Here is a 72,089-nt window from a genome sequence, read left to right on the forward strand (position 1 = left end):
ATTGCAAAATTAAGGGGTTCGGTGGAAAATACATTTGTACAATTTGATTTACGAGTGTGACAGACTTCGTTATCAATGACCAAGACTCCCTTTAGTGGACACATCGAGAGAGCGACTGACTTGTTAGGACTTATACATAGTGATGTATGTGGACCTTTCAATTTCGCTGCTAGGGGTGGTTATAGGTACTTCATTATATTTACTGATGATTTCAGTAGATATGGTTATGTATATATGATGACACATAAGTCATAATCCTTTGAAAAGTTTAAGGAATTCAAGAATAAAGTACAAAACTAGCTTTGCAAGAGTATTAAGATACTTCGATTAGATCGAGGTGGAGAATACCTTAGCTATGAGTTTCGTGACTATCTAGCTGAGTGTGGGATCCTATCCCAACTCACTCCTCCTAGAACACCACAGTGGAATGGTGTATCTGAAAGGAGGAATCGTACCTTATTAGATATGGTACGGTCTATGATGAGTCACACAGATCTTCCTATGTATCTTTGGGGCTATGCTCTAGACACAGCAGCCTTCATTCTCAACCGAGTTCCATCTAAGGCTGTAATAAAGACACCATATAGTATATGGACTAGGAGAGATGCCCAGGTGTCTTTTATGAGGATTTGGGATTGTGAGGCTTATGTTCGACGTCAAGTCTCGAACAAATTGGGACCCAAATCCGATAAGTGTTATTTTATTGGATATCCCAAGGAAACAAAGGGATATTACTTCTACATTCCCAGTCAACACAAGATAGTTGTGGCTAAGACTGGGGTATTTCTAGAAAGGGATTTTGTTTCTAGAAAGACTAGTGGGAGTACGCTCGATCTTGAAGAAGTTCAAGATGTGAACCATAGCACTGAAGCCTCGATGAAAGTTGAACTGGAACCACAAAGTGTTGCGGATGATGTTGTTCCACAAGGAGTTGAGGAACAACAACCAGTTCAAGTAGACCTACCTCTTCGCAGGTCTGATAGGGTACGCCATCAGCCTGAGGTCTGATAGGGTACGCCATCAGCCTGAGAGATATTCATTTCTCTTGTCTGACCATGATGACGTTGTGCTCATTGAGGATGAGCCTACCTCCTATCAGGAAGCTGTGATGAGACCAAATTCTGAGAAATGGCTAGAGGCCATGAGATCCGAGATGGAATCCATGTACACTAACCAAGTATGGACTTTGATTGATCCACCTGAAGGGGTCAAACTCATTGGGTGTAAGTGGGTCTTTAAGAGAAAGACTGACATGGATGGACTTATTTATAAGGGTCGCTTTATAGCTAAAGGTTTCAAGCAAATTCATGGTATTGACTATGATGAAACCTTTTCTCCAGTAGCGATGTTTAAATCCATTCGGATCATGCTTGCTATTGCGGCGTACCACGATTATGAGATCTGGCAGATAGATGTCAAAATCGCGTGTCTGAATGGAAACCTGCTCGAGGATGTGTACATGACACAACCTGAGGGTTTTGTAGATCCACAGCATACTGGCACAGTATGCAAGCTACATGGGTCCATTTATGGATTAAAACAAGCTTCTCAGAGCTGGAATTTTCGATTTGATGATGCAATCAAACAGTTTGGTTTCATCAAGAATGAAGATGAACCTTGTGTCTACAAGAAGGTTGTTGGGAGCACAGTTGTCTTCCTTATATTGTATGTGGATGACATACTACTCATTGGGAAAGACATCCCTTTGCTGCAGTCTGTCAAGACTTGGTTAGGGACTTGTTTCTCAATGAAGGACTTAGGTGAAGCATCCCGCATTCTAGGCATATAGATATATAGAGATAGATCTAAGAGATTGCTTGGCCTAAGTCAAAGTACATACATTGACAAGGTACTACTACGGTTTGCCATGCAGAACTCCAAGAAAGGATTTCTGCTGATGTCACATGGTGTGAGTCTTTCGAAGATTCAAGGTCCCTCTTTTAGAGAGGAGAGAGACCGCATGGATCAGATCCCTTATGCTTTAGCCATAGGATCTATCATGTACGCCATGCTATGTACTCGTCCTGATGTCTCGTATACTTTGAGCATGACGAGCAGATACCAGTCAGATCCAGGTGAAAGTCACTAGATAGCGGTCAAGAATATTCTTAAGTACTTGAGAAGGACTAAAGAATATTTCTTGATATATGGAAGCGATGACGAGCTAGCTGTAAAGGGTTATAGTGATGATAGCTTCTAAACTGATCAGGATGATTATCGATCGCAGTCGGGGTTCGTGTTTTGAATAAATGGTGGTACTGTGAGCTGGAAGAGTTCGAAGCAGGACACAGTCACTGATTCTACAACAGAGGCCGAGTACAAAGGAGGCAGTTTGGATCCGCAAGTTCATTACTGAGCTTGGGGTGGTTCCTAGCATAGCTGATCCTATAGAGCTCTATTGTGCCAACAATGGAGCAATAGCACAGGCTAAGGAACCTCGCTCACACCAGCGGACCAAACACATACTACGACGCTTCTATCTCATTCGAGAGATCATCGAAAGAGGATATGTGAAGATTTGCAGAGTACCCACTGAGGCTAACATCGCAGATTCCTTGACCAAGACTTTGGCACAGAGAAAGCATGATGGTCACACTAGGTCTTTGGGCCTTAGAGCCTATACTGATTGGTACAAGTGCTAGTGAGAGATTGTTAGTTAGAGCTCTAGAGCCTATCATTTGATGATTGTTGTATGGACTCGTTGTATCATATTCTTATATATATAAAGGCATTTGTTTATGATTATTATGCTTACTTGTATTGGTGCCAAATAACTAAGTATAATAGCGTCCTTAAGTAGAAGGTTCTTACATATATCAATCGGTTAGTTGAATCGATAGTGAGATGATATAGGGAACATTACTCTTAATCATTCCTAGTCAAGTATTAACATTCAGGGACAATGTTAATACGACGAGACTAGCATGTAGGTCAACTCGATGACTTGATCTCACAAGTCATGGATATAGAGATATCAAGTTGACACATGGGTATGCATTGGAGAATGTATACTGAATGACCCGCCATGAGAAAGTATCATGGATCGTTATATGAGTGTCATATACTTTCTCATGTGGCTATTAGTATAACTATTAGTCCTTGGACCTGAATTCACCATGGTTCCCTATATAAGGAGTTACATACTTTGGCTTCGTCAAACGTCACCCATAGCTGGGTGGACCATAAAGATGATTACTGGGTATGTAACAAATTATGCGGAGGGATGTGAGTGATGTAGATGGGATCTATCCCTCCTATATGACGGGAGTGACATCATTATTCTTGATAGAGTGAGACCACTAAGTGCATGACCATGCCCAAATGACTCAATATGAGATGTTGAGCTCATTTGATTAAGTGAGTCTACTTGGGATTCAAGATTTAGATTGACTAGAGGATAACACGGTTTATGCCTCACATTGATCAATCTAGATGTCAAGGATAGAAGGACACTTGTCATATATTGTTAAGAGTCACAATTATTAGTCACAAGGTGATGTTGGATCTCAACATTCTTATAACTTGGGTAGTAATGATGTGTTGCTAGATACCGCTCATTAATTATGCTTCTAAATGGGTTTAAGAGCATTGCCAATATTATAAGAACCTATAGGGTCACACACAGAGGACAATTAGATGGAGATTAGGTTCATTTGATGAACCTAAAGGATTAGGTCCATGTGATGAACCAAATTGGATTAAGAGTAATCCAAAATAGGCTAATTGAGTTGGACTCAATTTGGTTCATGTGTTAGATGAGTCTAATTTAGACTTAGACTCATTGAGTCAATTTAATTCAATGAATAGAGATTCATTAAATTAAAATTGACTTGAACCAATGGTTAGATTTGATCAACCATGGGAGAGAAGTGGTCAAGTTTGACTTGACTTGAGAGGAAAATGAAGAGTCAAGTTTGACTTGACCATTTGCCATCTTATTGGTGAGTTGGCAAAGAGTGGACCAATAATGATGCTCCACATCATCATGGTTGCTTAAGTGGGATGCCACCTCATGGGAGTTACCAAGAGTTGTGACTCTTGGTATTCCATGGAGGTTATTAACCTCTTAATGTGGCCGACCACAATTTATTTATAGAGGAGTTTTTCATTTTGTGTATAACTCTCATCTTCTTCCTCAAGCTCTCTTCTCTCCCTCTCTTCCTCCATTGCCAAGAGCCACAAAGGGTGCTAGCACACTCTAGTATCTTTTCTCCATCTCCTTGTTCGTGTGGATACACATAGAGGAGTGTCTACTTTGACATTCTCGAGATCCGGCATCATTTGGACGAGTGGGATTAAGCGAAGGGCATCGCTTCAAAGGTATATCTTCTGATCTTGTAGATCTAATGTAGATCTAGGAGTACAGAAACTCGTACACGAATTTTTAACTTCACACGGATCCGGTGGCATGGGATTCGGGGTTTCCGCAACGTAAAAAGACAGTTTTTGCGGCCCGAAAAACCCAACACTCTTATTATGCGGTATATTGGAACCTTAGGTGGCGTTTGGTTCTCATAGCATTATAGAATGGGAATGAATTTGAGTATCATTCTTAAAAATAATGTTTGTTTAGTTGAATATTTTCAATCAGAATGAACCTAAATTTTTTTTTTTACCCTTAGAGTAAAATAAGAGAAAAAATTAGATGGGATGAAAAGTTGAATGTGAGAGAAACATATGATGAGAGAATAATGAGAGAGAAAGTATGATGGAAAAAATGAAAAAAATGGAAAGTATGATGAGAGAACATGAGAAGAGAATATATGATAGGAGAGATTGAGAAGAGAAAAAGTATGATGAGAGAGAAGATATGATGAGAGAGAAAGAGTGACGAGAAAAAAAATGAAGAGAAAAAAGTATGATGAGAGAAAATGAAAGATTGAGGAGAGAGAAAGTGTGATAAGAGAAAATGAGAGATTGAGGAGAGAGAAAGTGTGATTAGAGAAAATGAGAGATTGAGGAGAGAGAAAGTGTGATTAGAGAAAATGAGGAGAGAGAGTGTAATCGAAGAGAATGAAGAGAGAAAGTGTGATGAAAGAAAAATAAGGAGAGAATGGTAAGAGAGATTGAGGAGATAGAAAGTATGATAAAAAAATGAGGAGAGGGTGTGTAATGGGAGAGAAATTGTGATGAAAGAGAATGAAGAGAGAGAAAATGAGGAGAGAGAGTGTGTGATGAGAGATAATCTTACTATTTTATTAAAAATCTCCCCCTTTACTAACTAACTTTGGTGAAGCCTAAAATGCATTTACGTTAATATCCTTTTTTCTATTCATACTAACAATTATTCCAAGGTTTATTAGTAATTCCACAAGCGAAACAATCAGTGATCTAGAGTTCGAAACTCAGCTACAGTGTATTATTATGAATTTTTCTCATCATTAATTTTCACTGGTTTTTTTATAAAAAAAAATATAGTTCTCTTTAGTCCCATATCTTAGAATTGACAATACTATAATCAAAGAAACTTCTATAAATATTTTAGCCTGACGATGTTAAAAAATATACTTTTCTTAGTTTTTTTTACGAAGACAAGTATGATATTAAATTAAAATAATTTTTTGCATAGGGAAGCCTGTTACAGTAGTTTATAAGGGTGACACTAGAAAATCCAAACAGTTCGAATTTTCAAAGACCCAAATAATTTATATATTATTATATTACACACGCAACGCGTGTGTATGATCACACTAGTATAGAGAGAAAATGGTAGAGAATGTTTGAGGAGAAAGAAAGTATGTTGAGAGATAAAATGTGATAATAAAATAAGGAGAGAAAATATGATAAGAGAGAACAGGGAGAAAATGTGAAATGAAAGAAAAATTAAACAAATATACTAAGAATATTTTTGTCTAAAACTTAATTCACATTCCTATTCCATCAAAATCCAAGGGAGAGTATAAGTTTCATCCATATCCAAATTTTTAAGTTTCATTCCAAAATCTTGATTTCATTTCCATCAACTAAATATAAAATTTAGGAATGAATCCATTTCTTTATTCCCAAACTCTTAAATCAAAAGTCATCTTAATGTTGTGAATGCAATATAATAAATATGATATCCAATTATCATTATCTAAACACGATAATAATTTAAAATCAACTGCTTATTACCGATGTAACTATAAAATTCCGTTATAATTTATTATTATTCAAATAATAACATTTCTTTCGTTAAAATTGCAACAATTTAAAGTTATGGATCGTTTAATTATTAAAATTGCAGTTATCAAATTTATTAGCGAATTTAATTTATCAGTTGATTTAATCAAATTATGAGAGAGTATGATTTAAATTTATTTATTGAATATTTTATATAATCAAATAAATACAAATGAATGCTTCTTAAATTGAGTATATATTCGCTAATAAATATTTATTTTTTTATTTACAATCCTAAATAAAATTTTTTTTTGATAGCTGTCATATTTTCTTATTTATAAGAAAAAACATCATAATTTTAAAATGATCAAAAATAGAATAAAAAGAGTGTTATTCCTTTCCTATCCTTTCCGTCAAATCTCATATTATTTTTCAATGCATGAATATGATATGGAAAAATATTAGACCTATGCTGACCTGATATTAGATCATATCAAGCCCAGTGTGAGTTTAATATTTTCTATATGAGTCTCAACATACATGATATAGAAAAATATTAAATTTAGTGTGAGCTTGATATAAAAAATATCATGCCCAGACTGGGCCTGATATTTTGTCCCATCCTGAGCTTGATATGGAAAATATCAAGTTCAGAATAAGCCTGATATGGAAAAATATCAAGCCACCGTGAATTTGATATGATAATATATCATACTATTTTAATCTTGGAGAGAGGAGATGTATTAGAAGAAAGAAATGATATTTAGATGGTTAGTGAGAGGGATAGGAATGGAATAATATTATTTTTGATTTTTTTTTATAGTTTTAAAATTAAAATGTTTTTTAAGATAAATAAAGGAACTTGATCTCCTTTTGGTAAAAAATTAAAAAATTTAAAAAATAGGTTAGGAATGAATTAGATTAATTAGTTACTTGCACATGCACGTGGGCCCCTCCATTTACACGACGTCATATTCCACTCACCCTCTCAACCAATAATTTATTTTGCAGAATAAAATAAAAAAAATAATTCGCTTAGTCGGAGACAGCCAAACGTACACACCCCGCGTGACCGCATGAAAATTACCATCATGTATACCCTCTCATCATTTATGAGACGGTGGGCCCTCACCTGACCGAGTCGGCCGCGACGCAGGCTCCATTACCGATGAGAAACTCCACCAACTTTTCAGGGAGATATATAATAGCTCCAAGGCTAGTATTTTGTTTTTCGCCTGGAATCGGAGCGCGGTTTGATTTGAGATCATGGCGAGAATTCTTCATCGGGGCGATTTATCCAAGGTTGGTAGTGCTTAATCCTCAGTTACATTCGATCAAGTGTATGCTGCAGTTGCTTTGTTTTTTTTTACTTGTGTTTTCCTCTTTGTGTTAAATCTAGTATCAGGGGTTTTCCTTCTCCGAATGTTTGTGAAGGAAAAGGAACGAAAAATGTCTTCTTGCCCGAGTTACACTTGGGTACTTGCGCATAGATCATCTTCTTTGGATGTTATGTTTTTGGTTCAGTGTAGTTCGGATTTTGATGATATTTTCGCTTAAAATAAATGCGCCGCGTAATACTCTTATGGCACTCTGATGTATCGTTGTGAGAATCCTACAATTCATATGCGGCAGAAATCTACCCTGCACCATGGAGCAATGACGTCGAAGCTTTCTTCGTCAATGGTGGAGCCAGCTCGGGCGATCTACACCCGGGCTGATCCTGGGTGATCTACACCTGGGCTGATCCCAGGTTGTGGGCCATGAGCGCCTACGCTGTCACCCTGGGCTCCCTTCCTCTTTCTCTCATGTTTTTTTCATTTCTCTCGACATACATCCGAGCTTGTCTCCTTTTCAATGCTGTCGGGCCCCGGACTAAAGCTCGATTAGGTGAGTAGGCATTAATGTGGCTCCGTCCTTGCTTCTCATGATGTGGTCAACTCTGTAAAGAATAACACACATCAAAAGACTCATCGGGAATTGTTGGATTTAGCAGTGGTGCAATCTGAGCCCAGACAGAATGACGGTATAACGACGTTTTGGTGAAGTTGAGGCTAGAGTTGGACTCTATCTCTTTAAGATGAAATTGCCCCGCACGCGTTTTGGTGAAGTTTAGGTTAAAAATTTTCAACCTTTTCTATATATATATATATATATATTATTTTTTGACGGGTTCGTGGGTTGGCTCGCCTAACCCACAACCCACCTTGAGTTGGGTTGGTTTCGGGATTTCCCAACCTGCTAAGATGGCGGGCCGACCCTGCCCTGCCATATGATGGATTTTGGCAGGTTGGCCCACCCCGTCATGGATTGGCCCGCTCGCCAGAGGTTGACTTGTTTGACAACACATATTATATATCTTCTAGCAAGATGACCCAATACTTAAAGGCAATAGTGAAGTCACATAGTTCCATTGCGATAAGGATTGTGTTTGTGTTTCAAATCAATGTGATAATCTTGCTATTTGCAGCTTTCCATTTTATGAGGTCTTCTATATTTCATTTTCCAGTGTTTTTGATTTCCTTTATTGGTCTGGTGTTCTCCCTTGCAATACATTTCCAAAAACTTGGCCTTTTAAGTAGGTCATCATTTGATTAGACCAAAGAGGTAATTAGTTCTATCAAGGATGGTGCTAAAAAAGTGTAGGGATATCTTCTACCTTTTCTTTGATTTATCTATCCTTTTTTAAATCTCTCTAAACATGGCAAATAAAGGATTAGGATTAGGTTTCAATTAGAGACCCAATCCTGATCTTCTCACTGCGAACATAGACAAGGCCAATGTGCGGGTAGGAGATTTCAGCCACAGTGAGGCCGGTGAGTAGCAGACTTGCCTGTGAATGATGTGTTGCAATTTTAGAGATGGCCTTGGTCAGGTTGTTGATAAGCTACGATCGGGAGGTTTTGGTGTCTGTCCTATACATGAGGAGACCTTTAAGTTGGCAGAGCATCATTGGTGAAGGAGATGTCAGCCCTAGTTGGCCGTTGGGAGGCAGCTATGGTTTTGGGCAATAGGTTGTTCTGATGTTGTAGTTACTATTTGCTGTGGCACTCATAATTGGAACAAGGGATATGATGGATTCCAGGTAGTGCTTAACATAACAACTTGTTTTGATGGAAAACAATGATGGAGGGGATGATGTCTTGATTATAAATTCGTTGGTTATGGGAGGATTGGATCAACAAACTCTAATATCGTAATCAGATAGAAGTTTGGATATGTATTTTGTATTTCTTTCATTATTTGTCACTGAGGACAGACATTGTGTTTATAGAAACAAATTTTAGGACTCTTTGTAAACAAGAAAAGGCACAATCAAGTTTATGTGACTAAGTTTATTTTATAATGTTTATGTTGCTTTGTCATTAGATTTTTTTCCTTTAGTTTTCAATCAAATCTTGTTCACATCAACCACATTTGATAAAAATAATTAATCACATAGACACAACTTTTAATGCCATTTATTTCTTATCAATTCTCTGCTTTGGATCATGGCTCTTGGTTGGTTCATTTCTTGTGTCATAAGTGGACCATAGACTGTCATTCGTAGTTTTTGCTCCATCATATGTTCATGTATCTTAAAGGATATTTTGGTCACTTAAGAGTGATTTTAAGATCAACTTTAGGTGATTATTTATTTCAATGAATTCCTATATGGATACCATTTGCCAATATTTTGCTTTGAATCACCTTGTTTTTTCTTTATATATATATAGGCTGGCATACTCATCAGGCATGTCGCAACTGATGCAAGATTTCAAAAGTGTGTACCTTTTGCAACTTCAATAGCTGCAAGGATGATGAGTTCAGAAGCATCTCTTCTGTCTGGGACAACCGAAGAAAAAGAGTACAAGAATAACGTTTCTCACATCTTGCAGAAATTTAGTTCTTCATAGTGCTAATCCATTGTTATTAGTGGTTTATAATTCTCAACTTTAATTCTGTTAGGTTCAAGGGGCATGATATGTTAGCTCCATTCACTGCTGGATGGCAAAGCACTGACTTGCATCCCCTAGTGATTGAGAAGTCAGAGGTAGTTAGCTCAATACTGTATGGCTTTTTGCTTGCCACATGGGTCTTTGTGACTGAATATCAAGTTAAATAATACAGAGACTACATACAATCCATTTTAAGAGAAAATGTGTTCTTACTAGCTTAATTTTGAAGGAAGTGGCTTTGGTGAATAACCACCAAGTATAATTTCACTCAAATATGCAACATTAATCCTAAAGCAAAAGCAAACCTTATGCAAAATTTTATTGGATGACAACAAAATCTATCCCGATCTAAAACTATATTAATTTACCATGACTCTAAAGTGGGATGTATATGGATTAGAGGAGGGAAGTGGGTGTATGGATTAGAAAATTTACCTTCTTGTGGGTTAGGGTAGGGACTGACGAGATGACCAAGTGGCCTGTTTTAATATGCTTTGATTGCCATGTTCATCTTGACCCACACTAATTATATAAAATTTTCAATTTATGTGCTTCCCTTTTAAATTTTTTGTCATATTTATTGATTAATTGATCTCACATATTATATACACATCTATGTTATTATTATTTCTTTTTAGAGGGCCAGAGAACTCAGTGTTGAGTGGGTAATGAGCAAGGCTTGAATTAAGTGGGGTGGGTATGCAATATTTTAAAATATGCCCCACTCCATTGTCTTCTTGATCTTTTCACCAATGGGTAGGTAAGAATATTCAAGCAAGCACAATCAAATTTTGAATTTGATTTTTCATAACTAATAGGAGTTTGAACAATGGTTAAGACAGCGTAAGAAGAATCCAGCATGGTTGTATAGTCATACATTGAGGATTATATCATATGCCAATAATTATTTGCATTCATGTGGGCCATTACCCAAGTACTTGATGGTAGGAAACAGTTGATGAACAAAACTCTTGTGGTGCTATCTATACACATATGAAATGTGGAATCCCTCTTATCTCATTCGAAAAGTTCTAATCTCATCAATGGAATGGATTTGTATTCCTATCTTATTGGCCTAATATTAGGAAATCATGAAATAGTGAGATTTTAGCTGCAAAGCTTCTTGAACAATCATGCACAGGGTAGAAAATGCTGGCATCTGTTCATAATGAACAGTCAATAAACTGCCATTTTTCATCTGCAACACAAGGTACCCATCTATTTTAAGGATGTTTTTAATGCCTTATTATATACTGGAAAGATTATTCCCTTGCTATTTGATCATAGGAAATATAAGGTTTGTACTATTACAAATATAGAAATTTATATAAATTGACACTATATCAATAAATAAATACCTAAACCTTGAGATGGCAATGCAGTATGTTCCTAACAAAATGGCACCTGACCTTATGACTTGGCTAACCAGGATTTGTACTACAAACAAACTTTATGTAATCTTTTGACTTCTGAGTATGGATATACTTTGTGTATTTCTGTTCTTCTGCTAATACAGAATAATAAATAGTGTTTAGTTGATCATTAGTATTCATAAATATCTAGTTTATGCTTTTGTACGATACAATGAATTTGTATGAAGACAAAAGGGTCATACCCAAGGCAATCCTTAATTTTATTATAAAATTCTACATTTTTTTGTACTCTTCTTGAAAAAAGTAAGCTAAGATTGAAATCAAGTTCTATTGCTGGTTTCAATCATTTTGTAGCTGGATGATAATGATATTAAAATCCTCCCTTATATTATAATTAATACATTACTTGGTACTTATCTTGATGGTTGATATTAAATGCTTCAGTTTGCATAATAGTTGCATACCATTACTAGATGATTTTCAAATATTGTAGGGATCTTTTGTTTATGATATCAATGGGAAGAAATATCTTGATGCTCTTGCTGGATTATGGAGTACATCTTTAGGTACTTTTAAGCTTTTACATTTTTTGTTCAAAAGCTTTGCTAGCATTGCTTAAAGTTCTTACTTTTTTTTGTTCTTTGTATGTATATTTGCATTTAATCAGATATAAAATCATACTAGTTTGATAGAAATATATTAAAGTGCCTCTTGTGCTTGAAATATCTACTAAAATCTTTGTAGGTGGAAATGAACCTCGTCTTATAGCTGCTGCAACCACACAATTGAATGAGTTGCCATTCTATCATTCCTTTTGGAATCGTACCACAAAACCATCCTTGGTATGAATTAATTTCATTCAAGTAAAATTTTCAAGATTCTCTCAAATATACTCTGTGGATTAATTGCCAATTGATTTATACCCTTAATACATTGTATTGTTATAAACTTATTAACTTTGCCAAAATAAGTAACTTCATTTGCATACTTTTATGTTGTCTCTTATGGATGCAAAGCATAATGGCTATGTTTAACTGAGCTTTTTGTCCCACTGTTACAGCAAGTTTTTCTCAAGTTTTTAAATTTACAAAATTTGGTTTTGTGAACTTCAATATTATGTTACTTTTGATTAGGATCTTGCGAAGGAGATTCTTGACATCTTCACATCAAGAAAAATGGGGAAGGTCTTCTTCACCAATAGTGGTTCTGAAGCCAATGATTCCCAGGTTCAGTGTACACATTAGTATTTAATAGCGCTAACTTAAGATTTTGCTTGAATAACACAGCAACAATTGCAATTTCCTTCTATATTATATTGCAATCCTTCTATATTCTGTCTGAAAATTTATATTGAGTTCCTGTATTGCTTTTGTCAGACCCTAATACAACTATTAACATAACTTGTCCTACCATTATGTTTTCTCTGAGAACTAGAACTCTGTTTAACAAGCATAACAATCCTTATTATTTTGATGGTTCTCATCCTTTTAGAGATTATCCAACAAAAAGAATTCTATTCTTTGCTTTTTGTTTTGATATTTCTTGATGACTACCATGAATAACAAAAATGAAAACAATTCTTTCCTTTTTTTGTATGAACAGAATGCAATTGCATACAGGATAAATTAATTATTGCGATATTTATAAATTTTATTAACTTGTTAACATAACTTGTCCTACCATTATGTTTTCTCTGAGAACTAGAACTCTGTTTAACAAGCATAACAATCCTTATTATTTTGATGGTTCTCATCCTTTTAGAGATTATCCAACAAAAAGAATTCTATTCTTTGCTTTTTGTTTTGATATTTCTTGATGACTACCATGAATAACAAAAATGAAAACAATTCTTTCCTTTTTTTGTATGAACAGAATGCAATTGCATACAGGATAAATTAATTATTGCGATATTTATAAATTTTATTAACTTGTAGAAGATATGCACATTATATACACTAAACAGTAATCGCCATTACATCTAGGCTGGAGCCTGTGAGACCCTTTGTTGTCAACCAGAGCCACTTTATTTTAATCTCATTTGTAATCAACCATGTTGGGTCTGGATTGGCATGGAGATGCCGAAATAGTGTCTAAAGCACAAGAGAGTCAAAAACCTTAAGCAATGTGATGTAGCACAAGAAGAGATTTGAGTGTTGGGAGGTTTGGGAGAGTAGAAATCTGGAATGAAGTGGTAAGGGATTGTAGAAACTTAGGAATCACACCTAAGGGTTCCTAGGCATTATACCATAGAGAGATTGCATCACGCAACCTAAGAGAACTCTCAAAACTTGATATCTATTTCATATCACTACATTACAACAGCATACATATTTATACTAGTAGATGAATTCATAGAAAACACAAAGGACTTAGAAAAACTCATGGGGAACATAAAGGACTCATAAAGACTCATAGGGAACATAAAGGACTTATAAAGACTTGCATAGGAAGCATAAAGGACTTATAAAGACACTATAATTTTCCACACATTGGAACTTAGAAACATATTGGAATTGTTGGATATTTATAGCTGACTTTTGACCGTTGAAATTTGACTTCATCCCTTTGAAATTGATGAACTTTATATCGTTTCCCAAGTAGGCTTATCATCTTCCATGGTATGTTAAATTAATAGTTGTGCTTTAGAATCTTTATTTTTGCATTTATAAACTTATAATGGAGGTTGCCACTTGTCTCCATCAACTCTCCTTGGGCGAGAAAAATTCGTCCTTGATGAATTAAAAGTATGGAATCTTTTAAAGATCTCGATTCAGCTGTTGAAATTCATCATCAGTGATCCATATGCATTCAAAAAGGGGTCGTGCCTTCCATTTAACAAGATACTTTTGATAACTGCTTTCATTTTCTGACACAATAAGGTGATCAATTGCATTTTCAAATTCTTCTTTCAATGTTTGAACTAATGGCAGATGAGCATTATGTTCATTACTTGTCATAATATCTTCATGTTTAGAATATAAGGTGAGATCCTTAATGTTGAAGATGTTGTTTATTCCCATGGACATATGCATCAGAGCTTATTTATAAACTTCTCTTGGATATCATTTTGGCCTAATACGAACCATAATCATATCACCTTCCTTAAATTCAACAAACTTTCTTTTCAAATCAGCATGTGATTTATATCTTTCATTGCTCAGAGCAATTTTTCATTTGACATTATCATGTATATCTTGTATGTGCTTGCTAAAAACGTCAGCTTCAACACTTGGTCTTGCCTCCAATGGTAAAGGAACCAAATCAATTGGCTTTCTAGGAAGCATACCTCTAACAATTTCAAATGAGCTGTGTCAATTGGATCTATTCACTGAACTATTATATGCAAACTCAGCTGTAGGAAGAATTTGATCTCATGTGGTAATATGATCTCCAACCAGGAAGCAAAGTAAATCACCTAAACTTCTATTGACTAGCTCTGTATGTCCATATGTTTGGGTGTGGAAAGAAGAAGAAAACTTCAATTTCCATAAGGTTCGCCAGATGTAGCTTGTTAACTTCATATCTCGGTTAGAAACAATTGTTAATGGTAACCCATGACGACAAACAACTTCCTTGAAGAAAAGTTTAGCAAAGTGTACAACATATAAGTCTTTGAGCATTGGATAAAGTTCACCATTTTTGAAAATCGATCTGCCACCACAGATATAGAGTCATGTCCTATAATGGTTCTAGGCAAACAAGCACAAAATCCATGCTTAGATCTTGCCATGGCTTGTATGACACAGGTAGTGGCATATATATAAATCAATATTTTTCTTTCTTCCTTTGGATAATTGGCATATGCAACAACGAGAGACAATTTTGGCCACATCCTTCTTAAGGTCAATATAAACGATCTTCAACTATTGTCATAGTTTTATTCCTTCCAAAATGACCTGCTGCCCCTCCAATATGTAACTCCCATATCACTTGTTCATGAATAGAAGTATTAGGCAAACAAAGTTGGTTCCCTTAAAGAGATAATCATTATGCACTGAAAAATATGAGAACTTTCCATGATGTCCAGCAATTAAAGCAACAAATATATTTCTGAAATCTTTGCAAAAAGAGTAGTCTTTCTTGAGTAGCTCAAATTCCACTACTAGTACAACCATAGAAGAAAGAATACACACCATTATGTTAAGTGCGTCGGTTGCTTTAGGTTGCTTTAGTTTCAACACTGGATTTGTGTTTGATCATGAAGGTATATTCTTGCAAGAAAGAGACTCATTTCCCATGTCGATTGCTTAGTTTTCGATGAGAGTTGATGTATTCAAGAGCTTGGTGATCAGAATATAAAACAAACTCTTGTGGAAGGAGGTAGTGTCACCAATAACACAAAGCTTGAACTATTGCATAAAATTCTTTATCATAAGTGGAATACTATTGTTTCACCTCATTCAATTTCTTACTAAAATATGCAATAGGATGCCCTTCTTGACTAAATACGCCTTCGATTCCAATATTAGATGCATCACATGCCCACTTCAAAGACCTTTAAAAAATCTGGTAGTCGAAGAATAGGTGCTTCAACCAATCTTTTTCTTACTTGATGAAAAGCTGGTGTAGTTGTGTTATTCCAAACAAATGGGTCTTTTTGATGAGACGCCAATAAAATGTTGACAAGCCATGAAAACTTGAACTTCTTGTTGTTTACTAGGCAACAACCACTCTTGGATGACTTTTACCTATCAGGAACTGCTTCTAATCCTCTTGATGACACCATAAAACCCAAGAATACCACAGAGGGAGTTATAAAGAAGCATTTCTTTAAATTTATATAGAACTTCTGTCAAAAATATTCATGATTTGTTGCAAATGGGTAAGATGATATTCTTTACTCTTGCTGTAAATTAAGAGATGATTGAAATAAAAAAACAAAAAACTTTTTGATAAATTATTGTAATACATGATTCATAAAGCGCATAAATGTGTTATAAGCGTTGGAAAGACCAAAAGGCATGGCAAGGCATTCATAAAGGTCATATTTAGTTTTGAAAGTTGTCTTCCATTCATATCCGGACCTTATGCGTATTCGATGATATGCACTTTTCAAATCAATTTTTGAAAAGATGCAAGAACCAACCAGCATATCATCAAGGTGGGGAATTGGGAATCGATATTTAACAATGATCTTATTGATTGCACAACTTTCAATATACATGCTCCAGCTACATCTTTCTTTGGTGTTAACAATGCAAGGACAACACATGGGCTTAGACTTTTCCAAATGAAACCCATGGACAACAATTCATCCACTTGCCTTTTTAATTCTACATGACCACTTGGATTCATTTAATAGCCTAGTAGATTGGGTGGTTGTGAACTTGGACAAAATCAATAACATGCTGTATCTTATGCATTGGTGGAAGCTTATTAGGTAATTATTTTGGAACCACATCAGAAAAGTCATTCAATAATATAGTGATTTCTAGTGGAACCAAGAAGCTTTGGTAGCATATACACTTCTTTGACTTCTTTGATTATAAGAACATATATAGTAGAACTTTCTTTGCTCTCCTAATAATTTTTTTTGTCAAAATGTGAAGAGAATTTCCACTATTAGGAGCATTCTTTGCCATCTCTTGCTACTATTTCTTCATTTCAAGACTTTGCATTGGTTTCAAATACTTTCTTGTTCTTGAACATGAAAGTGTATGTGTTTTCCTTGCCACAATGATGCACATTTCGATCATATAACAAGGTCCCTCAAGGAGTATATGAGTTACTTTAATAGTGATAATGTCGCATCAAATAGAGTCACAATTTAATAGTGTAATTGCCTTTCTTGGCCGCGAGGCCGTTGCAACTTGTGGAGAGCCCGTGATGTGATCCATTTTTTTTATCTCTTCCTCTTTTCTTTTTTATATTTTATTTTATTTTCTATTAATTACTTTCCTTTCCCACTATTTATTCCCCTTTTTGCCTTTTTTTCTTTTTTCTTATTTCCCTTGTTTCTTTTCTTCCTTTTCCCTTTTTTGCTTTATTTTTTTCTTTTTTCTCTCCTACTGATATGGGTTATAATAAGTTGGCTCCTCAAAATGGAGGTCAAGGATGAGAAGAAGAAGGGTATGCTTATATGTGCTAGGCTGGGCAAAACCCGACCGAGCTTAAAGGCACTTACCCTTATATAACTTTTAGTGTATTATCGGTTGAGTGAAGGCTGAGCGAGCACAAGTGTGCTTATATGCGCTCGGCCGGACAAAGCCCGACCAAGCTTAAAGGCACTAAGTCTTATATAACTTTTAGTGTATTACCGGCCGAGCGACCTCAAAATGGAGGTCAAGGATGAGAAGAAGGGTATGCTTATATGCGCTCGACCGGACAAAGCCCGACCGAGCTTAAAGACACTTAGCCTTGTATAGCTTTTAGTGTATTATCGACCGAGTGAAGGCCGAGCGAGCACAAGTGTGCCTATATGCGCTCGACTGGACAAAACCCGATCGAGTTTAAAGGCACTAAGCCTTATATAGCTTTTAGTGTATTACCAGTCGAGCAACCTTGAAATGGAGGTCAAGGATGAGAAGAAGAAGCGGGTGCTCATATGTGCTGGCCGGGCAAAGCCTGACCGAGCTTAAAGGCACTCAGCCTTATATAACTTTCAGTATATTACCGCCAAGTGGAGGTCGAGCGAGACAAGTGTGCTTATATGGCTGAGCATAAGTGTGCTTATATGCGCTCGGCCGGGTAAAGCCCGACCAAGCTTAAAAGCACTCAACCTTATATAGCCTTCAGTATATTATCGTCCAAGTGAAGGCTAAACGAGCACAAGTATGCTTATATGCGCTCAGCCGGATAAAACCCAACTAAGCTTAAAGGTACTTAGCCTTATATAGCTTTTAGTGTATTACCGGCCGAGTGAAAGCTAAGCGAGCACAAGTGTGCTTATATGTGCTTGGCTGGATAAAACCTGACCGAGCTTAAAGGTACTCCGCCTCATAAAGCTTATAGTATATTATCGGTCGAAACATGCTTAACAAAAGGTATTTTCAATATATATACGACCTGCTTGAATGACCGGCCGAGACATATTTAACAGAGGATGGTGTACAAGTAGTAAACAACTTTATGACAACTTGGCAAATTTGGCGGGAAATATTCTCTAGAAGTTTCTTCAATTACAGGGGCATATTCCTATTCATATTTCATCAGGAATATGAGTCATAAACGATAAAAGAGGTACATCTGGGGTAAAAAAAAGATTCCTTGAAGGATTATTGCATGAAGCCAAAAGTGGTACTTCATCTTCTAACAAACTCTAACAAATCGGGACCACATCATGATTATGGAGGTTATATGAGGTAGTATAAAAAGGAGAATCCTCCCCGTTGGCAAGGTATGCAACTCTAGCATCCAAAACTCTACTTCTTCATACTTTCATTACTGTATTTGTTCTTCTTCTTCCACCTTCAAGAGAGAGAACTGACTTAGAGCGTTGGAGGGCTTAGCTAGAGATTCCCATCCCGGTCTTAAGTCACTAACACTTTGTTGGCTCGTCTCGCTATGCGCAGGATCGTTGAGAAGCGCTTCTGGATCTCCGGGAGTTCATCTTTCTCGGAACCACTGGTTTCGATCACCTTCTCGTAGATTTCAGATAGGATCAATTACTTTCTCCTTTCATATTTATTTTCTTTTCTACCAATTCTTTTCCTTTTTATTATTTTTTTTTTCTTTTTCTCTTTCACTATTCTTTCTCTTTTTTTTTTTCTATATTTTATTTTTTTCTTCATTTCCTCTTTCATTTATTAATTTTTTATTTGTTTAAGTTCCTTAGTATTTCTCCTAATTTACAAGAATCTTTCTTTTTTCCTTTTTAGACTAAAATATTTTCCATAAAAATTAAAAATAAATAAATATAATATAATTAATTTTATAAAATATATTCTTATATTTTTTTATTTTGAACCAGATTATTTTTAATCTCATGGTATAATTTTATAATATAATATAATATAATATAATTCTTAATCTTATACTATGTTTTATATTTAAAATGTACCGAAACTGTACCTGCACGACACAATATGGTATCAAAATTGTATTGTTCTAGTCATAAATCGAAACTCTGATATAGTTCGAAATTTTAAACGGTATCACAGCTAAGGGTTCCTAGGCATCACACCATATGGGGATTACATCACACAATCTAAAAGAACTCTCAAAATTTAATATCTATTTCACATCCCAATATTACAACATCATGCATATTTATTCTACTAGATGAACTTGTAGAAAACACAAAGGATTCATAAAGACTCATGGGGAACATAAAGGATTTAAAGACTCATAGGGAAATAAAGGACTCATAAAGACTTGCATAGGAAGCATAAAGGACTCATAAAGACACTACAATTTTTCACGCACTGGAACTTAAAAACATATTGGAATTGTTGGGCATTTATGACATACTTTTGACTTTTGAAACTATGACTTCACTCTTTTGAAATTGATGAACTTTTTATCATTTCCCAAGTAGTTTTATCATCTTCTAGAAGATATGATAAATTAATAGTTGTTCTTTAGAATCTTTATTTCTATGTTTATAAACTTTTAATGGAGATTGCCACTTGTCTCCATCACAATGCCTCTCTTTTCATTCTAAACCTTATGCTTTTCTTTTCTCTTCTTTTCATTTTTTAAAGTTTGACTATCTGCAAGCTAACTGCTTCTAATAAGTATGCTCCGAAATTTACTAAAATATCTTGATTATTTGATCCTTGCAAATGCAATCTCTATTTTACCATGTGTGGGTCAAACTTCAAACTAGTTACATGCAAGATAATGAGGTAGAAGTTTCTATTGCTTGACTGGGAATTCCTTCCTCAGGTAAAGCTGGTTTGGTACTATAACAATGCATTGGGCAGGCCAAACAAGAAGAAAATTATAGCACGCTATAAATCGTATGATGTGATTTTTGTAGTACTTCTGACATGCAGATTGTACTAGTAAAGTCCAACCTATCTGGAAGAGATTTGAAACTTTAATCATTGTGTTTATGCAGGTATCACGGATCAACATTGGTAGCTGCTAGTCTTTCTGGGTACTTACTAACCAGTTCAAGTTTTCTTGTAGGAGATATCTTCTAGCACAGAGTTACAGATTATTAACTTTACTATGATCTATGTTATTAGAATTTATATAAATGATGCATTATAATTTCTAGTTTCTCTTTTTACTCATTGGTCAGTTATATGTTAAAGTTATTGGCAGCATATGTTATTGGTATTGCTTATTGGTGTAGTGGGTTTCTTCCAATAATTATCTCCAAAAATAATGAGCAATACATTTTTTTCCCTATCCTCAAATCCTAAGTTGGTATCTAAGCCCCTTATCAGGTTAGGCTCATTGATATGACACCTTGTGAAGGATATCCGACAAGAACTTAGTTTCTTACCATTAACTAAAGATAGTGAAATCTAACTCTTTAGCTGATGATAACAAAAAATGTCAATTCCTTATAATATGATTATGGTTTGAAATCTTATTCTTTGTCGCTTGGCACGGTTAAAATTATAGTTTTGATAAATTACAAAAATTTGATATTAAGCACAAATAATGTTTTCTATGTCTCTATGTCAATCTTGTTGATGAATATTGTATCGTATTAACACTTGACTAATGAAGAACAATGAGGATAAAACAATCTTGTTGATGTATATTGTATTGTAGGTAAAGATGACTTGAGACAACGCTATTATTTTTCCTAGAGTTTGCGTCTATACAAGATAATGTCAAAATTGAATTATTTAAGATGAAACACAAAGTCTGAATTAAGTATATAGTTGTTTATCTATTTTTTTTTCTTTTTTTCCTTTGTCCTTCTACCTTGAATTTTCCATTGACACCACAAGTTGGTGTAAGGAAATAGGTTGCTAAACACACAAACGCGCAGCGGAAAAAGCTATTTCCTCCAGAAGATCCATGCGAAGGGAAAAGAAAAATTCCTACATATACTAAGTTTTCTAACATAGCATGAGATATTATACCTTTGGTGCGTGCTCACGGACTCCCGACAGCTCGGATCACAGCACGATCTCGCGTTCGCGCCTCTATGGTATCCACACGAACAAATGTTCGTTTGTCTCACAAACTCACAAAAGGAGAAATGTTGTGCTAGCAACCTTGAAGGTGGATTTCGGCCAAGAGGAGAGGAGCAAAGAAAATGAAGAGAATTCCACCAAAATGAAGAGAAAAAAGTTTAAGTATTTTCATCCAATGAAAATACTTAATTAGCATTAATAGCCTTAATGAGCATTTACACTCCATTAAGAACCAAACTTGTAACTCCTCATTTCAAATGAGTGTAACTCTTCATTTCAAATTCAATTTCGAAAATTGAATGAAATGAATAATTGAATTTCGAAAATTCAATAATTATCTTCATTAAATCTCATTTGAGTCTAACTCAAGTCTCCTCACTTGAGTCTAACTCAAGTTTAATTCACTTGAGTCTAACTCAAGTCTAATTTAATCGAGTCTTACTCAATTAATCCTCATGCAATTCAAATTTAATGAATTACTATTTCATTAATTCAAATTGACTCCTTGAGTCTAATTTAAATTGGACTTAATCCAACAATTAGATCCAATTGAGTCCAACTCAATAAGTCCAATTCGGATTAGACCTAATCCAATGATTCATCATATGAACCCATCTCCAAATCTACTTGTTCTTTGTGTGTGACCCAATAAGTTCTCATAACGTTGGCAATGTACCCAAATCAACATTTAGATACATAAGCAATGAGTGACATCTAGCAAGACATCATTGCTACCCAAGTGACGAGAAGGTCAAGATCCGACCTAACCTGTCCGTGACTATTATCTTGTATGACTTTGTCCCTCTATCCTTGATATCTAGGTTGATCAATGAGGCATAGACCGTGTCATCCTCTTATCAACCTTTGTGTTTCTTGATCTCTAAGTAGACACACTCAATCAAATAAGCTCAATATTTCATATTGGCTCATTTACGCATGACCATGCTTTCTTGTGTCCTACTAATCAAGGGACCCACAGATATCCCTTTCGTCATATGGAAGGGATAGATCCCATCTATATCACTCACATCCCTCCGCATAATTCATTGCATACCCAGTGATCGACTTTATTGTCTACCTTGTTACAGGTGACGTTTGCCGATACCAAAGTACACAACTCCTTATGTAGGGAACCGTAGTGACTTCAGGTCTAAGGACTATTCATACCAATAGTCACATGAGAATGTTTATGACACTCATATAATGATCCATCAAACATTCTCATGGCGGGTCATTCAGTATATATTCTCTAATATATACCCATGTGTCAACCTGATATCTCATATCCATGACTTGTGAGATCAAGTCATCCGTTGACCTACATGCTAGTCTCAACGCATTAATATTATCCTTGTATATTAATGCTCGACTAGGAATAGTTAAGAGTAGTGTTCTCTACAATATCTCACTATCAATTCAACCAATTGATATACTGTAGATAAGAACCTACTATCCAAGGACATTATTATACTTATTCAATTGACATTGAACTGAAATAAATATAATAACCAACTTTGCCTTTTATTAATAATGATATATGATACAATAATGTGCCATTTACAATCATCTCATAATTGGTATTAGGGCTAATACTAACAGTCGGAACATCGACATGATACTGAAATAATATCATTCATTTGAAAATTGAAACCTAGCAGGACTCGAGATTTTGAACCTTATGTTGGTCTTGCTTGAGAGATTTCCTTGTTTACTGATTGTTCCTTCTTCACTGTGATATTCTAGATTTTTATTTATTTCCCTATGTTCTAGATTCCAAATGAAATAAGTTGGTTACTTTGTTTATTTTTTTTTTCTAACGATGGATTTATATTTATATATTTTTTCTGGTAGCTCTACTTCAAATATTAGCTTCAGATTCTTCTCTCTGTATTTCTCCATGTTTGTTTTGTTCATGAAGGAGCCTATGGTATTTGTCTCCTTTTTTCTTCTTTCCATAAATATTGGTTAGCCTTTATTTTGTTCTTCCTTCTTCACGTTTCATCATTTCCTTTTCTATCCTATTTGTGTGTTGCATATGTGCAACAAAGAAAACCTCTAGTTCTTGTCTAGCAAAGTGTTAGGCTGTACTATCCATCTTCATTGAAAACCTGACAGAAAATGTCTTTTTTTTTTCATGTTGCTAAATCCAGCAAATGGTCAAGCTGAGCTCATCTCCCATGAAGTATTGAATAGAGAAAATGTCTTCTCTCTTATTATTAAGACTACAAAAGGGTGGAGCTGTGCTTTCCTTCCTCCAAGACCCCCTGATTGCTTTTCTTGCCTCGTCTATGACTCATGAGTGTTTTCTTTCTCCCATGGTCTATTATATTCTGATGAAATAATCACTTTAGTGAGAAGTCCACTTGAGGATTAGTTCTTGAGATCTTTTCATTCTTGTTCTAGTTCTTCCTTTCTGTTTATGTCCTCTTTCTTTGTTGGTTTGCTGATTTGATGTCAAAGACATCGTTGGTCACATACTAGTCTATGGTCAAATGGATATTTAGTTGCAGCTCCATCAAAATTTCCATAGCTTTGCTTAATTGCGACTTTAATTTTCATAGTTATGATCTTCATTGGTGATATCCTCTTATGTTTATGATAGCTTTTTTAGTTACGTAGCAACAACAACCAAACTTTTATCCTACTAAGTGGGGTCAGCTATATGGATTCTTTTACGTCATTGGGCTTAATCTTCTCCTTTATCCTCATCTATATTTAAATGAATTTTATGTTGTTTTATCGTTATTAACAAGTTGTCTTTCTAATTATGTAGCAAGTTGGATAAATACTAGTTATTCTCTAATTTTAGGGTGTTTCATATGATTGAGATTATTAGGTATTGATAGTCACACATTAGTAGTTCTAAATTAAAGAATTTTATAATTAACATATATATACATGTAGTACATTTGCACTTATTGAAAAGAATTCAATATTTTTTCTATTCCCATATTCTACAATATAAATTCTCTCTTTTGTAGCAATAGATGCACAAGTTTGATATTTGTTTTTTTATTGCTTCATTTACAGACTTCCAGCTTTGCACCAGAAGTTTGATCTCCCAGCACCGTTTGTTTTGCACACTGATTGCCCTCACTACTGGCGCTTCCATCTTCCTGGTATCTATCATATGTGAAGAATGTTTATGGTGAAATTCTAGTTGTTTATTTATTTATTTTTGCAAATCCAATATTAGGTGAAACAGAGGAGGAATTTTCAATTCGATTAGCTAATAACTTGGAGAATCTTATTCTAAAAGAAGGACCAGACACAGTAAAGAACTCTCTCTCACTGGCTAGGTGCAAGCTTTAATTGTTATTGAAGACCAATGTGCTAATTATCACATTTTATTCTCAGATAGCTGCATTTATAGCTGAACCAGTTATGGGGGCTGGAGGTGTTATACTTCCTCCAAAGACATACTTCGAAAAGGTCAGTATTGTTGGATCACAATTTAGTTTGCTCAGCATTTGAACTGCAACTTGCTGGAGTAATCTGCTTATCTTTTACTTATTTATCATTGTATATCAAAATATTATTAGTATAAATCCTAAGAGTCAATCATTAGTTGATTGACTTAGGACATATTGTATTATATTTATCAATAAAAGGTAAAGTTTTGGTATTTTATTTACTTCATGTTTGTGCTAGCTGAATAAATATAATAATGCCTTAGAATAATAGGTTCTAGTCTACAAGATATCAATTTTGAATTGATTGAGGGAGGCTGTCAACATATATAGAGAACACTATTCTTAATTATTCCTAATCAAATATTAATATACAAGAACAATATTAATACGTTGAGACTATTATGTATGACAATTGATTACTTATTCTCACAAGTCATGATATAAGATATCAAGTTGACACATGAGTATATATTAGAGAATTTGTAATAAATTCACCTGCCATGAGAAGTTTCATGGATCGTTATATGAGTGCCATAAATATTCTCATAAGTAACTATTAGTATAATAGTCCTTAGATCTGAAGTTACTACGGTTCCCTACTTATATATTTTGATATCGACAAATATCACTAGTAACAAGGTGGACTATAAAGTCATCCACTGGGTATGCTCTCTAGATATCAAGGATAAAAGGACTGAGCTATACAAGATAATGGTCACGGACACGTTAGGTTGGATTTCGATATTCTCGTCACTGGCTATGTCACTCATTGCTTATGTATCTAAAATTATTTTAGAAACACTGCTAACGTTACGAGAACCTAATGGGTCACACATAAAGAGCATGTTGATTTGGAGATTGATTTATTTTATGGTTTTAAACCTTAAGCTTATTGGATTAATAAGTTAATCTAATTGGATTTTGGACTTGTTGGATTAATTGGTTAATCCATTTAAGGCTCAACCCAACTATAGAGCCCACTAAGAGTTCTTCGTCAAGATGAATAGTTCTTTTTGAAGATGAAGAGTTCTTTTTGAAGATGAAGGGTTAGCAAGAAGGCGAAGGGTTAGTAAGAAGGCTTCTTCCCTACCACCTTAAATACCCATCACTAGCTAGAAAAAGGATTTTTTTCCTTCACCTAGCCACCTTGAATAACTATCTTTAGCAAGAAGGTGTGGTGTGTGAGACTCTCCGATTCTAGAATTCGTGAGACGAATGAAGGGACATGCTCGTGTGGATATCGTAGAGGTATGGATATTCTAATCAAGTTGAGATCGGCCGGACTAGAAGTCTTTTTGAGGGTTTTTCACGCATTAAAGGTAACAATCCTATTCGCTAGTGTAGTTACAAGTGTAGTTCTGTAATCGTATGGATCTATGGAGGGATTAATTTCCGTTGCGTTTTAATTTGTTTATCGTCAAAGATCCCTACAATGGTATCAGAGCCACTTGCGAATGCGTTCTACATCTTCTTTTATATTTGATATAAACAAATGGACATGTGTTTATTATGATTTACTCGGAATAATTTATAGGTGGTTTTGACGGGTGTTGATTTTGACTTGTTTGGAATGAAACAGTTTATGTTGATCAAATTATAGTGATTGTGGCATTTTCATGTTAAATATGAATGCGTGCTATAATCCGATTTCATTCGATGAATCATAAATCCTAGGACCTCGTATGGTTTCGCCATATAAATCATTAATCAGAATCATAATAAAATGATGTCATAGATATGTTACATGTGATGTTTGCGTGGTGCATGGTTATGACCCATTATCTAATTTGGTTGGATTATGTGTATGTGTGTTGTAAATTTATAATACGGTCTGCGTATCATGCCTTTTAACTTCATACTTCAAGTTTTAAAAGGATTTTTCTCATCGCCATACTCACCTCGAATGTAACTCGAGATTTCTTTTCTTTGTAATGTACAAATTATAATAGTGCTAGTATAATACTGGACGACGATTGAAAAGGAGGCCAACAACACATCACAACTAAGGAAGTACTTGGAAAAGATGCAATCCCCTAGGTTGACTTATCGATCTTCTCATTGGCTTGAGAAGGTCGTAGTAGATGAGCCATAACTATGTTATGTTTATTTGCTTATTTTGCATATATATTGATGTATGTCATGCTTGAATGTGATGCATGTATAATTAGTAGTTTTATCATAATTAGGTCAATTTAATATGCCTATCAAAGTTTGGTACTCACTGTTGGCGCAACGGGCTGACAAGAGGGGTTGAGGTGAATTGCCTGAAAAATAAGAAATACCCTCCTCGTTCTTTCAACTATAAAAATGCAACAGTAAAATAATAAAATGACAGAAAATAGAGAAAAGACTCAAGAGATTGACTTGGTTACAACCTAGGTGGTTGTTAATCCAAGGCGCTTGAAAAGCTCAGAAACAATCTTCTTCTCTGAAGGTGGAGAAACCTTTTACACACTAAGAAAGCTCAAACGTTGCTAGGAATTGAATACAAGAGTTGATGTTTAATTCCTAGGTCTAGGGGTCCTTTTATAGGCACCGGAAATCTCATCTTTAAGGTTGAAGGCGCCTCCAAAGGGATGGAGGGCACCTCCAAGGCGAATAAGCGGATAAAGCTTTATCCGCTTGCCAACGGTCACAAAGACTGGGTTGAGGGCGCCCTCAATAGCTTATGGAGGGCGCCCTCAATACCATGGAGGGCACCCTCCACCTGCATGGTATAAATAGCTCCAACTTCTCTTTTTCTTCTTCCGAAGTTCTGATTGCTTGGGTGATTGCGGCCAATCGAAATAGGGCTCACCCGAACCCAATTTCTGGCCTTTTCCTCAAGCAGGTTTCCGCCCCTGCTTCTCGTCCCTCGAACGTCGCGCACGTTCTTCTTGTCCACCGGTGTACTCTTCCGCAGCTCTTTTGCCCTTCGGACGCATCAAGCCCGTCGACTCCCTTCCCGTGCCGTCCTCGCTAGCTGCGTCTTCCGCTCGATTTCCTGCGCTTCTAAGCTCCTGCACACTTAGACACAGGGATCAAATAACAAATTAACCCAACTTGGTTGATCACATCAAAACAACCACGAGGTATAACAATCTCCCCCTTTTTGATGTGCATCAACCCAAGTTCATGTTAGGGTAAAAACAGACAAGTAGTAATTTAAAGAAATTACTAAACTAACATTTTAAGTATAAAGATTGCAATAATAGAATTTGCAACACTAAGTAAAATAAAAAAAATTTTAAAAATTTTTAACTCCCCCTAGATTTGTACCTATCTCTCCCCCTTTGATCATATCAAAAAAGTAGGTACAAATGGTCAAGTTTTAAAAATATTTTTCAAGTTAATTGAACATTTTCAAAACAATTTTTTTAAAAAATGAAATTTTCTGATAATTGACAAGAATTTAAAAGCATTAAATTAATTTTTATCCTTACCAATTTGTCAATTAAATATTCAATTCGATAATCGACTTCCAAGCTGTGGCGAGGCATTAGACCTTCTTGGTTATTGGATCATCAACCATTTCTAGACAAAGCTTTTTAAGGAATATAAACATTTAATTTCTCTGAAAGCCTAAACATAAGAGAATTTTTAATCTAAATAAGACTTGGGAATCCAATATAGGTTCCTTCCTAATGGATTAACTTAAAATTTAGGGGGTACATAATTTTTGGAAATTTTTCTAAGTTGTCCCTGATGTTGTCTAATATACCAACTTAACTTTCCATAAACTCTAAGTTTTGATTTTTGAAAGTTGTTAGGTTTTAAGCATGTATCAGTTTTCAAATTTTGAATTTGCATTTTCAAATTATCATTTTCTGTTTGTAAATTATCTAACAGTGTTTTTAAATCAGCAATTTCTTTTTCTGATTTTACTAAGTCTTTTGTAAGAACTTGATAAAATGAAAAGACTGTTTCAGGTTTAGAGTACGTGCCTCATTTACCTCTATTTCTGATGCTCCCCCTTCATTGCAGCTTTCTTCTAATGATTCTCCCCCTTCATCTATGCTCATCTCTGAGTTGGTTTCTTCTTCAATTTGATGGTTGACTATCAGTGCTAATCCTGAGAAGGCTTCAACTTCAGATTCGGAGGACGACGAATCTGACCACGTGGCCTTCAGGGTATTATACTTGGAGGATGTTGGCTTGTACTTTCCTTTCTCCTTTTTGTTGTTCTTTTTCTTTATTTTTGGACAGTCATCCTTGATGTGCCCTTCTTCATTGCAATTGTAGCAACGAACCATCTTTCTATTGCGTTAATGCTTTCTCGACTGCAATATAAATTTGTTAGTCTTAATAAACTTTTTGAACTTCCTTACCAATAACGACGCTTCAGTTTCATCGATCGACGCTTCGGAGTCGGGATCGTCCATCTCGGCTTGTAGGGCAACATTGAGATTTGACTTCTCTATTTGTTTAGGTTCTGCAATTCGAGACTTGTGAAGTTCAAAAGTAGAAAATAAGTTTTCTATCGTACTTACCTCAAAGTCCTTAGAGATGTAGTATGCATCTACTAAGGACGCCCATTCTGACGTTCTCGGGTTGAGCGCATACTGTATCGAATCTCGGTTTGTTACCAATTCTCCGAGGTTGTTCAGTTGAGTTATTAGTTCTTTGATTCTCGCTTGGAGTTGCGCTACCTTCTCTCCATTGTTTATCCGAAGATTTGTAAGCTGAGTCTAGAGGATGTCTCGCCTTGCTAACTTCGCTTTTGATGTGCCTTCGTGGAGCTCTAAGAATTTTTCCCAGAGGTCTTTAGCGGAGTCGTAGCTTCTGATCCGACTTACCTCTTGGGGCGGCAGAACGCTGAACAGATGGAACTTTACCAACCCGTTGGCCACGAAATCGGCTTGCTCTTTCTTAGTCCAGTGGTATTCTTCCTTATCTTTTGGGACTGCAAAACTGTATTTCATTGTTAATAAAATATCGAAATCCGTTTTAAAAAATACGTCCATTCGGCGTTTCCATGTAACGAAGTCTCCGTCAAATTTCGGGGGGTGAATACTTGCACCGGCCATCGTCTTGATCTTTGTTGCTTCAGACGGCGGTTAGTCCTTCGGGCCAGCAAAAGGGCAGGGGTGAATTGCCTGAAAAATAAGAAATACCCTCCTTGTTTTTTCAACTCTAAAAATGCAACAGTAAAATAATAAAATGATAGAAAATAGAGAAAAGACTCAAGAGATTGACTTGGTTACAACTTAGGTGGTTGTTAATCCAAGACGGTTGAAAAGCTCACAAACAATCTCCTTCTCTGAAGGCGGAGAAGCCTTTTACACACTAAGAAAGCTCAAACGTTGCTAGGAATTGAATACAAGAGTTGATGTTTAATTCCTAGATCTAGGGGTCCTTTTATAGCACCCAAAAATCTCATCTTTAAGGTTGAAGGCGCCTCCCAACGGATGGAGGGCGCCTCTAAGGCGGATAAGCGGATAAAGCTTTATCCGCTTGCCAACGGTCACAAAGACTGGGTTGAGAGCATCCTCAATAGCTCATGGAGGGCGCCTTCAGTACCATGGAGGGTGCCCGCAATACCATGGAGGGCGCCCTCCACCTGTATGGTATAAATAGTTCCAGCTTATCTTTTTCTTCTTCCGAAGCTCCGATTGCTTGGGTGATTGCGGCCAACCGAAATAGGGCTCACCCGAACCCAATTTTCGGCTTTCTCCTCGAGCAGGTTTCCGCCCGGCTTCTCGTCCCTCGAACGTCGCACACGTTCTTCTCATCCACCGGTGTACTCTTCCACAGCTCTTTCATCTTTCGGACGCACCTAGCCCGTCGGCTCCCTTCCCGTGCTGTCCTTCTCGCTAGCTGTATCTTCCGCTCGACTTCCTGCGCTCCTAAGATCCTGCACACTTAGACACAGGGATCAAATAACAAATAAGACCTAACCTAACTTGGTTGATCATATCAAAATAATCACGGGGTATAACACTCACTACTACCTTGATCAATTTATAGACATGTTTGCCAAAGCAAAGCGACTCAATTTATTTTGGTAGAGTGTGATAGGACAATTGTGATGTCAGGCTATTAAACTTTGGGTGTGACATAATTAAGTTACCTTAATTAGATTGAGAACTTAGAGGTATATGATCATTCGATGAGTAAAAGAACAAATAATTTTATTCACCTAACTATCCAAGAGTTGCATATGATGCAATTGGTAAATGTTACCTACCTAATATATCCAAGTCTTGGACGATTAGCCAAAGTTAACTCAAAATGCGGCATAATATGGATCTTGTCTCATTTGAATGTTATTGCTATTAGAGTTTGGAGCTAGTAGTGTGGGTAGACTACAATTACCCACATCCATAACTTGCTCCTACCAAGCTTTATATTTTAGTGGGAGAATCATTTAATTAAAGATCGAATTAAGTTATTTAAATATAATACTTATTTTTGCATTTCTTTTTGTAGATTACCATGTCAACATACACATGTAATACCCTCTCACTGTTATTTATCATTGATAAGGATAAGCTCAATAGAGCTAATTTCCTGAACTGATAGAAATTTGAAAATTGTTCTCAAGCAAGAACTGTACGTCCTAGAGCAGCGTATTCTTGAACTACTCGCCTCTAATGCTACTCATGCTAATAAGGATGCTCATAAGAAGCATCAGGATGGTGCTTTGGATGTGTTATGTCTTATGCTTGTCACCATGAATTCTGAGCTCCAGAAGCAACATGAGAACATGGATGCTTACGATATGATTGAACATCTTGGACACTAAATCAGGGACAGGCAAAACACGAGAGATTTGAGATATCCAAGACTTTATTTCAATGCAAGATGCATGAAGGAAGTCCTGTAGGAACTCATGTACTAAAAATAATTAGATATGTTGGGAACCTTGAGAGATTGGGATTTCCATTGAGCTAAGAATTTGCCACACCTTGTTTTGCAATCGTTGCAAGAAAACTATAGTTAATTTGACATGAATTATAACATGACTGAAATTGACAAACTGTTACATGAGACGTTAAGTATGTTGAGAACTGATGAACTAAATCTTAAGAAGACAAAGTCTAGTACCATTTTGATGGTGCGAAAGGGTAAAGACAAACGGAAGCTCAAAGGTAAGGGTAAGCCCCAAGCCAAAGACAAGGCCAAGTCTCATGCATTGAAACCTAAAGGTGGGGTGACTAAGGAATGAACTTGCTTCCACTGTAGTGAGATTGGGGAAGAGGAACTGCAAGTTATACTTGGAGGAAGTAAAAAAGAAAAGAAGTGAGACATGTATATACGTTATATAAGTCAATCTATCTACTTTTTTTTCATGGGTATTAGATACCGACTGTGCATCTCATATTTGTACAAGAGACCCACGAGTACGCAATAGTGCAAGAGTTACTACTATAGCTGTAGGAATATATTTCTTATCTTTGCCCACTGAACTTATTTTAGAACTTGGGGAGTGCTATTATGTGCCTGATTTGACTAGGAACATAATTTTTATTTTTTGTTCGGGCAGGAAAAGATTTTCATTTATAATAAATGACCAACGTTGTTCTATTTATTTAAATGGTATATGAATTCTATGTTCTAAACTTTGAAAACTCAATCTATAACATAAATACAAAACAGTTAAAATCTAATGATTTAAGCCAAACATATCTCTGACATTGTTGCTTGGGTCACATAAATAAGAAACATATATCAAAACTCTATAAGGATGGACTTTTGAATTCATTTAATTTTGAATCATATGAGGTATGTGAATCTTATCTACTAGGCAAGATCACAAAAATTCCTTTTAGTGGACATAGCGAAGGAGCTAACGATTTATTAGGACTAATACATAATAATGTATGTGGTTCTTTCAATATAGCAGTTAGAGGCTATCAATAGTTCATTACTTTTACTGATGATTTAAGTAGATATAACTATGTGTATCTAATGAAACACAAGTTAGAATCTTTTGAAAAGTTCAAAGAATTCAAGAATAAAGTACAAAACCAACTTGGCAAAAGTATTAAGATACTTTCATTAGATTGAGGTGGTGAATACCTAAGCTAAGAGTTTCGTGATTATCTAGTTGAGTTAGCAATCCTCTCCCATTTCACTCCACCTAACACACCACAGTGGAATGACGTATCAGAACGGAGAATTTGTACTTTATTAGATATGGTATGATCAATGATGAGTCAGACGAATCTTCCTTCTTCTTTTTGGGGACATGCTTTAGAGATGGCTACATTCACACTTTAACCGCACACCATATACGATATGGACCGGGCAAAGTCCCAAAATGTCTTTCATGAAAATTTGGGATTGTGAGACTTATGTTCTACTATAAGTCTCATAAAAACTAGGACCCGAATATGATAAATGTTATTTTGTAGGATATCCCAAGGAAATAAAGGGATATTACTTTTATAATCCCACACATGACATAGTGTTTGTCGCTTGAAATGATGTTTTTTCTAGAAAGGAAATTTGTTTCTAAAAGAACTAGTGGGAGAAAAGTAGATCATGAAGAAATTCGAATTAGTATTGAGGCCTTGATGAAAATTGAATAGGCACCACAAAGTATTGTGGATCATGACTGTTATACCATAAGAAGTTATGGAGCAATAACCTATTCGAGTAGAATAAGCTCTACGCAGATCTGATAGGGTAAGCGTCAACCTAAGAGATATTCATTTTTCCTGTCTGACCAAAATGTTATAATGCTTATTGATTTGAACGAGCCTATATGCTATCAGGAAGCTGTGATGAGCCCAGGTTTTGGAAAATAGCTAGAGGCCATAAGGTCCGAAATGCAATCCATTTATTCCAACTAAGTGTGGACGCTAGTTGATTCATCTGAAGAGATCATACCTATTGGGTGTAAATGGATTTTCAAGAAGAAAATTGACTTGGATGGTCATGTGCCTACATATAAAGGGCGATTGGTAGCTAAAGAATTTATGCAAATTCATGGTATAGACTATGATGAAATCTTTTCATCCGTTGCAATGCCTAAGTCTATTCAGATCTTGCTTGCTATTATAGCTTACTATGATTATAAGATCTGGTAGATTGATGCCAAAACTATATTCCTTAATGGAAATCTACTTAAGGATGTATACATGATACAACCTAAGAGTTTTGTGGATGCAAAGGATGCTGGAAAAGTATGTAAATTGCAAAGATCCATTTATATATTAAAACAAACTTCTAGAAGCTGGAATTTTCGATTCGATGATGTAATAAAAAAGTTTGGTTTTATTAAGAATGAAGATAAACCTTGTGTCTACGAAAGGGTTAGTAAGAGCACCATTATCTTTCTGATCTTGTATGTAGATGACATATTTCTCATTGGAAATGATATCCTGTCCTACAGTCTGTGAAGACTTGGCTTGGAAATTATTTCTCAATGAAAGACTTAAGATGAAACAACCTATATTTTAGGTATCAAAATCTATAGAGATATATCTAAAAGATTGCTTGGCCTAAGTCAGAGTACATATATTGACAAAGTGCTTAATCGTTTTGCCATGTAAAATTTTAAGAAGGAATTTTTGCTAATGTCATTTGGTGTGAGCCTTTCCAAGGCTCAATGTCCCTCTACTAAGGAGAAGAGGGATAACATGGATAAGATTCCTTATGCATTTGCTATTGGATCTTCATGTATGCCATGTTATGTACTCATCCTGATATCTTGTATGTATTAAGCGTGACGAGCATATATTAGTCAGATCCGGGTGAAAATCACTGGACTTGGTCAAGAATATTCTTATGTACTTGAGAAGAACTAAAGATTATTTCTTGATATTTGAAAGAGATGTGAGACTTAGCATGATACCAACAAATGCTAACGTTGCAGACCCACTGACCAAGGATTTAGTATAGAGGAAGCATGGTGATCACACTAGGTCACTTGGTATTAAATACTTCAATGATTGAGTCTAGTGCTAGTGGGAGATTATTAGTATAAGCCCTAAGAGCCAATTATGAATTGATTGACTTAAGACATATTGTAGGCCCAAAACCCGACCCACTTGATTGAATTAAATCAGGGTGTAGGGTGATTTTAAGGTTAGTATAAATATAATGATACTAAGGGATTTACTAGCAACCTAACCCTTATTTACCCCTTTAAATATAGTTCATGGAGTTGAAAATTTAGGATTTTCCTTTTTTTCTCCACCCTTGTTGTTGCCGGCCCACTTCTACCCCTGAAAAGGCAAGATTTTTTTTTTGATTTTTGATATTTACTACACCATATGTATCGTAGTATGTAGATTTGATGGTTTATTCCTGTTTTGAGAGTTGATGAATCTTATTATTTTATGGTTGCGATGCTTTAGTAATGTTCTATCGATTCCTTGTTTTGAAAGTCTTGATACTGGAAATTCTGGTGGATTGTGGAAAGATGTGATACCAATCGAGGTTGGAGATGGTAGGTGGTGTTGAGAGGGGTTGATTATATTATTAGCGTACTAATCAAATTGGAAGGGATAGTTACAACTTGTCAATACAAAGATAACCCGTAAGCGCTCTACAAGTTAAGTTACGAAGCATCTTAATCATATATAAGGTTGCTGCTATTTAGAACTTTGCATATTTTAACTCTACTTATAAATGAAATACAAGCTTTGAATAAGACATCACATATATAGCAGTATTCATTATCGCATATAAGATGCATCATTTAAACAATTTTTATACACTTAAATTTACATCCAGCATACTACTTTCATATCACCTGCAACATAGCATACTCCGTAGGTTGGATAAGAACAAATATGATAGGAAAACTAATAATCTAAAATTTGAAACATGAAACATAGGAACTCTTACTAGTAAATCAATAGAGGTAATAGATACGATGATTAGGAGAATAGCTAATATTTTGTGTGTACAAGAGACAAAATGGGTAGGTGAGAAGGTAAAAATGATAGAGAACTCGGGTTTTAAGTTATGGTACATTGAAAAGAGTAAAGAAAGAAATGGAGTGGATATTATTGTAGATAATTTGTTAAATGAAGAAGTTGTAGGAGTACTTAGAAAAGGGGATAAAATTATAACCCTTAAAATAACAGTGACGAAAGAAACTATGAACATAATTAGCATATATGCACCGCAAGTAGGATTAGATGAAGCTTCCAAATCAAGATTTTGGGATGACTTAGATGAAATATTACAAAATATTCTACCAAATAAAATGATTTTAATAGGAGGTGATCTAAATGGGTATGTCGGAGTGAAAAATGAGGAATATGAGAGGGTACATAGGGGTTATGGGTTTAGGACGAGAAATGAGGAAGGGAAAACTATATTAGATTTTGCGTCGCAAGTAGGATTAGATGAAGCTTCCAAATCAAGATTTTGGGATGACTTAGATGAAATATTACAAAATATTTCATTAAATAAAATGATTTTAATAGGAGGTGATTTAAATGAATATGCCAGAGTGAAAAATGAGGAATATGAGAGGGTACATGGGGGTTATGGGTTTAGAACGAGAAATGGGGAAGGAAAAATTATATTAGATTTTGCGATAGCATATGACCTTATATTAGCTAATATGTTTTTTAAGAAAAAAGAAGAATACTTAGTCACATTCAAAAGTGAGAATAATAAATCACAAATTGACTTTCTTATGGTTAGGAAAAAGAATAGAAACCCTGGAGAAAGCTTAACTACCCAATATAGGTTAGTAGTGTTGGATATACGTCTTAAACATAATATCAATAGAAAGAAAATATATACAATTCCTAAAATTAAGTGGTGGAGGTTAAAGGATTTGAAGCAAAATATATTTATGGAGAAGGTAGAAGTACAATCATTAGGTGAAATATACGATGACTCTAATACAACATGGGATAAAATGGTATTAAAGTTGAAAATAGTAGCTAAGAGTGTACTCGTGAGTCAAAGGAACATGCACCACTAAATAAGGAATCTTGGTGGTGAAATGAGAAAGTACAAGAGAAAATGAAGGAAAAAACAAATAGCTTATTAGGAATTATATATTTGTAAGAACGAGAAAAACTTAAAAAAATATACAATACCTAATAAAGAAGCTAAGAAAGTAGTGAGTGAAGCAAAGAATGAAACTTTTAAATGATTATATCAAAATTGGATATAAAATAAGGGGAAAGAGACATTTATAGAATAGCTAAAGTGAGAGAAAGGAAAACAAGAGATCTTATTCAAATAACATGTATTAAAGATGAATGTAATAGGGTATTAGTAAACGATGGAGAAATAAAAGAGCGGTGGAAGAGGTATTTTTATCAACTTTTTAATGAAGGTTTAGGTGACCAACTTAACTTAAGTAATTTAAGTAGGTCAAATGAGCATAGAAATTTTAATTTTTATTGTAGAATTCAAACTTCAAAAGTAGAACAAACTTTAAATGAGATGCATAATAGAAAAGTCGTTGGACCAGATGATATTCCGATAAAAGTATAGAAGTGTCTAGGGAAATAAGGTATTGAATGACTTACAAAATTATTTAACTTGATATTGAAAACGAAAAAAATGTCTGATCAATAGAGGATAAGTACTCTAGTTCCCTTATATAAGAACAAGGGAGACGTACAAAATTGTGCAAACTATAGGGGTATTAAACTAATGAGTCATACTATGAAACTTTGGGAAAAAGTAATAGAAAAAAGATTAAAGAAGGAGACCACAGTGACCGAAAATCAATTTGGGTCCATGCCCGGAAGATCGACAATAAAAGCTATACATCTTCTTAGACAATTAATTGAAAAATATCGGGAGCAAAAGTAAGATCTACACATGGTATTCATTGACGTAGAAAAAACTTATGATAGGGTCCCAAGAGAAATTATATGGAGAATTATAGAAAAGAGAGGTGTTAGCATAACATATATTGAACTAATTAAGGATATGTATGAGTAAAGACTTCAGGCGGAGTAACTAAAATATTCCAATAAAGATAGGGTTACATCAAGGATCAGCTCTAAGTCCATATCTTTTTACACTAATTATGGGCGAACTCACTGCGCGCATTCAAGGCACAGTACTGTGGTGCATGTTGTTTGCAGAGAATATTATTTTGGTAGATGAAACATGTAAATGAGTAAATGCTAAATTAGATTCTTGGCGGGAAACACTATAAGGAAAATGTTTTAAGCTTAGTAGATTAAAGTCAGAATATATGGAATTTAAGTTCAGTAATAATAGAAGAAATGAGACAATTGTTAAGATAGGAGATAACAAGTTGCCCGGAATCGAGAGATTTAAATATTTAGGATCAATTTTTACAAAACGATGAAGGGGTTGAGAGAGATGTTTTACAAGCAGGATGGTTAAAATGGAGGGAGCGTCGAGTGCTTTTTGTGACCGTAAAGTATCTCTTAAACTTAAAGGTAAGTTCTATAAAATCGTAGTTAGACTTGCTATGTTATATGGAGCTGAATGTTGGACTATGACTCGAGCACATAAGCAGAAGATGAGAATTGCAGAGATGAGGATGTTAAGGTGGATGTGTGGACATACGAGGATAGACAAAATAAGAAATGAGAGCATTAAAGAAAAATTCGAAGTTGCATCTATTGAGGAAAAACTCCGACAGACACATTTAAGATGGTACGGACATATACTTAGATGACCAATAAATGTTCCAGTTAGGCGATGTGAAACTATGATAACATGCATATCAAACGAGGAAGAGGAAGACCAAAAGACTTGGTTAGCAACAATAAAACAAGATAAAATTTTTTTAAATATAGATGATGTAGTAGGAGATAGAGCTCAATGACGTAAAAGGATTCATGCAGCCGACTCCACCTAGTGGGATAAGGCTTAGTTGTTGTACTTCTGCAACAAAAATCATATCTACTAAAAGTACAATTTCCTCGTCTCTACAATATTTATTTGCTTACTATAATGAATTATCAGACTACTAATATCATAAATTTCTACTTGTAGAGCTAATTTATCGAGGAAACTTTTTTTTTTATTTGCTCATGATTCATTACTACTAAATGACATTACAGATCCTTCTTTATGCAATATCCTTATCAAGCATTTTTTTCCTCATACTTTACATCATCTAATTATTAATAACTACAACATCATCAATATTTATAATAACAATTTATTCTTATACTATCACCTCCAGATGTGCATACAAAACATTCTTATTGGTATCAGTGAACCTTACCAAAACCAAAGATGTTTCGGAATTCGGCTTAAGAAGAGTCCGGTGAATTTTACCAAAATAGAGGGATTTCGGAATCTAGGTTAAGAAAGGTCCAGTAAACCTTACCAAAATAGAGGGGTTTGGGAATCTGGATTAAGAAAGGTCCAGTAAACCTTACCAAAATTGAGGGGTTTGGGAATTTGGCTTAAGAAGGGTCGGGTGAACCTTACCAACCTAGTATGTATGGTAGAAGTTTGGCCAAACGAACAGAGGTGGAGATGCAATGAATGTTCAGAACCCATTTAAATTGTTTTGATGTTTAATGTTAACATTTGGTGTCGTTTTAATCAAAGGTTGAAGGTTCCTACTATTTTGGGCAGCATGATGTTAACTTGTTTTTAAATGTTCCAAGTATGTTCGGATAGTTATATTTTACAAAGCATGTGAGGGTATGTTTACTTATTTCTTTATAAAATGTTAAATTTGCTGGGAATTAAAGCTACCTCTGGTGGAGTTTACGTATAACAATAGTTATTAGTCGTCTATAGGAATGACTCCTTACGAAGTACTTTATGGAAGGAAATGCAGATCACCCCTTCATTGGGATGAAGTTGGAGAAAGAATGGAGGTTGGACTAGAAATTGTTCAGCATACGACAGATTTAGTAGTGAAAATTCAGGATAGGATGAAGAAGGCATAGAGCTGACAGAAGAGTTATATCAACAAGAGAAGGAGAGATCTCAAGTTTGCAGTTGGAGACCATATGTTTGTGAAAATAGTATCCATGAAAGGCGTTATTAAATTTGGTAAAAAGGACAAGCTCAGTCCCAGATTCATCGGGCCATTTGAAAGTCTTGATGCTAGAAATTCTGGTGGATTGTGGAAAGATGTGATACTAATCAAGGTTGGAGATGGTAGGTGGTGTTGAGATGGGTTGATTATATTATTAGCGTACTAATCAAGGAAGGGATAGTTACAGCTTGTCAACACAAAGATAACCTAAGCGCTCTACAACTTAAGTTATGAAGCATTTTTTTTTATGAATAAGTTACGAAGCATCTTAATCATATATAAGGTTGCTGGTATTTAGAACTTTGCATATTCTAACTCTGCTTATAAATGAAATACAAGCTTTGAATAAGACATCATATACATAGCAGTATTCATTATCGCATATAAGATGCATCATCTAAACAATTTTTATACACTTAAATTTACATCCAGCATACTGCATTCATATCACCTGCAACATAGCTTATCCATTACCGTAAGTTGTTTAAATTATAAGGATACTTCTACAACAAAAAAAGTATCGACTAAAAGTACATTTTCCTCGTCTCTAGAAAATTTACTTGCTCACTATTATGAATTATCAGGCTACTAATATCATAAATTTCTACTCCTAGAGCTAATTTAATGAGGAACCTTTCTTTTGTATATTTGCTCACGATTCATTACTAGTAAATGACATTACAAATCATTCTTTACGCAATATCCTTATCAAGCATTTTTTTTCTCATAGTTTACATCATTTAATTAATAATAATTACAACATCTTCAATATTTATAATAACGATTTATTCTTATACTATCACCTTCAGATGTGCGTACAGAACATTCTTATTGGTATCGATCCGGCTTGAGGAGGGTCTGGTAAATCTTATCAAAATCAAATATGTTTGGGAATCTGGTTTAAGAAGGGTCCGATGAACCTTACTAAAATAGAGGGGTTTAAGAATCCAGCTTAAGAAGGGTGTGAATCTTACCAAAATAGAGGGGTTTGGAAATCCGGCTTAAGAAGTCCGGTAAACCTTTCCAAAATAGAGGGGTTTGAGAATCCGGCTTAAGAAGGATTCGATGAACCTTACCAACCTAGTACGTAGGGTTGAAGTTTGGCCAAACGAACAGATGTGGAGATGCAATGAATGTTCAGAACCTATTTAAATTGTTTTGATGTTTAATGTTAATGTTTGGTGCCGTTTTAATCAAAGGTTGAAGATTCCTGTAATTTTGGACAACATGATGTTAACTTATTTTTAAATGTTCCAAGTATATTCGGATAGTTATATTTTTGCAAAGTATGTGAGGGTATGTTTACTTGTTTCTTCTTTTCACTAGTCGGGTGCATATTCTTGTTAGGACCCTTGGTGACCGGCTAGAGGGGGGTGAATAGTCCCTGCACAAATCAAAACAAAAGACCTTTCTCGACTTATAACTTAATTAAAATAACATTTGCATAAGAATAATAAAAGAGACTAAAAGGAAAGAGGTACAACAGATTTACTTGGTTACAACTGTAGAGGTTGTTAATCCAAGGCAGAAGTCGCACTAATTTCTCCTTCAGGCGGAGAAGCCTTTTTACAACAATGAATGCATAGAAACAGAAAGCTAAACAGAAAACTAAACGAGTACAAGTGTTGTTTTTCTTTTTCTTGTTGTTATTAGCTTCTGGAAGTAAGGTTGCTTATATAGCCCTACTCGGGGTGCTTGGAAGGGTTCTATGCGCCTGGAATGGGATAATATTTTATTCCCGACGTAACGTACGTGCCACGCTGAATTTGGCTAAGTTTTGATTTTCAGGCGCCCGGAAGGGTTCGAGCGCCTAAAGGTGAAAGTCAACCTTTTGTTGACTTTCTCTCCAGGCCTCCAGTTTCGGCTCCGCTTGCTTCAGTCCGGGTCTTCCGCTCCGGCTCCTCTTACTTGGATTATTTCGGCCTTTCGGAATAGGGTTCACCCGAACCCAACTTCTGGCCTTCTCGAGCAAGCTTCTGCTCCAGCTTCTCGTCCCTCGGAAACGTCGTGCGCCTCCTTCTCGTCCGCTCATGTACTTTTTCGTAGCACCTCGTCCCTCAGACGCACCGAGCCCGTCGGCTCTCTCTCGTGTCGTCCTTCTCGCTAGCTGCATCTTTTGTTTGACGCCCTGTGCTCCTAAGTTCCTGTACACTTAGACACAAGGTTAAACACAACAGGATCTAACCTAACTTGTTTGATCATATCAAAATTACCTTGGGGTACCAATAATTTATGACTTTGGAGTTTAAATAAAAATCAAAGTTTGATTTGGGAATAATGTGTAATACATGTCCAAAAAAAAAGAGTGCTTTAAATGATATAAAGTTCTAGGATGCTTCACATATTGTATCATATTTATCAATCAAAGGTAATGTTTTGGTTATTATATTTACTTCATGTTTGTGCTAGTTAAATAAATATAATAATGCTTTTGAATAGTAGGTTCTAGTCTACAACATATCAATTTTGAATTGATTGTGGGAGGCTGCCAACATATATACAGAACACTTTTTAATTATTCCTAGTCAAGTAATAATATACAAGGACAATATTAATACGCTGAAACTGGTATTCTGGTCAATTAATCACTTATTCTTACAAATTATGGATATAAGATATCAAGTTGACACATGAGTATATAATAGAGAATTTGTACTGAATTGTACTATGAGAAGTTTTATGGATCGCTATATGAGTGTTATAAATATTCTCATAAGTGACTATTAGTATAAATAGTTCTTGGACCTGAAGTCATCATGGTTCTCTACATAATGAGTTATGTACTTTGGCATCGACAAATGCCACCTGTAATAAGGTGAACTATAAAGTCGTTCACTAGGTATGCTATAAGCTATACAGAGGGATGTGAGTGATGTAGATGACATTGTCCCTTTCATATAACGGAAGAGATATCTTTGGACCCTTTGATTGAGTAGGACTACTGAAATGTATGGTCATGTTCAAATAGGTCAATATGAGATATTAAACTTATTTAGTTAAGTGAGTCTATTTAGAGATCAAGAAACACATACATTGATGAGAGGATGACATAGTTTATGCCTCGTGGATCAATCTAAATATCAATGACAAAAAGACTGAGCTATACAAGATAATGATCATAGACAGGTTAGCTTGGATCTTAACATTCTCATCACATGGATAGCAATGATGCATTACTAGATGCGCTTGTGTATCTAAAATAGTTTTAGAAATATTGCCAACGTTATGAGAACCTCATGGGTTACACACAAAAAGCATGTTGATTTGGTGATTGATTTATTTTATGGTTTCAAACCTTAAGCTTATTGGATTAATAAATTAATTTAATTGGGTTTTAGATTTATTGGATTAATTGGTTAATCCATTTAATGCCCAACCCAACTATTGAACCCGCTAAGAGTTCTTCTTGAAGATGAATGGTTAGCAAGAAGGTGAAGGGTTAGTAAGAAGGTGAAGAGTTAGTTTCTTCTTCCTTATCACCTTAAAAACCCATCACTAGCAAGAAAAGAGATTTTTTTTTTTCTTCTTCACCTAGCCATCTTGAATAGACATCTCTAGCAAGAAGGTGTGGTGGTGTAAGACTCTCTGATTCCGGAATTCATGAGATGAATGAAGGGACATGCTCGTGTGGATACCGTAGAGGTATGGACATTCTAATCGTGCTGAGATTGGCCGGACTAGAAGTCTTATGAGGTTGTTCACGAATCAAAGGTAACAATCCTATTCACTAGCGTAGTTGCAAGAGTAGTTTTGCGATCACATGGATCTATGGAGGGATCAATTTCCATTGCGTTTTAATTTATTTATCGTCAAAGATCCCTACAAATATAACATGTAGATTTCCTGCAAAGAAGCAAGCAAGATAATGAAATCCTTCACATTTTGAAGGATTTTTTCATGTGGATTTTCCTGTTCCTACAATTAGGGATATTTCTTATCATGTCTTCATCATATCATTTCCTACATCTTCCAATTGCCTATCACAGTTGTTTAATGAATTTTTTATTTGTTGATTCTGTTTCTTTTAGACTATCTAGAATAGGAACTAGATTCCTAGATTGTTACAAATTCTTCTTCTACTTTTGTCTATAACTTAAAATTTCCCCTTTGTGAAAATTAAATAACTTGAATTGGATTTCAACCTTATGCTGTCATTGTTTTATCTGAGAATTAGTTTCCCATGATCTCCAGGCTCTACTAAATTCTACCATTTTTTTTTCATCCGACAATGTGTCCATGTGTAGGAGGTTAGGTTTCTAATTGTAGCCATTTTTGCTAACTGTTTATTTTGCAACGTTTTTGTAGTTTTTCTTCAATTGATTTTTTTTGTAGTTTTTCTTCAATTGATTTTTTTTTGTAGTTTTTCTTCAATTGATTTGTTTGCTTGCATTATTCTCAGTGAGTATAAAAGCCTTTTCAGAAAAGAAGCATAGGGTTCCATCTTCTTCGTTTCCTTAGTTCTTAAGTGTATAGTGATTCTTCTGCATACACTTGTGGAAATAATGGATAAAGATATTTACTTTCAATGGGTTTAGCCACTAGCTACTAGTTTTATGGGTTAATCCATATTTGCTTCGTAGTATATATAATTATTGTCTGAGATTCATGATTTTTTCTTCTGATTTTTTCTTTTACAATGTAGACACAAGTATGCTGTATATTTCTCTTGCAGTCTTTTTTATTTGATGCACATCTTTCCATTTTTGATCTTTCCATAGGTTCAAGCTGTTCTGAAGAAGTATGATATATTATTTATTGCCGATGAGGTTCTAACTCCTAACTTCATTGAGAAAATTTATGAACTCGTTCCTATCTAATGAAAACAATAGAAGATTTTTCATTGAGAAAATACACTAAACACTCCAAAACAATTTAATATCAAATTGTTTTATATATGTTCAGGTCATTACTGCTTTTGGAAGGCTAGGGACAATGTTTGGATGTGACAAATACAATATCAAGCCTGATCTCGTCTCCATTGCTAAAGTGAGTTTAAACTATAATCTTCATTTTAATTCTAAAGTATAATCAATTCAATGTCCAGTTACAAGGGTAAATTTTCTTTATATTGCAGGCTCTTTCATCAGCATACTTACCAATAGGTGCAATACTTGTTAGCCCAGAAATTGTAGACGTTATATATTCTCAAAGTAACAAACTCGGTATGATTATAACCAATCAGACTCGAATAGATTGTGTCATTATTTCTTACTGATTACTAGCTAAAATCCAATGCTTTTCACATATTAAACCTTATTGGTCTTTTTTAGGTTCATTTTCTCATGGATTCACATATTCGGGCCATCCAGTCTCCTGCGCTGTTGCTTTAGAAACTCTTAAGATTTATAAGTATGCATTCTCTTTTTCCATGTTGAATTGGTGGCTAATAATACATCATTAACTAGTCAAAGTATCCTAATAATTCGAAATGGATTTAGTGAATGTTTTCTTCCATTTAGCTTCCCAGTCTATATCAAAATCTAAAGCTAGATCTTCTAATCCTACTGTGTATTTTCTAATAACCTTTCTATGATATCTCTCATCTCATCCCATAATGCTGATACTAACTGAAAAATGCTGTATAATGTTGGCAACTAGTAGTGAACAAAAGATCATAAATAGTATGATGAAGGGAAATCTTTAGATACTGGAAAAATAATACAACTGGACATGATTCTACTGATCATATTTTGATTCTTTCAGAAATTTGATATAGTCTCATTTTGCAGGGAAAGAAACATTACTGAGATAGTGCAAGCCATTGCTCCAAAGTTTCAAGAGGGCATCAAAGCTTTTTCAGATAGTCCCATCATTGGGGAGGTACCCATTTTATTAGGAATCTTGTGGCTATATTGTCCTCAAATTACCAATCCTGTCTACAGTGGTGTCTATTCTTTCTTGTTTTTAAGTTTCCATTTTAGATTTTGTGGAAACAACTATTTTTGTGTAGATACGCGGGACTGGTTTGATTCATGGAACTGAATTCACTAACAACAAGTTACCTAATGAACCATTTCCTGCTGAGTGGGGTATGTTCAATCCTTACTTTACAATTTATTTTTCTTCTGTTTTAGATGCCTTGTGATCTATTTTGCAATAAGTTTTCTGCTGATTTCAGGTGTAGGTGCAATCTTCGGATCAAAATGTGAAAAGCGTGGAATGCTAATTAGAGTTGCTGGGGACAGCATAATGATGTGCCCTCCCTATATTATTACTCCAGATGAGATAGATAAAGTAAGTTATTCCTTTCATGCTAAATGTCCACTCAATCCACCGTTTGGTCTTCGTTAATTTAAGCAATTTCGATCTTGTTGAATTTAACTATTCCATTGTTTTAGTTGATCTACATCTATGGAGAAGCTCTGAAGAGCACAGAGGAGAAGGTAGCCAAATTGAAATCCAAGGTAACTTGTTAGGCAATCATCTCTAGTGTGTAGTGGGATGGAGTAGCATAGATCTCTCCGTGAGTTGTTGATTATGAAAATATTCTACGTACAGAAGATTCCTAAATATTACTATATATATATATATATATATATATATATAGTAATATTGCATATGCATCAAGCATCTCTAGATAAGAACAAAGATTTAGTCTTCATAACAGATGGGAGGTAAAATTTATCTCCTTAATTGATTGACATTTGAAGTTTATATATGGATATTGCCATATATACACATTGGATTTTGCAAACAATGATTTCATGCATCTTTGTTTTTCATTCAATTATGAACTGATTAATGGGATTGCAAACACCATAAATTAATGTTTATAGGAAAAATTGGAAAGGCATGGCCAATCCAAAACTAAGTTTTGAGTTCTAAACTTGGCTTCACAAATTGAGAGATTGCTTTACTAAAAAAAAATTGAATGTAACACATGTTCGAGTGGTTGACTTTCCTCCTTTCTAAACTAAAGTTCTAGAAAAACTCACAAAGCCTCCAACCAAAGCATAAATTTTCATCTTATTTCAAGTATACAAAGTTGATATTCACAATGAACATTTTGTAAGGAAAGTCTCATATTATTTTTTGTAATGAGTTTTAATATATATTTTGATGATTAATCTTCTACAAATATTTTTTTTTGCTTGTATCTTATTTTTCATGAGAAGCTTATCTACTTATTATCAAAAAAGAGAGAAAAGTAGACAATGTAATGGAATCACATAAATTCACAAGACTAGTTAAGCCTGTGTGTAGGGTTGTGTGTTTGCATCTATTTATGCTATGTCTACACCTGTCTATATTTATTTACTCAATACGAATATTAATTCCAAAAAATAGCAAACAATCCAAAACCATCAAATACACATGGCTTGGATGAACAAATTTCACATTAAATGAGCTATGCCAATAAGAAATGGTTTATTTAAAACCACATTTGAGGAAGCAACATTTAACTTAACTCAAGTTCGCTAGCTACAAGCAAGACAATGTTGACAAAGAGCAATAGGAAAATCATTTCTACAGGTCACTTGACTCCATGTAAAAAGACTAGGCGAAGTATGATTTACCTTTTCTCATATTATATGAAATAGTCCGGAAAGGATTCAGGGTGAGAGTTATCACTTTTTATTGTAAGAACAAAATCATTTTCTTGAAGGAAAAAAGACAATGACTTTTGTTATTCCAGGCCATTTTAGCCTTCTCCATCTTGCTTTTACAAAAATAGAAATGAAATAAGGAGAACTGCATAGTATTGAGTAATTTCTACATTTGCACTCAATTTCTATAACTTTTTATCGATATGATACAGTAGCGATCCCATTCTAGATCATCAAATAAACCCTATGTGGCTCCATTGTGGGTTAGCACCCCTGCCAACATATGCAAGCACACTCGAGTTCTCCATATAGCTCGGCTTCCTGAGTTCCCCTCACAATATGGCCTTCAACGTTTCTCATACAACTTGACTTTCCAAGTTCCTTTGCGAGTCAACACCGAAGTTCACTAAGTCAATCGAGTTCCCTATGCAACTTGGATTTTGAGTTCCCTGTGTGACTCAACACTAGAATTTATGATCAACTCAAGCACCTTGAGTTTCCTTATAGATCAAACTCCTAGATTCCATGGCTCGGACTTAGCAAGCTACATTTGAAACTCATCCACGGATTTATTTAGGTTTAGAGGTGTAATCGAGCCGAGTTAAGTCGAACTCTTGTGTTTGAGTTTGGCTCGTTTATAATCGAGCTGATCTCGTACTTTATTTAATGAATATATTCATGTCTTACAAGCTTATTCGAGCTTTTATCGTGTCTAAATGAATTTAATAAATATAAATTATAAATTTAAATATTCATTAAAAATAAAATTATAATATTCTTATTAAAATTTATAATTTTATTCTAATAAATAAATTTAATATATTTGTCTATATATTTCATAATTAGAATGTAAAATTTATAATTCAATATCAAAACTATTATTTTTTTATTTAAAAGTATATTCATGAGCTTAATGAACATGTTCATAAGTTAATGAGTCGATATTGTGAAATTTGAGTTTAATTTGTTTGTCTTAACGAGCCTCATTAAATGAGTTTAAATGAGTTTATATCGAATTGAGATTCGAATAGTTCATGAACGACTTGATTTATTTACACCCCTAGCTAGGTTGAATCGTCACCCTCACAATCATCTAGCTGGCATGATCACAATTCAAATGATCCCTCCACGTCTATCTGTTGCTTGTAACGACGCTATAAATCATAGTTTCACCGAATTGACAGTTACAACAGACAACAGTTTTAATTTTCTTGGAGATTGTGGGCACAATCTCCACAAGTATTTCTCTTATAAATACTAAGGAACGTGAACCTTTTACACTCTGGATTTTTTGAATTCTATCCATTCTTCTACTTTCTCATTTTTCACCACATGTATTGATTTAACCATTGGAAGAGCCTTATCAAAGACAACCTCAGACACCATATGATGTTTCCTTTATGCGAGCAGTTTAGATCATTACTCTACCTTAGTATTCGACTTAGCAATCAACTATGCACATTCGGTCGACTTGGCACCCATCTCACCTTCCACTCTAGCAACCAACTCAACATCATATTTTCTTACCATTAAATAAGAGCCAACAATTGCATCACATAAATAGAATAGATGATAGGGGAAATTTTGAATAATTTGCACAACAAAATTGTTTATAAAAAAAATAAGGCAGTGTTGTAAAAAAATTCCTTTACTATTGAACAATCTAATTCTTTTAATATTGTCAATATATAACTTGATCAATATAAGGTATATTTAAATCATTTGTAAATACATGTAATTAATAAAAATAAAAACATAATGATTAAGTACTAAATACTTATCATTTAATAGCATTGTATGATTGATTTAATTATATAATCCTTATTCTTCTTATTACAAAATATAGTTAAGGTATTACAAGATAGTTACTATAAACAATGAACAATTTGTTAGAAGAGCATTGTTAGAAGAGCCTCATAGGGTATTCTTGGGATTAGAACTAGTATTATTGATCCGAGTAATGATCCAGGACGTCACGTGGATAGGAGGCTAGTGAATCTATTGAGATGATTCCAAGGTCAGATTGGTGTTTAGGTATTCGGGCCTCTTGACTCCATAGCTACTCATGTCTCCTGGCTTCGTAGCTACTCGGGCCTCTCGGATCCATAGCTACTTGGACCTCCTGGCTCCATAGTTACTCGGGTCTCCGGGTTTCATAGCTACTCTGATCTCTTGGCTCCATAGCTACTTGAATCTCCTAGCTCCGTAGCCTCTCGGGCCTCTCGACTTCATAGCTATTCATGCCTCCCGACCCCTCAACCATGCAGGATAAGGTTTCATTTCAGGAAAAGAATAATCATCACACAAATATTGGTTAATTTAGGTGAAAGATAGTGGTATGAATAAATATTATATTAATTAAGGAATTAAATAATAACAGTATGAGAATCGGAACAGAAGTTTGTCAATCTTGATTATTTTAGGAAAAAAATAACAACATAAATAAATCTCACATTATTTAAGGAATTAAATAATGACCGCATGAAGATCGGAACAGATTGAAAATGTATGCTTTCCCTCTATAAAAGATGTCCTTTTCAATATCCAAGATACACATACATTGTCACGCCCCGGAGGAGTCCTTGTCCGAGAAAATTTCGGCAACATCTCCCCTGTACGGCGGACAATATGAAACTTTTCTACATCCTCATATACCTCAGCCACATGCGGCTGGAATAATAACATGTAAATAAACCATCACCACGCAGTTTATATAAATATAAGCAAACCAAAGCAGTAATACCATGACTCAAAATCAAACCTACTCAACTACACTCGTAAAACTCAAATCCGATGAACTCACCTCTTCTGCCTCCAGGCAGGCATGTAGTAGAATAAATCCAAATCATACCAAAAATCCATCAAAAGATATGAATCCATACAAAATCCATAAGTAAAACAACATAAGACTAAAAACAAAGTCTGATAGAGAAACTAAGATAAAATAACAATTCAAGACCAGCAGAAGACTAACACTATGTGCAGATGGGGACTAGCGACTGGAACTGCTCCGGATAGCCTCAACCTGAAAATATAACAACAATGGAGGCGGGGTGAGTCCACACTCAGCAGGTACAACTGATATGCAAAGTAAGGAAATAACACCTAGCACTAATCATGCGTAAAGTCTCCTGATAAAAATAAAGGTAAATGCAAACCGAAGTAAACAGGAGAGAAACTGTACTAACCAAGACCTGGGTATAAGGACAAATAGTCCGAAAAGTATAGAAGACCTGTATGCATGTCAAACATAGGTATCCAAACAATATGTAGCATATAAATGCAACAAATACAAACAAAGCAATAAATGCATCATGCATATGATGCCCATGTCATGGTCACCCCTAACGCCAGTCAGTCAATTCACAACCAAAAGTGGGACCGAGTGGGTAGGGCTGTGACGACCGCGCACTCTGCATCACTACCCCTGATGAGTGACCGAGTGGACGGGATGCTGTCGGAGTACACACATACTCCTACCCCAAATCATAAATGAGGGAGCGCAATGCTCTCATCTCCCGGTACACTATCACGGGGAGGGATCTCTAACGTGCTACACGCTGCGTCACACTACCCCTGAGCGGACCAACGGAGCACCAGAAGAGCAAACTGACGTGCTACCACGCTGCGTCACGCTATCCATAAGCGTCACAACGGAGCACCGAATAGTGATGAAACTGGCGATGTGCTCGACAATAATGGAGCAATCTATCACACAGTATGCAATCATGCAAATGATGCATGACACTAAGCATGGTAATATACTGAACCAAATCTATATACACACATGATGTGCACCATAGTAAATAAATCACAGTAAAGTACACTGATCAGATAAGGTATCAAACCTAGGTCCTGAACATGGTGTAGCATGGTTATATCACTGCCCCTATAAGCATGTGTAACCAGGTACGTAACAACACGAGATGCAAAACAAACAATCAATCAAGCAGGTAACAAGTATCAGGTAGTGATTAACTGAAACAAATAAGAGAATATAATTATTGCTACTTGTAAATTTCACTACTATGCATATCAAAAACATAAAGTCAAAAGTACCCGCCTCCAAGAGGAAAAGGTCCAATCCGGAAATCGAGATACTCGTCTCGCGTCAAAGTCCTGTATGACGAATAGAAATATATTTTATTTAGCTACAACCATATAAACAGCTAAATAAAATCTTTTACACTAAATTAGGGCAAAACCCTAATCCATATTCACAACCTCAATCTACTCATAATCATCCAACTACTTAGACCTAAACCAACATAATTTAAGTCTATTACCTCAAACGCACAGCCTTGATTGTTGATCCACACAAGGATTATTGCTGCTGGTAACCAAAAACAACACACAGCACAATACTACCCTCGTGCTCACTAATCCACCGAACCCTACACCTGCGAATCATATCAGAAGGGAACATCAATTGTGCCTCCAGGTATATATCACGTTAAAAATCACATCCAATAATAGCTAGCATAAGGGGCAACACCAATAAGGAGCATTAAATCGAAACAGAATGACCTCCTCACCAAGGTCAGCAGAGGCACAAGGGAGGAAAGTCGGCGTGCTCCTGTGGTCGGAGTGACTCGAGAGGAAGAAGAAGTCTCGGGTCAGTTGATCGGTCGGGGCTAGGGTTCACGGTGGCGTCGGCAGAGAGGCTCGGTCGTCGGCTGTGGTGGCACCGGAATCTCCACAGCGAGGGAAAAAGGGGAAGAGTCGGTGCTAGGGCTCGATTACCGGCACGGAGGATCGGCTGAGAAGAGTGGGTCGGCTCTGTGAGTTGCGGCGGCGGCGCTGGGAACTCCACGGCAAGGGCTACGGCAGAGGAGGGCTTCGGCTCAGGTAGGAGAAGAAGATCTCGACACCAAGGAGGCGGCCGGTGGAGATGCTAGGGCACGGCTAGGCGGAGGAGAAGATGAAGTGGGCTTCAGGTGTGCGGCTCGGGAGGAAGAAAACGGGAAGAGGAAGTGGCCGAGGGGTTTAAGGCTTCGGCAAGGAAGAAACCGCCGGGCCGGCGGTTAGGGCACGCCGGCGGCTTGGGTGCACGAGGGAAGGAACAGCGGGGGGCTCGGGCATGGGTTCGGCGTCGAGGGAAAATCGGAGAAAAAGAAATAAAGAAAAGAAGAAAAGACTTTTCCTCGTCAAAATGGGGTAGCCTAAACAGGCTTTTCCGGACCCCATTTTTATCCCCGTTAACTCGTCCGTACGAGCTTCGAAAAATTTTCGAAAAATTTCTAAAAATTTCAGAAAATTTCCTCCTTAATATTCACCTATTTTCCGGTATTTTACATACATATACGCATCACTACATACATTGAAACCCTAATATTTATCTTTTTTCATGTTTTAACTTGAGCATTGGAGTGACTATACCAAAAAACCCTCTAGCTGTCATGATGACCGTCTTTTTGTTATTTCTCTTCTTTTAGGCTCCCAATCACATCATCATCCTCAATGTCATTCAGCGATTGGTGATTAAATTGGCAACTGAGTCAATTCACTAGTGATTTATCCATCGATGGTTGTGGGCAGGATCAAATTAACATCGTTTGTGGGAACACTGAGTTAAGACCTTAACTGAAGCATGAAAATGGATGATGTCACAACCATGGCGATAGAGGATTTTGACAAATTGATGGTCGTGACAGTGTAAGCGGTGTTAAAGGGGCAACCCTCGCATCCCCCAACAAGCAATCCTTCAACCGAACTACCATCCCAATCAGTTGAAGCTATGCTAGTACATCAAAAGGTTCCTTGGCCAATGGGAATGTAGTGAACTGCTTCTCTGGTAACAATTGGTCCGTGGTTAGAGAACCCTCTGTAGAATCTTCTAGTAAAACCCCTCATCAAGGCTTTCCAAGGGAGGCCAATTTCAAATTTGGCAGTTCAAAAGCTCCTCGAGGTTCTCCGTTCTCAAAAGACATCCTTCAAGATGAATTACCAAAACACTTTCAAGTATTATAAATTGAGGAGTATAATGGTACTACAGATCCCAAAGATGACATATGCAAGTTTGAGAACGCTTCCTTATTACACAAATATACTGATGGTGTCAAGTGTCGGGTTTTCTTAACCATGCTCTTAGGTTCGGCCAAGAGGTGGTTTAGTGGACTCCCTGTTTCTTCAATTCGGACCTTTGAAGAATTTAAAGTCATATTTATGTAACACTATTGTCCAACTGCAACTGCACAGTTTTTATCTCAAGTAATAAAAGATATTGATCTCACAAGAATTGGATTAAGCACTAGTGACATACTAAATGAGTTATCTAAATGATCAAATTGTTTATAGGTTTATCACTAAAAGAGAGAAAGGGAAAGATAAGTTGAGAAAAGACAATTGAGAAAGAGAATTTATTTGAGGAAGATGGTCAAGAAAGGATGTTCTAGGATTTCAGTTTCGTTGTAATGCTAATTAATGTATTGTGAATTTCCCATCTCCCATCCTATATCCTTATTCATGTAGGAAGTCTAACTAAATACTGATACTTCCCTGTGATTGTTGTATTAGAGTGTTACCCCTATTATTATCCGATGCCACTAAGTAGAAGAGGTAACCTACCAAGTCCAGTTAAAGGAGTACCTTTTGTCACTGAAGGTCCCCTGATTATACAATTGCTAGATTACATAGGACATTTATTAACATAAGATTAGGGATAATTTATTAAGTCTAATTAGATGCTTTCTTGTAAAGAATTGTCCTCCCTTTCAAGGTGATGCCTTTGAAAGTCTGGTTAAAGGGTTACCTCCTTTCATGGGGCCCTCGGTCATACAATCTAGGGCATCCTCTCTATAGGGTGAGCAATTAATACATCCATTTAATCAAACATGATATACAAGCACAATAACATCACACACACATTTAATCAAGCATGAATAAGACATAAATATATCATTTGAATGGGAAATTGACAAATTCATAGAGTTTATATCAATCACACATCACAATTACTCTCTTAATTCTAGAATAAGGTAGATCTACTCCATAACAAGAGAAAATAAATCCGAAGACATTAAGATTACAAGCTTCTACTCAAATATAAGAGAAAAGAGGAAGAATACTTATCTAATGCGATGAGGGATTTTGGATCCAATCCTTAGCTTCCGAAGGTGAATGTAATGTCGGGAATGACTTTGGATCGTCGATGGGAGCATGGATGAAGAGCGGATCTTAACCAAGTGGGTCTCTCCAAGGGAAAATCCCATTCTCCCCTTCAAAGGGGGAAGAACTCCCCTTATATAGGTAGGGGCATGACCCCTGCTGGGGCTGTGTCACGATCGTGCCCCTGGGGCATGGCCTAATCGTGAGCCGCCATCTGACGGAGAGGCACGAGTGACCATGCCTCAAGGCACAACCAACCTCTGGTTCTCCTTGGGAGAGACGACATGGTTGTGTCTCAAGGCATGACATAACCGTGTTCTTCAGCTCCTCTAGGGAGGCATGGTCGTGTAGTTTCACATGACCACCCCGTGGATAATTACTAGTGAGGGGACACGACCATGCCTTGCGGCACAACCGTGTCTTTCTTGCTCTTGGGTGATGAGGTACAACCGTACCTTTAGGGCATGACCTGCCTTTGGTTGCATGCTGGAGGGTACATGGCCATGCCAAGGGGCATGACCTGGATTCTACTCCTTATCTACAATCACTTTGAAACATGCTTTAGCTCTGTTTTCACTCCAAAATGTGTCCCGTCAATAAAAATAAAGAAAGAGCTAATCTCTAAACAAAGAGAGTAATAATGTTGAAATAATGATGAAGTAGGGTGCAATGGCATATATCACAATCAAGAAATACAAGTGAATGTGCATCAATACATGTATAAAAGTATATATAATATGCACATGTTATATCCCTAGACTTAAATCTTTATTTATTCTCAAACAAAATTCTACAATCTAGACTTATGTGTCGACATAGTATATCATAATCTCTAGTTAATCAATCTAATTCCATCAACTAATTTTATTGGTGAGCATGATCGTAGAGTAACTTGAGTGTTGTCTAAATATAAGTTCTCATGCACAGTGTGATGAGTGACCTAAATTTTTTAAGTTTCAATCTCTAAGCCTAGTTAAGTCAATCATCTAACTGTGTTCCTTGTGTTCCCAGTGATAGTCATTTACCTGCCACATGCTTGGTTCATTTTTCTCAAACTATTCAGGGTCTCAAAGGCATGCTCGAAGTCAAGAGAAATATAACATTTATTTCCTCAGTACTTTAACTCGGTCTTAAAAGGGTAACTTGCTAGTTTCCACTAACAACACTATTTTTTATATATATATATATTTTGTATTTTAAATACAAATGTAGGGATATTTTAATTTTTCTAAGTAAGCTTACCTGACTCGAGTCTCATTCAATAACCAAAATATAATTTGAGAAATTACCATGGAAATCCTAGTACTAAACAAGTTATATGAATCATGACTTATTTCAGAGTTTTCTACCATCCAAACTTAAGCAAAGTGAAATTAGATCCTTAAATTAGGACATTCCTTAAATTTTCTCAATACGAAGCAATGCTCACTTCATATTACTAATGATAGAGAAAAATAGTTCACTAAATATACTAGCACTATTTATTACAAAGACATAAGGCTATAAATAAACGTGCTAGAAATTTTACTATTAGACAAATCAGTAGTAAAATAAAAATTGATATACTCAAATGCCGCAGAAACAATTAACTAAGCAAGTAAACCAATTGAAAAAATTGAACTGAATTCAAATTAAGAAAAACTAAGATAAAGTAAGCAAAATGCAAATGTAAACTGAGAAATGCAAGGAAAATAATGAATATGTGCATATGTACAATTCCCCCTAGACTTGAACTATTTATCGTCCCGATGAAATTAATAAGGTGGAGGAGGGGGATAATCGGGGAAGCCTGCAAAGTCAGGTAAAATAGGAAACCACCCCTTTCTCTTTTCCATGTGCTTGTATATTTATATATAGTATCAATTTCAATTGAAATATATCTTATGATTCCCCTAAAATCTTCTCGTATCTTCCATTCCCTCCTTTGAGCATCCATAAAATTAGTCATCATCTTAAACAACTCTTCACTCTTAAAATAGTCTCGCAAATATTGGAATTGTTCATCTGACAAAAATTTCTATTTCTCCAACAGATATCTATGTAAAGCATGGTCATGATGAAGAGTGTCTAAGATAGGGTGAAACTCATGGAAATTAAATCTAACGAGATCACAATTTCTTGAAGGAATATATGTGGAGGGTACTATAGGAGAAGGAATGGGTTGTTTATTGGCATTAGATAGTAGCCAATTTTCCTTAATACGAATGGTGGTTAATTTAGGATTTGCAAATTGCAAAGGAAAATTATTTTTCAAAATAAGACTAAATCCATATCCATCTCGTCATATCATGCGTATTCCCAAGCATGAGATTAAATCAACTCCAAGGGTACTATCCACTATTTCTAATCCTTCTAAGTCATAACCCAATACTACTACAATGCGGGTAAGAAACCCTCCTAAAATAATAAGGCTAGTGAAAGAGGATCTACCCAACTTTACAAGGTGTTTAAAAAAAAAAAAAAATCCTGTGTTAATTGGAATTTCATCCATCATCGCCCATAAATAATATAATTCAATTCATCACACCATATCTTCTCTATCACCTCGTCCAAATATCGTATTCCTCATAACCAAATGAAGATACTGAAAGATTGGATTAGTGATACAAGTAACCTTAGAGGAGGATGACTTGAAGAGTACCTCCATACATTTCGCAACATTTATAAGAAAAAGTTAAAATCTTAAACGTTGTCTATGTGGCTGAAAAAGCGTTGTCAAAAACACTGTTGTCAAAAGTCCACTCAAAGACAATGCTTAAAAAGCATTATCATTTTTTACAAAGACAACACTTTTGCAATGCTTAAAAACATTGTCATTTTTTGCAAAGATAATATTTTTGTAATGCTTAAAAAGTGTTGGATTTTTTAGCAAAGATAATATTTTTTAGCAAAGATAAATCTATTTATAAAACTATTGTCTATTATATTTACACCATGAATTGCTCAATTAAACCTTTATAAATAACATAAATTAAAATACCATGAAAGTATAATTGATCAATTAAAATACCATAAAAGTATAGTACAACCGACCAAACCAAAAAATATGTCATACAATTCAAACTTAAAATATTTACACATAATCCACAAATTTTGGATTCATATTAAGTCTATACAAAAGTAAAAAAACTTTTCTTGGATTGAATCTTTCTGGTAATATTACATCTTCTCAGAAAATATGGATATCCTTCTTGGCAAAAAAACTTATCTTCAATTTCTTTCCACATTCATCTATGAAGAAGAAAATTATTACATTATACTTAAAATGAAGCAGCTCACATAATCAATTCATTAACTCCAATGAACAGATTTAACCACATTGGTGAATTCTATATTGTCGATGAAGACCTATAAATAATATTTTTCAGAAAAATAGCAAAGTGGATGGAAATTTGTTACTCTAAAGAAGAAACAGTAAGAAGTTGAAACATTCTTTATATGTTTCAGTAGTGTTTGTGTTGTTGCTATTAATCATGATAACAAAGCCTCTCTTTCATCGAAAGATTGATTCTAAGTGAATGTAGCTACATTAGAAAAAGGAAACAGTTGAAGAAACAAGTAACTTGTCATGTCAGTGAATATATTGAGAAGTTAGCATATAAACTTATGGACAAACTAGCACTAATAACTTCATATTTGAGAACCGTAAGAATGTTAAAATGAAATAAATCAAAATGTTGAGAGACGGTCAGCATATATACATGCACTTTTCAATCCATCTAGATCTAAACAGACAGTAATTTTAGTATTGACACCGGGCAAAGGACCTGGCTTGCGGAAGATCCTTCCTCCATCTAGTTTTATAGCATCAACTATTTTATAGACATCATATCATGCTAATTGCAATCTTTAAAATAAAAAAAATCTCATATCCATTGTAAAAAATGCAATTTAGTTAAAGAATAACAAATATACAAAAGAGAAAATAAAGCAACATACATCACCAAATAAAAAACTACTATTGCTAAGGTACCTGTGTGTAGGCATTCCCTTGTTCATATTCCTTAATCCCATAGCTAGAGGTTAGTTCCAGTACAACATTCTTGTCTTCAGGGCCATATCCAATCATTGCTATGGTGTACTGAATGCTAACGAATGAAAATATATCATTGCATGAAATTAAACCTAAACTAGCTAAACTATAATTGATCCTGTCTGGAAGCTGAGTCAGACGGATCGCCGGGTGAGGTGGATGGAATGTTGACTGAATCGCGACGTTCCGGAGGGGGTGTACTGAGATGGCTCCCGTGTTGACCAAGTCTTCGGAAGTTCTCTGGTCAACGCTACCTGCAGCTAGCGACCGGGTTGACCCGACCCTCGGTACCCCGATACTCGAGGTAGATCCAACGAATATATAAGTAACAGGCTGATAATATAATAATTAAATAAATGAGAGACGAGTACGGAGACGTACCCTGGCCCAGGGGGCGCCCTCGGATGGGACGCTGGTCGAGTTATCGTGACCCAGAAGAGCAGATGACTCTGATCAGGCTGGAGAGTTGGCTCTGACGACGCGGAGCCGGATGCGATTCGGAACCGAAAGCCGAGCTGTAGGTCGGGGTCTCGCCGCGCCATACAGACCGAGACACAAGACTGGCACGCAAGCCAGGACACTATATTAGTACATAGACCGAGACACGAGATCAGCACGCAGGCCGGGACATGAGATCGACATGCAGGCCGGGACACGAGATCGGCATGCAGGTCGGGATAAGACACCAGCACGCAGATCGAGACAAGAGATCGGCACGCAGACCGGGATAAGACATCGGTACGCAGACCGGGACACGAGATCGGCACATAGGCCGGGATGCGGCATAACCTAGAATCTAGCACACAGGTTGGATGGCGCAAAGACCGAAACGTAGCCACGACTCGCTGGCCGGAACATAACTATGACACAGAGCCTGAGCAACGGTGGCTCGAGGGTCGGGTCAGTGCTGAAAACATACATCAATAGGGATCGGATACCGAGTCAGCGTAGGCAACGTATGACGGCGCAGATCGAAGGCGCGACGGCGAGGGGACGAACGCGGCTTAGGGATGATCTTGCGCTGTCGTGGTCGGCGGAGAGATGGGCGCTGATAAGGAGGGAGAGGGATGCGAAGCGGGGCTGTCGGCAGCCCCTAGAAGTGGCTGCGAGCCTCGCCAGTCGTTGGAAACGGCAGTGAACGCCGGCAGCTGATCCAACGATTGAGCTAACAAAGAACAATGGGTGTGGAGACGAGCTGTAGCGCTGGCAGCGGAGAATCCATCGTCGCGACGAAGAAGACGCAGGGAAGAAGTCCCCTGGTGGCAGCGCCCAAACGTAGGAAAAGAGGGGCGGCGGGTGAGGGGATAGGTGATGGCCAGAGACGTCCACCGGTGAGCGGAGAGAGAGAGAGGAGGAGAGGTGGTAGCCGGAGGCAGCTCTAGCTAGAGAAGAGGATCGATGGCTGGTCTGTCCGCTGAGCCGGCGGCAACATCGCAGAGAGGGTAGAGGTGCTGGCCGTGGGAAGAGAGGAGGAAGAGGAGGGGAGAGGCGGTCGTCGCCGGTATCGCGATGAGGAGAGGGAGAAGAGCGGAGGTGGTGACCGGCGGCGGCGCCGGCGAGGAGAGTGAAAAGATGAGTAAGAAACCGCTCCCCTTTTTCTGTTGGCGACGGTGACGTAGGAGGTGAAAAGAAAGGAGGAGGGATGACCAGAGAAGGAGAGGAAGTAGAGGTCAGAGGTCGGTGGCCGTCGTCGACGAGAAACATGGGAAGAAGATGACTTTGCCCAAACCAAGCCAGCTCTCCGTCTCTTAAGCCCTAAACAATGGTTTTCCCACCATGCCCCTCTTTTTTCCTCTTCCCTGCCTCTAAACCCTCTCTGTATCACAAGCATCCCCTTCAAGTCTAGTCGAGGGAGGCGCAAGTCCGACTGATTAGACCAACTCCAAAAAAAAAATCGCTACCGAACACGAAATCAGATCGTTGGACTAGTCTTATTACGTTGAACGAGTAACTGTGGCGATGCCGAGCAAAGGACTCAAATAGAATCGAGTGAGCGATGATAATTAACGCGAAGCATGCCGAGCCAGTGATTGATCAAATGTCGAGGGAGATCGAGTGATATCGGGAAGACGCTTGAGCGATACAGAACAGAATGATCGGGCGAGCAAAGCTGTGAGCGCGATCGAGAAAAATAACGACCAAGCGTCAATAAATCGCGACCGGGCAATGGAGAGAATGATAGACGAGCAGAGCCGTGAGCACGACCGAGAAGAAATTGCTGACCGAGCGACAATAAATCATGATGGGGCATTAGAGAGAACGATGGGCATGCAAAGTTGTGAGCTCGACCGAGCGAGTACCGACCTAGTGACCGTAAATCATGACTAGGCAATAAAACAATGTCGGACGGTGCAAAGTGAACACCCAAGCAGATGGCCAAACGATATTGGTTGGTCGACTGAGAGAAGGCCGGTCGTGTGATCGGCAGAATGTCGAGTGGGTGAGAGGTCGGTGCGCTAGGTAGACACGGAGCCTGAGACCAAATGAGAATAGGAGAAGAGCCCATGGATCGAGCGCGAATGGGAGCAAAGGCTCTATGAGCCAAGTCGGGCACGGATCCCGCGAGACTGAAAGCGACGGAGAGCGAAGCATGCAGATCAGGCGCAAGCGCGAGTATAGCCCATGGATGGAGCGCAAACGGGAGTAGAGCAGTCAAGTATGCGAATACCAAGCAAGGAGGAGCGTGGGTATCGACCGAGCAGCAGCGAACCACAACAGTGATCAAAATACGAATGATGAATGCCGGGTAAAGCGACAAGTGAGCAGTAAGTGCCGACCGAGCAACAGTGGTGAGCGAACACGTGAACTGAGAGTGTCGGGCCGGGCGGCAAGTGGATCAAGTGTGATGAGTGTCAAGCAGAGCTGTAAGTGAGTGGTGAGCACCGACCGAGAGGTTGTTGGACGTGAGAGCATGCTCACTTATAACTCGCACTGAGGCGAGAGTCTGGGACCCGACCTACCGGTAGTTGGGCGTGAGAGTATGCTCACTTATAACTCGCACTGAGACGAGAGTCTGGAGGCATGAGAGCATGCTCACTTATAACTCGCATTGAGGCGAGAGTCTGGAGGCATGAGAGCATGCTCACTTATAACTCGCACTGAGGCGAGAGTCTGGGACCCGACCTGCCGGTCGTTGGGCGTGAGAGCATGCTCACTTATAACTCGTACTGAGGCGAGAGTCTGGAGGCGTGAGAGCATGCTCACTTATAACTCGCACTGAGGCGAGAGTCCGGGACCCGATCTGCCGGTCGTTGGGCGTGAGAGCATGCTCACTTATAACTCGCACTGAGGCGAGAGTCTGGGACCCAACCTACCGGTCGTTGGCGTGAGAGCATGCTCATTTATAACTCACACTAAGACGAGAGTCTGGAGGCGTGAGAGCATGCTCACTTATAACTCGCACTGAGGCGAGAATCTGGGACCCGACCTGTTGGTCGTTGGTCGTGAGAGCATGCTCACTTATAACTCGCACTGAAGCGAGAGTCTGGGACCCGTCTTGCCGCTTGTTGGGTGTGAGAGCATGCTCACTTATAACTCGCACTAAGGCGAGAGTCTGGGACCCGACCTGCTGGTCGTTGGGCGTGAGAGCATGCTCACTTATAACTCACACTGAGGTGAGAGTCTGGGACCCGACCTGTTGGTCATTGGGCATGAGAGCATGCTCACTTATAACTCGCATTGAGGCGAGAGTCTGGAGGCATGAGAGCATGCTCACTTATCACTCGCATTGAGGCGAGAGTCTGGGACCCGACCTGCCGGTCGTTGGGCGTGAGAGCATGCTCACTTATAACTTGCACTGGGGCGAGAGTCTGGGACACAGATCGAGAGGTGATCTGGAGGTCTGACCAGTACTTGATCTGGAGACCTGACCAAGAATTAATCTGGAGATCTGACCATGAAGCAATCTGGAGGCCTGACAAAGAAGTAATCTGGAGGCTTGACCAGGAAACAATTTGTAGGTCTGACCAAGCATTGATCTGGAGGTCTAACCCAGATCGTTAGCAATACTCTGATCCGAGACCGGACAGTAGAGAAAAAGACAGACGAGTGAAGTCGTGAGCGCAACTGAGAAACATACTGATCGGGAAACAAAGATAATGTCGATCGAGCAGAATGAGGATAGGTGAGCGACGTCGAGCTCGTGACTAGGAAAATACCGACCAAGTGAAAATAACCACGATTGGGCGACTAAAAAATGTCGACCAGGTAAAGAGACAATCGTCGAGCTGAACCAAGAGGTCGATGACGAATGGTCGCAAAACTCATGAGCAGAGCGAAAGTGGATCTCGTGGAGCTCGTGACTAGGAAAATACCGACCAAGGGTCGATGACGAATGGTCGCAAAACTCATGAGCAGGGCGAAAGCGGATCTCATGGAGCTCGCGACTAGGAAAATACCGACCAAGCGATGATAACCACAACCGGGTGACTAAAAAATGTCGATCAGGTAAAGAGACAATCATCGAGCTGAAACAAGAGGTCGATGACGAATGGTCGCAAAACTCATGAGCAAAACGAAAGCGGATCCCGTGATCGACGCGAGCATGGAGTCAATGAGATCGAAGGCAAACGGGAACAAAGCCCTTGAGCTGAGCAGGCACAGAGCTCGTGAATCGAGCAGCGAGTGAGACTCGAGTCTCTAGCAATACAACGAGTGAGATGAGTGCCGATCGAGCAACAGCGATGAACAAAATGCGACTGACGAGTGCTGGGCAGAGCGGCGAGTGAGCAGTGAGCGATGAGCGGTGAGTGCCGACCGAGCAACAGCGGTGAGCAAAACGCGACTATCGAGTGCCAGGCAGAGTGACGTCTGAAGTGAGTGTGTGCCGACCGAGTAACAACGATGAACAAAACGCGACTGACGAGTGCTAGGCAGAACAGCGAGTGAGCAGTAAGTGATGAGCGGTGAGCGCCGACCGAGCAACAGTGGTGAGCAAAACACAACTATTGAGTGCCGGGCAGAGTGACGTCTGAAGCGAGTGTGTGCCGACCGAGCAACAACGGCGAGCGAAACGTGAATACTGAGTGCCTAGCAGAGCGGCGAGTACAGTGAGTATGACGAGTGTTAGGTAGAGCTGTGAGTAAGCGATGAGCACCAACCAAGAGGTCGTTGGGGATACTCCGGTCTGAGACCGGTGGCGATACTCCGGTCTGAGACCGGTGGCGATACTCTGGTCCAAGACCAGTGGCGATACTCTGGTCTGTGACTGGTGGCGATACTCTGGTCCGAGACCAGTGGCGATACTCCGGTCCGAGACCGGTGGTGATACTTTGGTCCGAGACCAGTGGCGATTATCTCGACCCCGAACGGGGGAGGTACGAGATGATATACTCCGGTCCGAGACCGGTGGCGATTATCTCGACCCCGAACGGGGGAGGTAAGAGAGGACATACTCTGGTCTGAGACTGGTGGCGATTATCTCGACCCCGAACGGGGGAGGTAAAAGAGGACATACTCCGGTCCGAGACCGGTGGCGATTATCTCGACCCCGAATGGGGGAGGTAAAAGAGGACATACTCCGGTTCGAGACCGGTGGTGATTATCTCGACCCCGAACAGGGGAGGTAAGAGAGGACATACTCCAGTCCGAGACCGGTGGCGATTATCTAGACCCCGAACGGGGGAGGTAAGAGAGGATATACTCCTGTCCTAGACCGGTGGTGATAGCTCGACCCCGAACGGAGGAGATAAGAAAGCCGATAAACTGGTCCGAGACCAATGAAGGCTGCTCAACCCTGATCGCAGAGTGATGCTGACCGACTAAGGATTTGTCTCGGCTCCTCAACTCCCGAATACCCATGGAGTGAGGGGAGAAAATAATAATCTGAGCCCTGACTGTCGGCCAGCTGATGCTCCAACTCAATTCCTCAACTCCCGAATACCCATGGAGAGAGTGTAGAAGATAATACGTTCATCAGGATCCTCTGAGATTTTGATAATGGTCGAAAACCTCCCAATGTCATCCATCTTCACGTCCCGGAACAGGTGCTTGTGTTTCCCACAGACGGCGCCAAATTTGATCATGTCCGGAAGCTGAGTCAGACGGACCGCGGGGTGAGGTGGATAGAATGTTGACTGAATCGCGACGTCCCGGAGGGGGGTGTACTAAGATGGCTCCCGTGTTGACCAAGTCTTCGGAAGCCCTTTGGTCAACGCTACCTGCAGCCAGTGACCGGGTTGACCCGACCCTCGGTACCTCGATACTCGAGGCAGATCCAACGAATATATAAGTAACATACTAATAATATAATAATTAAATAAAAGAGAGACGAGTACGGAGACGTACCCTGGCCCAGGGGGGCGCCCTCGGATGGGACGCTGGTCGAGTTGTCGTGACCCAGAAGAGCAGATGACTCTGATCAAGCTGGAGAGCTAGCTTTGACGACGCGGAGCCGGATGCGATTCAGAACCGAAAGCCGAGCTGCAGGTCGGGATCTCACCACGCCATGCAGACCGAGACACAAGACCGACACGCATGCCGGGACACTATATCGGCACATAGACCGAGACACGAGGTCAGCACGTAGGTCGGGACAAGAGATCGACACACAGGCTGGGACACGAGATCGACACGTAGGCCGAGACACGAGATCGGCACACAGGACGAGATAAGACACCAGCACGCAGACCGAGACACGAAATCGGCACGCAGGCCAGGATAAGATACCAACACGCAGACCGGGACACGAGATCGACACGCAGGCCGGGATGCGGCATAACCTAGAATCTAACACACAGGTTGGATGACGCAAAGACTGAAACGTAGCCACGGCTCACTGGCCGGAACGTAACTATGACATAGAGCCTAAGCAACGGTGGCTCGAGGGCCGGGTCAATGCTGAAAACATACATCAATAGGGATCGGATACGGAGTTAGCGTAGGCAACGTATGACTGCGCAGATCGAAGGCGCGACGGCGAGGGGACGGACGCGGCTTAGGGCTGATCTTGTGCTGTCGTGGTCAGCGGAGAGATGGGCGCTGATAAGTTGGGAGAGGGATACGAAGCGGGGCCGCCGGTGGCCACTAGAAGTGGCTGCGGGCCTCGGCAGTTGCTGGAAACGGCAGTGAACGCTGGCAGCTTATCCAACGATTGAGCTATGAAAGAACAATGGGTGTGGAGACGAGCTGTAGTGCCGGCAGCGGAGAATCCATCGTCGCGACGAAGAAGACGCAGGGAAGAAGCCCCCTGGTGGCGGCACCCAAACGCAGGAAAAGAGGGGCGGCGCGTGAGGGGATAGGTGTTGGCCAGAGACGTCCACCAGTGAGCGGAGAGAGAGAGAGGAGGAGAGGTGGCGACTGGAGGCAGCTCTGGCGAGAGAAGAGGATCGATGGCTGGTCTGTCCGCTGAGTCGCTGGCAGCGTCATAGAGAGGGCAGAGGTGCTGGCCGTGGGAAGAGAGGAGGAGGAGGAGGAGGGGAGAGGCGGTCGTCGCCGGTATCGCGATGAGGAGAGGGAGAAGAGCGGAGGTGGTGACCGGCGGCGGCGCCGGCGAGGAGAGTGAAAAAAGACGAGGAAGAAACCGCTCCCCTTTTTCTGTTGGCGGCGACGACGTAGGAGGTGAAAAGAAAGGAGGAGGGATGACCAGAGAAGGAGAGGAAGTGGAGGCCGGAGGTCGGCGGCCGTCGTCGACGAAAAGCATGGGAAGAAGATGACTTTGGCGGCGGAACCTGCACACCACGAAGCACCCCCCCCCCCCCGCGCACGAACCAAGCAAGTTCTCCCTCTCTTAAGCCCTAATTAGTGGTTTTCCCACCTTGCCCCTCTTTTTTCCTCCTATTCTCTTCCCTGCCCCTAAACCCTCTCCGTATCAATAATTGTAAGAGAATTAAAGAAAACATAAAGGAAACATCCTAAGTTAACCTAATCTATTGCATCTTACCTAAGAGCACAATGTAGGAAATGGGAATATGGGTATACCCATGTTACCCACGTTCTTTAGGACAAAATGCCCCTTTTTACCCCTATGAAAATTTTTATTATAAAGGGAGCATCTAAGGGTGGTTCGAGGGCATTTAGAACGTGAAATTCATTTTCACCAAAGAAGAAAAAACATCCAAATGACTGCAAGCTTTGGTTTGTAGATTTATTTAGGACTTTTCGATTATGTGAAAATAAAAAATTTATTTTTCGTCTTCAAAAGACTACTTCGTTTCGAGAGATCACTATAAAATTTTATAGATTAAGAATTTTATTATTCTTATTTTCATGTTTTAGTATCTATATTGGTATTAGAGTCTTAGATTCTAAATGCATGCATGAGAATAAGCTGTATCGCGTTGCCTAGAAATCGTGACTTTGTGTCAGCAATTTTCCTCCCAAACGACTCGCAAATGATCACTATGTGAACTAGTGATCGAATCATGTGCTGACAGCTACGTGTCATGTCAGAAGAGTGCTGGAGATCGCGTTACGACAGAAGGATGCTGATGGAAGAGTCACAAGCAGACCAGCCATAGAGTCGTATGTCTATGACTGAGTCTCTCACTGGTGATAACGCCGCTGCACAGCAGCGTGCTATGTCAGGCAGGGAAAACACGTCATGATTTCCACTGGAGCCGGGCTGCATAGCGGGGTATTGCCGAGGATAGGATTCCAAAGCCGGCGAAGGCATACCGACTGGTTGACACTGCGCTAGTGGCCAACAACCCAATCTGTAGCTGTTGATGCGGTAGAGGCAGCGTGGGGATCATGGCGAAGAAAACAACATTGGTGAAGAAAAAAAATGCGGCTCGGGAAAGAACAAAAGCAGAAACAAAACTTTATATCTCGTGAAAAGCAAAATAATTTTTTTTATTATTGCATGTTAAATGCATATTATAAAACATAATTTATTTTTAATTGCATTGCATGACATAACAGTTAATAAAAAAATCTTAGCATATGGATTTTTTTATGCATGTTAAATTAGGTTGTTTTTTCATGCTTCTATGTCAATTAATTAATTGAACTTAGTTTTAATTAATTGATTAGGTTTGGCTTAAAATGAATCTGATTCACTAACCCAAATTGACACTGTTGATTTAATGAAACTAGTTTGGTCTAATTAGACTTCGATCTGATTTAAACTATTAGTTAGTTTAACTATGTTAGTTTGATTCAAATCAGAACCAATTTGGACCGGTTTGATTAAAAGGGTCTAGGCTAATTATAAAATTTGGCCAGTTTGATTTATTAGACTAAATCTTTCCAGATTTAACCAAATGAGCTAGATTTGTTCTAATGGACCAGATTTGATCAAAATTGGATTAAATTAGCTAATAGGTCAGAATTGATTAAATGAGCTTAGATAAGAAAAACATAGGTAAGACATCTCAGTCTAATTAGATAAGTTCTAATGAGGGCAATGGAACTAGCTAAGGATTTGGATTCGTAATCAACTGATTCGGTGTATTAGTCCATTGGAGCTCCTCAAATAAAGAAAATTATTTTTTTTATTTGCTTGTAGATTCTATATATTTTTCTATGCATATGTGTGAATTAAAATAAATCAGTTTTGTTACTAGTTTGTCAGTTTTGTACTGACATTATTATTTTTCAATTCTAGATGCCTCAGATGATATGCACGATAACTTGTCACGATGTGTGATGGAATGAGTTATGAGAGGAGATTCAGGAGATTGAGTATGACTCATTTCATGGAGTCAGATGGTATATTGGATGACTTGATTGGTTGTTTTGGAAACTCGAACAGGAAGAGTTTCCCATCCTTGACAATTACAGGATTTGGGCTTTGATTCATTCAATGTAGGGAATCCAAAGGTGGTATAGCATACCAGATATGGGGAATCTTAAAAGGGAGAATCTCATATGTACAATTGTGTGTAGAGCTACTTCACCATGAGTTCCCAGAGGAGGATCCAGAGGAAGATTTTAAAAAATTTGAGGAGGATCCTAAAGAATCTGAGGAAGATCTAGAGGAAGATTCTAAAAAATTTGAGGAGAATTTTGAAGAATCTGAAGAGGATTAAAAGAAGGTTCGATGTTAGACTAAATTAAAAATCTTAAAATTGGTCTACCTAAGACTGCCTCAAATGAGTCCAGGTTGAAAGGGATTGAGTTGACCATTGTACTAGTATTTGTCCTAGTAGAAGTGATGTTGGCTTATCTAGTTTATTAGAGTTCTATTATTGTTAGTCCATTTATTTTATAAGTCGTGTAATAGTTTCTGTCGTTACATAACAAAGTTATTTTTATGAAAAGTTATGTTGTGTGTTAACAAACTTGAAATGATTAGTTTATTTCATGATTAGTTCATGCTTAATTAATGATTTGTTCATTCTATGATTAGTTCATTTGTTGGGATGTGTGTAATAATAGTGATCAATGTTAATTTGATTAGTCATACAAATAATGAGTAGAAACGTAGTTATCACTTGATTTTGTAAACCAACTTAAATTAATATTGAGTCAATCATAAATTATATGCATATGAATTATACTGAATACTAAATAATGTGTTTATTTATGTTAGATTATGACAACTAAAAATATTATAGATGAACTTAATAAGGGAGAGAAACTTAATGGGGATAACTATAAAATCTGGCACCTCAGGATACAGTATGTACTTGAGGAATGAGAAGTTCTGGAAGCTGTATATCAGGTTATGGAAGAACATGTAGATGGTTCCACTGTAATTAATCGATGATATCTTGATACCTATAGGGTATGGAAGAAAAAGGACTCCAAGCATATTGATTAGTTAAATGGTTGATGACCTAGCTTTTGAGTATGAGTCGTATCTTTCGGCTTATGTAGTTTGGTTAACCCTTAAGGATAAATACAGTAGAGTAAGTCTAACCAAGATTTGATAGTTGACGATCAAGTTTGATAGCTACAAGAAGTATTCAAATGAATTGATGTTCAACATCTCAGGTTGATGTTGAACATGGTTCAAGAGCTTAAAACTACTGATCATTAGTTGAACGATGAATAATAGGTTCAAGAAGTTATTTGTTTCCTTCTACATTCTTGGGATACCATGAAGTAGACCCTAATTCACAATAAGAGTATCAAGAATTTCACTAACGTCTCATGCCATGTAGAGTTAGAGGTAGAGAGAGAAGAATTTGTAAGGATTTTTAGATTGACCTATGTGGCTATTGGCTCTGTTGGATCATCTGGATCCAAGAAAAAGAAATGGTTAAGAAGGGGAATGGAAAGATGAAAGAAGCTATTGCTGTGAGACAGGGCCCAATCATAAAGAAAGAAAAGAAGACTGTAGTGAAACCTAAAAGCAAGTTGACTTGCTTTAACTATGGCAAGAAGGGTCATTTCACTTGGGAGTGCACTGACCCGAAAAAGGTAAATCCAAGTATGTCATCTTTTCTTGAGCATTTTATTGGTAGTTCAGTGTTGTTAGCTAATTCTGTTGGTGTATGGTGCACTAGAATCGAACTTAAGTTTTGATGTTGTCAAAATGTTTAAGTTAAGTCTTATTGTGATATAATAAATTAACTAAGTGTCCAGGTTATTTACTCAACCAGAAAAGTCCTAGTCGTGGCCTAGAAAGAAAGTTTTATCAGATCATGGAAGTTAGGCAAGAAGTCTAGGTGGGTCGAGGACCTGACACCTGGTAGTTGAATTCAATAGGTCTGGAGGACCTAATATCGAGAGGAAGCCCTAGTGAGTCGATGCTAAGCCGAAGTCCAAATAGGTTTGGAGGACCTGATTTTTGGCATGTAGGTTGAGGTAAGCAATTAGAGAGGAGTGATGGGGAGGTCGTATCTTTAGAAGGGACAAACCCTAGGCCACTGATCCAACTAAAGAAATCAGGAAGTTTCTAAATTGAGATAAAGACATATTTTACTATCTATTATTACTCATACATTATATTTGATGCGGTGATGTGAGGGGCCCACCTCGTGGCTGTTAGGATCCTTCGTACTCGGCTAGAGAGGGGGGGGGTGTGAATAGCCGCCCCAAATCGCTCGTTTCTTCCTACAATTTGTTAGCGCAGCGGAAAATACAAATAGAAACGAAAGGAAGAATACCAAACCTTAACACAAGGATGTAACGAGGTTCGGAGATGAAACTCCTACTCCTCGGCGTGTCCGTAAGGTGGACGAAGCCTATCAATCCGTCGGTGGATGAGTCCCCGGAAAACCGGCTAATACAATATACTCCTTGTGGGTGGAGAAACCTCGCCACAATATTCTTGCAACAGCAAGAAAGGAATACAACAAGAAATACAAGAAGACAAGAACAATGAATGTAAAAACACAGGTTTTCTTGCCTCCTCGCCGACTGGATTTCGTTGAAGCAGCAGCTCCTCAGAACACCTACAACAGCAGGATATCCTAGTCGAGAAGCTCACGCGAAGCTTGCGAAGAAGAGCTCAACAAAGCTCAAGCACCAGAACAGCAGCTCTGTAGCAGAAGAGAAGAGGAAGAAGTAACAGTGCAGCAGCAGCTCTCGACCCCTTTATACCGGCGAAGAAGACAGTGAAGAAACTAGCCGTTGCGTCGCAACGGCTAGAACCCCGATCGGTCTGGACCGATCCGGGCGATCGGTCGGCCCGCGATCGACCGCTTAGTGCACGTAACCTTCATGCGTATCTCGATCGGTTTGTGGACCGATCAGCAAACGGATCGGTCCACGCATCGATCCCAACTCTGGCCGTGCTTCCGCGACATCGCCTCTCGATCGGTCCCGCACCGATCAGGGACTCGATCGATGCGTGGACCGATCACCGCCTCTTTTCGGCTTGTTGCTGTCGATCGGTCACCGATCGATCAAGAATCAACAGAGTTTTCGATGTCGATCGGTCACGGACCGATCGAGCAAACAGATCACCGATCGGTCCGGTGACCGATCCGAGCTTGGTTTTTGCCCAAACCAAGTCCCAAGACTTCAAACCAATATCCGTCAACCTTGACCTATTGGTACTTCATCCCTAGCATCCGGTCACCCTTGCTAGAACTCCCCGCCAAGTGTCCGGTCAACTTTGACCTACTTGGACTTTCCAACACCAAGTCCGATCACTCGTCCATCCGATTTTCCTTGGCCGGCCTTTACTCACGAGGACTTTCCACCGCTTCACTCACAGATTTCACACCGCCTAACATCCCGTTAGGACTTTCCCACTCACAGCTCACTCACCAGGACTTTCCAACCGCCTAACATCCCGCTTAGGACTTTCCCACCGCTCGACTTCACTCACGGGACTTTCCCCGCCAAGTCTCCATACTTGACTTTTCCCAAGTCTCCATACTTGGACTTTCCCCAAGTCTCCATACTTGGACTTTTCGCGTGCCAAGCTCCTGCTTGGACTTTTCCGCCAAGTCTCCATACTTGACTTTTCCAGTGCCAAGCTCCTTGGACTTTCCGTGCCAAGTCTCCATACTGGACTTTTCCGAACCAGGTCAACCCTGACCTACGGTTGCACCAATAATCTCCCAAACATCTATTCTTGTCCCACATCAAGAATAGAACTCTCTTACGAGTGTCAAACATCAACATGCAACACAACTAGGTCAACCTTGACCTAAGGTTGCACCGACAATCTCCCCAAGTCAAACATCAAAATACAACTCGAGTCACGTCAACTCGAGTCGGGTCAACCAGGTCAACCTTGACCTAAGGTTGCACCAACAATCTCCCCCTTTTTGATGTTTGACAAAACCATAATCAAGTTAGGTTAACCCGAT

At 37.8% G+C, this 72,089-nt stretch overlaps 1 protein-coding gene across 1 annotated transcript; it reads left to right on the forward strand.

Moving 5' to 3' along the window:
- Positions 1 to 7,270: 7,270 nt before the first annotated feature.
- Positions 7,271 to 46,427, forward strand: LOC121980556 (probable gamma-aminobutyrate transaminase 3, mitochondrial). The gene is made up of 19 exons (XM_042532643.1): positions 7,271 to 7,404; positions 9,816 to 9,946; positions 10,048 to 10,132; positions 11,904 to 11,976; positions 12,155 to 12,252; positions 12,544 to 12,636; positions 20,237 to 20,310; positions 20,412 to 20,450; positions 24,481 to 24,569; positions 24,647 to 24,723; positions 24,808 to 24,882; positions 44,472 to 44,519; positions 44,656 to 44,739; positions 44,828 to 44,915; positions 45,024 to 45,102; positions 45,483 to 45,573; positions 45,704 to 45,782; positions 45,872 to 45,987; positions 46,092 to 46,427. Exons 1-19 carry the CDS (start codon positions 7,369 to 7,371, stop codon positions 46,167 to 46,169), a joined length of 1,533 nt encoding a protein of 510 aa, XP_042388577.1. The 5' UTR covers positions 7,271 to 7,368; the 3' UTR covers positions 46,170 to 46,427.
- Positions 46,428 to 72,089: the final 25,662 nt, after the last annotated feature.

This window comes from Zingiber officinale, chromosome 5A (genome assembly GCF_018446385.1).
Source record: "Zingiber officinale cultivar Zhangliang chromosome 5A, Zo_v1.1, whole genome shotgun sequence".
Classification (NCBI taxonomy): Eukaryota; Viridiplantae; Streptophyta; class Magnoliopsida; order Zingiberales; family Zingiberaceae; genus Zingiber; species Zingiber officinale.

Bases quoted from the DNA above. Each gene is read 5' to 3' on its own strand.
- LOC121980556 (XM_042532643.1), top strand. From the start codon at position 7,369: ATGGCGAGAATTCTTCATCGGGGCGATTTATCCAAG. The intron at 44,740-44,827 runs GTGAGTTTAAAC...TTTATATTGCAG, and splicing joins ATCTCGTCTCCATTGCTAAA to GCTCTTTCATCAGCATACTT. The intron at 45,783-45,871 runs GTATGTTCAATC...TGCTGATTTCAG, and splicing joins ACCATTTCCTGCTGAGTGGG to GTGTAGGTGCAATCTTCGGA.